Below are 54,800 nucleotides of genomic sequence, written 5' to 3' on the forward strand. Positions count from 1 at the left end.
AAACTCCAGGGCTTCCTTTTAAGAATGGGCCTGTCTACTCACAACCGGTGAGTTCGTGGTAATACAGTGTGCACAATCGCTTCTCAGCCAAGCGTAGACCTGAGTGCAGGAGCAGAAACTCAGAAACTCGAAACATCTCCAAGAAAACCCAGGAGGGAAATCCTCATGACCTGGGGCCTGGCTGATACCTCTTAGGTAGTCCCCAGAATGTGACAAACACACAAAAAGAAAAGATCAAGGGGGTCATTAGAATTTTAAGTATTTGCGCTTTGAACGCCGCTCGGAAGCAAAGGAGGAGGCAAGCGGCAACAAAGAGAAAATACTGGCAAAACACAGACCAACAAAGTGATTGTTTCTAGAATCCAGAAGGAAGTCTTTCTGCGGAGAAAAAGTGTGACCACAAGAGGGCGCCCCTCACCCTCAAAACCTACGCAGAAGCATTTCAGGATAAAGGGGCACAGGTTGCAATGTACGCGCAGAGTTAAGAGGGGGGCTGCCCGTAATTTGTGTGTGTGTATACACACGCACAAGCATGTAGCTGGCCAGCGAATGGTCAAAGAAAAAGGGAGGAGCGATTCTAATTGTTTGCAACCGTTTTCTTCCATTCTTTTGTCTGTCCTTGGCTTTGCTGCTGGTTTTCAAGAAAAGAAAAGGTTTTCAAGTAAGATCGTTCCTTCCAGGAATTTTAGAATGGCTTCTCTGCCGCTGAAAACCGCAGGCCAGAAGAAAGCCATTTCCCCGAGTCACCTGGACCCACTCCTTTTTGTTTTTCATCCAGAATGCTAGCCTCACCTTTTTTTCTGTAGGGCTGGTAGGAAGAGAACAGGGTAAGTCATTCATTTCACTGCACAAGGTCACTGCTCGGAAGCTGCAGCCCACAGGTCCAGCCTCTCTGGGGTATTGGCACGCCCACGGCGGCACCACGGATCCCAGTAGTGTGTCACTTTTTGACTGAGGGTTTTATGGGGAGAATGGCGATTCACCTGCAGTTGTACAAAAGCGTGTTCACTTTCTCTCTAGTGGTCACATTTTGCAAAAGTAGAGTTCAGCGTCCCAACCTGGGTATTGACATTGATGCGACCCTTCCAGTGTGTGTGTGTGAGTGTGCATGTGTGTGTGCGTGTGTGTGTGTGTGTAAGCTCCATACACTTACCGAACCAGGTAGCTTCATGCAGCCACAGCCAAGATCCAGAACACTAGGGACACCACAAGGGTCTCCCAGAACACTCTTTATATCCACTCCCCCTCCCTCCGGGCTCTCAGGCCACCCTCTCCCAGCAGGAAACTTTCTAAAAAGATCCTCACTCTCTGAAGAATCCCTAATTTCCCCTGCTCCCCCACCTGCTGGGCTGGGGCTCAGAAATCTGCATGTTTACAGAGAGGATCCCAGGGCTGGGGTGGCAGAGGAACAGGAGCCTGGACCCTCCAGCCCTGCCTGCCAGCCAGGAGGTGCTCGGAAGAATGCTGGGGCATCAGAAAAGCAGAGAAACCCGCTTCAAATCCGGGCAACCCTTAGACCATGGGACCACCCACAAAATGAAGAAGAACGATGAATTAGAAGCCATTAAAAAAATGGGGGGCACCTGGGTGGCTCAGTGGGTTAAGCCTCTGCCTTCGGCTCAGGTCATGGTCTCAGGGTCCTGGGATAGAGCTGCGAGTCGGGCTCTCTACTCAGCGGGGAGCCTGCTTCCCCCTCATTCTCTGTCTGCCCCTCTACTTGTGACCTCTCTCTCTCTCTGTGTCAAATAAATGAATAAAATCTTTTTTAAAAAAAGGGGACTCTGTGTGTCCACACCAATAATAACTAGATTCACGGGAAGGCTCTCGCTTACAGCAGGACACAGGGCCCACTGGCGAATGTGGGGAGCACTCAGGGTACAAAGCCTGCTTCAGGCAAGAAGCGTCCACTGTAATAGCTTCTGGAATGGTTTCCAATGACTCTTGCCTCCGAGTGTCCAAATTAATACACTGTTGCCCAACGGTGAAATTGGTGTGCAAACAAGATGAGGGAACCGGAAGGAGACTCCTCGGGCAGAGGTAGGGTGCAGGTTCCAGTAGGTGGGGGTCAGGGACGGCCACTCTGAGGAGGTGACCGAGCTAAAACAGGAAGTACTTGAGGGAGCGAGTCACAGTGCCATCAAGGAGAAGAGGGTTTCCGCTGAGCAGACAGCCCGTGCAGAGGTCCTTCGCCAGCCTGTGAGCAAGAGCAGGAAGGTCTGTGTGGCTGGAGGGAGCGGACTGTAACCCGGGATTAATCAGAAGGTGGTAAAGACCCTGCAGGGCTTTCAAAAGCCCTCTGAGGACTTGGGCTCTGAGTCCGAGGGAGAGGTTTGGGAGGAGAATGGGGCAGGGGACGGACAAGGTTCCACTCAATGTTTAAATGGCTGTTTCTTAAGAATATATTGTAAGGACGGGCACCTGGGGGGCTCAGATGGCTAAGCCTCTGCCTTCGGCTCAGGTCAAGATCCGGGGGTCCTGGGATCGAGCCCCGCATCGGGCTCTCTGCTCGGTGGGGATCTGCTTCTCCCTCTACCACTCCCTCTGCCTGTGTTCTCTCTCTCACTGTCTCTCTCTGTCAAATAAATAAATAAGACCTTTTTAAAAAAGGAATATATTGTGAGGAGAAGGAAAAAGGAAGAAATAGGCAACTGAACCCTGAAGTGAGCCCCCACGTGTCTGTGAAGTGGTGAATGAGAGCGTCCCCGCCCAGGAGTAGGGGGAGGCCCCCGCGCGGCCCTGGGACGGACCCCGAGCCCATGATGCGCAGGGAGGGAAGCAGACACAGGACGCCACATGGGGTGTGAGTCCACGTGTGTGACACGCCGAGACCAGGCTCCTCCACGGATGGGAAGGGGCTCGTGGGGGCCGGGGGCTGGGCGGGATGGTGACTACTGATGGAGACAGGTTTCTTTTTGGGGTGAGGGAATGTTCTAGAGTCGATTGTGGTGTGGTGTGTTGCACAACCCTGCGAATGTACTAAAAAGTACTGAATTTTACGCTAACTAGGTCAATTGCATGGTATGGGAATTACAGCTCAACAAGTTTCTTAAGAAACAAATCATGAGCAAAACAGAGGAAGAGGAGGTTGAAAAATTTGCCCCCTGGAGCAGAGGTGTCCCAGGAAAGTGCGCTGTGAGCTACACATGCAACGTAAAATCCCCTAGGGGCGCCTGGCTGGCTCTGGGTTCAGCATGTGGCTCTTGGTTTCGGCTCAGGTCAGGATCTCGGGGTCCCAGGATTGAGCCCATTATGGGGCTCTGTGCTCAGTGCAGAGACTGCTTGTCCCTCTCCCCTCTAGTCCCCTGCTCATGCTCTCGCTGTCTCTCCATCTACCTCTAATGTGAATAAGGAAAATCTTTCAAATTTTTTTCTAGACACATTTTTTAAAAAGAAAAAAGTAGGTGTGCCTGGGTAGCTCAGTGGGTTAAAGCCTCTGCCTTCAGCTCAGGTCATGATCCCAGGGTCATGGGATCGAGCCCCGCATCGGGCTCTCTGCTTAGGAGGGAGCCTGCTTCCTCCTCTCTCTCTGCCTGCCTCTCTCCCTGCTTGTGATCTCTGTCTGTCAAATAAATAAATAAATAAAAATCTTTAAAATAAAAAAAAATTTTAAACAAAAAAAAGAAAAAAGTAAAATTAACTTTAACAGTATATTTCACCCAATTGGACAAAAGTAAAATTAACTTTAACAGAATATTTCACCCAATTGGTCTGAAATAGTCTCCTTTCAAACATAATCAGTATGAAAAATATTCATGAGCATTTTACCCTTTTTTTGGGTACAAAGTCTTCGAAATCCCCAGAGCATCACACACTCGACTCAGGCACTTAATTGTCATCGCAAATCCTTGATCTGCGTTCAGGTGTCACGAAACCTACCGGCAGACAGATTTGCATACCCGAACTGTTCCAAACGGAAACATTTTCCTATATGTTTGGGGTGACCGCCTGGTCCTGGTTGGCCCCGTACACCCTGCCGGGCACGCCGGGACCCTGAGCCGCCCTAATTCACAGTCGTTTTTAAAATTTAAACTTTATTTATTTATTTATTTTAGATTTTGTTTGTTTATTTGACAGACAGAGACAGTGAGAGAGGGAACACAAGCAGGGGGAGTGAGAGAGGGAGAAGCAGGCTTCCTGCAGAGCAGGGAGTCCAATGCAGGGCTCCATCCCAGGACCCTGAGATCATAACCTGAGCTGAAGGCAGACCCTTAAGGACTGAGCCACCCAGGTGCCCCTATACTTTAATTAATTTAACTCAAAGAAAATGAGACACCCATGTCCCTGGTTCTGCCAGCACATCGCTACAGCCCCCTGGACTGCATAGCCCAAAACACGGTGGTGTTTACGGGTCACGGTATTTACAGTCATGGGAACATCAGTCATGGGAACATCAATGCCCACGGTCCACGGTCCACGTAACTAAACTCGATGGTAAGGGAGGGAGGCGGTCGGGGAGACACGGTTCGGTGTGACAGAGCAAAGCCGTCACCACGTGGAGGCCCTCGGACCCTCGTGGCCACGCCTCGGAGAGCAGGGGCTCTCCACAGGTCTTTGCACCTGCTGCTGGGCGTCTCCAAGGAGCGTCCTAAAAATGTGGATTCCCGGGCCCCACGGAAGACCCCCTACATCAGGAACTCTGGGGGCTGGAGCGCAGTGGTCTGTGTTTCAACAACCCCCCAGGCCATCGTGGTGCCTGCCAGCTGGAGAACCACGACTGTGGGATGAGTGGCGGAGGCCAGGGACCCCGCTGAGGACGCAGCAGCCGGGACGGTAATTTTCCATTTGAAATCTTCGGGTCTGTTTTGTGCTTAGAAGCAATGCATCCGTGCAGTTCTTTGGAGGAACGTTTTTTAAAAGTATCAGTAGACAGTGATACTGGAAAGATGGATAAACAGAGGGAGCCACTGGAGGGAGAGGTCCTCACCCACGGCAAGGACGCAGGGGCGGGGACATCCCAAACCCCCCTGGCATCCAGTCTCAGCAGACAGGCGGAAGCGAAGCTCCGGCTTGCAGCAGGGAGCCCGGGGCCCGGTGAGGACCAGCTGGCCACCAGGAGACCCTTCGGAGAAGGACGAGGGTCCCGCCACGGGGAATCCCCTCATTTAGAAGTTTCCCCACTGAGAGCGCGTGGAGCAAGTCACGGCTCATACACAGCTGGTGGGAAGGCAACACGGTGCCGCCACTTTGGGGAGAAGCCTGGAAGCCCCAGAAGATGGTGGACAGACCTGCTGCCACACCACACCTCGTGGCTCCACGGGGAGGCATCGACCCCAGGGACACACAGGCATCGACCCCTTCCAACACAGAGACCTGCGTGGACGTCCGCCACAGCTGTGTCCGCCGCCGCCCAAACCGCAAACAGGCAAACCTCCACCCAGGTGAATCCGGACACAAAAGACTCACACTTAGAAGCCCATGCGAGCGACGTTTCTAGAAAAGGAGATTTTCCAGGGAGAGGAAGCTGGGGGGAGATTCATAACGGACCGGAGGGACACGTCCGAGGTGATGGGGATGTTCCAAGATTCGGCTGTGCTGATGGTTGTGCCACCGGACAAATTTACTAAAGATCCTGCGACAGCGCAGGGCGTGCTGTAAAACAGGTGACCCCACGGTCGGGAAAGGATGCGGCGACGGCGCTGTAATTCAAGATGTGGCCAGCAGAGGGCGCCGGAGACCACAGGTTCGACTCCGAAGCGGCCTAGGCGCAGGGCGAGCGGGGGATCCGCCCTCCCCGCTGCCCACCTCCGGAGGCGATGCTCTGGACCCTCAGGATAGGCGTCTGCGGCCTCTCCCTGCCTTGGGGGCTCCCTGGGTCAAGGCCACTGCCTGCCTTGGGATGACATCGCTGGGATGAACACGGGCCCGCTGCGAGTCCTCTGGGAAGCCAGCCGCAGCCCGGCGCCCCGGCGAGCCAGCCGTGGTCACTCCTGGTCCTGACCCGACACGAGCTGGCTGGATGGGCGAGTGTCGGAAGCCGCGACGCTGGCGCCTCATCCAGAGCACGTGTCTCTGCCCCGGGTCCCAGAGGAAGGCTCCTTCCAGGCAAAGTGTAAATTGGGACGAACGCGAGGGATGGGACAAAGGGCTACGCACACCACTCGCCAGTCAGATGACACCCTGGTCACCACAGCCTGCTCAGCCCCGACGGGGAAGCGTGTCAGAAGTGTGTAGGTTCCGGGGAGCGGGGAGGTGAAAGCCGCTTTGGACCCCACAACTGAGACAAAGACATTTGGGGAAAATAAGCAGGAGAAAGGCCCCTGAATGGATGCGTGTGTCACCCACCCAGCCACCCTCTCAGCGACATGCACACGCGTGTGTACACACACACACACGCATAGAGAAAGAAGAATCAAGTACAACAACGAAGCACTGGCTGGTGAGAAAAACAAAAACCCACTGGGTGGTGAGTAGGGTCAGGGACAGTCCCGGGAGACAGAGTGACGCTGGACGGGGTCTCACTGAGATTTTCAAGTCCGCTTCCGGCTGGCAGAACGCATTCACCGGGAAGGGGGACAGAGCAGCTGAAATGCAGACAGCAGCTGGTCAACGCCCCCAGAAGTGACCCAGCAAAGCCACCGCCGGATTCCTGACCACCGGAATCCCTGGGAGATGATCAGGGCTTTTCCTTCAAGCCACTAACTTTGGGGACAATTTGTGATGCAGCGGTGGCTACCTAATCCATCTGGGCGTCTCTAGACGTGACAGCCGGGTCTGGGGATCCAAAAGGCCGCTTGCGGGATGGGTGCACCTTCCTCTGAGCTCAGGTCCCTGGGGGTGGCGGTCCCCCACCTCATGCTGCGACGTGGGCAGTTCGATGGCAGGAACCTAACTTAGATCTGGGCATTATGGCATCAGAGTTACGAGGGTACATCCCACGGCCAGATGACCCAGGTTCAAATCTTAGCTTAGCCTTCTAGTCGCTCTGTGACCCAGGGAGGTGAGTGAAGCTGGCCAGATTCATGGCAGATGGGGGTGTGTGTGCATCTATTCCATTTTTCCTTCTGAGCCTGTTGAGAGTAGAATGGTGCCCTTCAAATAGGTCTGCTTGGGTCCTAATTTCCCAGTACGTGGGAATGTGACCTTACTTGGAAATAGGATGATTTCAGGTGAAATTGCTAGGGTTGAGGTCGTACTGGAGCAGGGCGGCCTGAAGTCCGGGGACTGGTGTCCTACAAGCAGAGGGGACTTCGGACACCAGACACACACCGGGGGAAGACCCAAGACTGGAGGGATGTGTTTAGAGGCTGAGGGACGCCAAGGATTGGTGCCCCCACCCCCCAACCGGAGGGATCCTCCCAGGAGCCTGCAGAGGGAGCAGAGCCCTGGACGCCTGGGGCTTGGGCTTCTGGCCTCGATCACAACAGAATAGATGTCCGCTGTTTGAAGCCACGGGCATGCGGTCATTTGTCAAAGCAGCCCCGGAAATGAACAGCCTCTCTCCACCAGATGGCAGAAGGCTAACTTCGATCAATTCTGGGTAATTCAATAAATTCACTTTTCCTGGGGCCAAGTCTAAGTTCAAGGGCATTCCAGCGGCCTCTGAGGGCAGGGCAGCTGAGGGCCATCCTGCCATCCAGTATCCATCACCGGGCGCAGCCATGGTCTTTGGAGGGTCCCTGTCCTTCCGCCTCTCAGTCGTTCATACACTGACTGGACACCAGGGTCCTTCTGCCTACCGGCTTTCTGCATCTGCTGCTTCCCCTCCGCCACTTGTCTACGGGGGGCCGGGGGCCACTGGCATGTCCTGGGGATGGGGGAGAGAACAGGGGTGTCAGGGGATAGAAAGTGGTCACCGCTTCCCTGCTGCCACCACCACCCTGTGGTCACTGCTTGGCCCCTTCTGTACCCCGGGCTTTCCCTTGAGCCTTCTGCCTGGCCTGCACCCAACCCACGTAACCCTGGGCCTCCGGGGGCCTGGTCTGAGGTCGCCAGGGCCTGCCAGGGAATTCCACAGCTTTGGAAATGCAAACTCTTCTCTTCCAGACCTGGGGCTTCTAAGGCCACAACTCAAAAACCAAGAAGGAAATCTTTGCTGCCTCCCCTCCTTTCTGCTGTGCCCTCAGCCCTTCCAGAGGGCTCAGGGAAGGCTGCGACCCTACCCTACAGGCCAGACCGAGGGACTTGGGGGACAGTGAAAGAAAGGACAGGGCCCGCCATCCCAGCTCCTACCCCGCCCACCTGTGGGCTTCAGCAGGAAAACGTAGGACGGCTCCTGTGAAATGCTTCTGACTTGTGCGCGGATCTAGACCTCAGACCTGTCCCGCCCGCTGGAACTTTCTGCCAGGGGAAAGTGGGGATGGTCATCCCCAGCCACGTGTGGCTGCTGAGCAAATGACATGAGGACACTGAGCCCGAGGACCTGAGTTTTTAATTCTGTTTCCTTTTCATTTGTTTTAATTTAAATTGCCACAGGTACCCAGTGGATACTGGGTGAGGCCGCCTTGGATAAGCTGGTGTGCCCAGCAGCCACGGGAGGAAGAGAGCCAAGTGCACAGAGGCAATTAGCTGACCGTCTCATAAATAAAATACGCTTCAATTAAGGGCCAGTGGAGGGATAGTGGGTGAAAACCTTTTTTTTTTTTTTTGTGGCTCACACCTGGCAGCCCTCACTTTGCCCTCCATAGACCAGCCGCAAAACCCCAGTTGTGTGTTTACATAACCTCCAGGGACTGCATCCCAAGACCTGAACCGTGTGCCCCTCCCCAGGCAAAGCACAGAAGAGGGGCAAGCAGAGCGTCCTCTCCCTCCTGTGGCTCTCACCCCAGCCTCCCTCCCCAGGTGAATTCTGAACACAGCAGGACTTACAGCTACTAAGATTACAACAAGATTAGGGCCAACTCAAACCGTGTTTGGAGAAAAATTAAGTAAGGGAGAGGCGGGTGGTGGAAGTTCATTTTTAAAAGGGATGTGAGGGGAGGTCTTCAGAAGTGGCGGCCTCTGAGCAGGAGGGAGCAAGCCAGTGGCTGTCACTATTCCTGGTAGAGGAGGGAAGGGTTAGTGCAAAGGCCCTGGGGTGGGCAGGTAGGCATTGCAAACGGGGTGGGGGGTGCAGAGCACAAGTCTAGAATCCCAGGACACCCTCCTACAACCCCAGTCCCTTATCTTTCTATCATCCCCAGGCCTGGAATACCCAACACCCCTTCCTACTCTGGCTGAGCCTGGAAGAACTGTGCCAGTTTCAAGGCCTCTGCAGTCCCCGCATTTGGTTCTCAGATCCTGGGCTTGGTGGACAGCTGGGAGAATTCATGGACAGAAATACAGAGCCCCAGGCTTGTTGCCCGATGAAAGGCAGATGCTAAGTTTTCCCCACTATAGGGGCTTGAAGCTTCCTTTGAGCTGCGTTACTAATATTGAGGAAAACGTTGTCAGGCCCTGTGGAAGCCCTGGAATGAGGGCTAAGGTTTCCGCCCAGACGTCTAGCCCCACCCCTAGCCCTAAGCCGCTCCGGCACCGCTAAAAACGGCCCAGCTTTTCACTAAACAATGCAACTACACGCCGCCCAGCCCCTTCCCAGGTTGCACCCTCTGACCCCAAGCCCCAAGCCCTTCTCAATATCCTCGCCCCAGTCTGGACCCCCAAGTGCCTTTGGCTCTGCACGCTGCCCTTCCCTACAGCGGTACCGCAAGGGTTAAGCTCAGGCGCCGGCCGCCCTGATTGACAGCCCGGCCGGCGGCTGGGGAGAGCCGACCAATCAGCGAAAGCGCCTGCGGCCCACGTGGGTAAGCGGCCTCGCGATTGGCCAGTACCTGCAGCGGCCGCCCGCGGTGTCCGAGCCCACGTGCAGCTGCTGCTCTTTCATTGATCGTCCTCGTGGTGCAGGTGGCGGCGGGGCGGGGCGGGGCCGGGGCGGGCGGGGGCGGGGCCGGGGCTGGCCGGGGCGGGGCCCGACGGGTCAAAGGGTCCCCGGGAGGAGGGGAGGTGCGGAGGGGCGTTCGTTCTGGGCCTGAACTCGGTTGACCCTCCGCAGTTTCGTCCTCGCTGTCCTGGGCCTCCATCCTAAGGGAGGTGAGTAGGCAGGCGTGTCTCCTGGAGGACCCCAGCGTCCCCCCGGGCGGGGGAGGAGGCTGAAGGCCGTGGAGGGGTAGAAGCGAAGCAAAGAAGGGGCTTAGCGCAGGAGTGACCGGGTGGAGAGAGGTCTCTTTCCTCCTGTCTGGAAATTCCTCCTAAGTCACCTGGCCAACTCTTACTCATCCTTCAAAACCCCTTCCCAATGATCTTCATCCATGCTTTAGGAAATTGTCTCGAAACCAAGGTTGAGTTTTAGCGTCCTAACCTGGGGTCCCCCAGCGGTGACAGTTCCTGGCAGGGAGTGTGAGTCTTGTCACCGTCTCCCTCCACATCATAGAAGGACGTCCCTGGAGCCCACTACTAGCTGGGGCAGCCAGAGGCACCAGAGTTTGACAAATGAACAGAGGGTATATAGGACACGCAGTGGGGTGCTAGAAGTCAGGGAGGGGGTGGGGATCCAGGACTGGGTCCTGGAGGGGAGGCTGGTGGGGGGATGAGGGGGGATTGGGGGGTGGGATTGATTCTGTCCCTGGCTGCCCAGACTTCTGCTCTCAGGACCTGCATCTCTCCTTGTTATTTTAGAGTCCTTGGGCCTCCTGCCTGAAGATCACCTCTTGGGGCCATCCTAGCCCCCAGAAGCACCCTCCAGGGATGATGGGGCCCCCAGGAACTCTGGTGAGGAGGTCATTAACCGCTGTGGTGGGGGATATGAGCCTGGAAGCTGGGCTCAAACCCCGCTCTCCTGCTGATGGAGGGACGCAGGCAGGTGGCCAGGCCTTTTGGTTGCAGGGCTCTAACCCACCACACCTACTGACAGGTGCCTGGGCACTTTCTTTTTAAATTAAACCTGCTTCTCATCACCCAGGTGTTAAAACACATGACCACATTGTCCTTGCTAGTATTTTGCAAGCAGAAGTCCCCCTCCTGCACAGATGACCCTTTTCAATAGTTGGGGCCGGGCCGGGCCAGCTTCTTTCTCTCAAGGGCTCTCCAAAGACTCTGGATTTGAGACTTTTGGCCAAGAGGCAAAACAGAGGCTACTCCTTGGGGACTTAAGTCCCTTCAGGTTTCAGGAGGTCCCAGCGCACCCCCTGGGGGCGCTGATTGGAGGTGTGGCTGGAGGGTGGAAGGAGGGGGGGGTGGTGTGCGGATCACCTCTTGTCACCTTCCCAGGCTCCTTCTGAACTGAGCTGTCAGGCTGTCCTGGATCAACTCCGGCGAGAGTTCCCCAGGTGAGGGCGACTCTCAGGGACTGGAGGTGCCCCTGTGGCCCACAGAGGGAGGGAGAGCGTCCCCTCTGGTCCCTCGGGGTGGGGTGGGGGGTGTCCAGAAGCCCCTGGCCCGAAAGACAGAACTAGAAACGGGGGAGCCCAAAGCGAAAGGAAAGCCACCAATACCCATCCTGGCCTTCATTTAAATTTCTGAGTTGTCCTTGTTTAGCGTGAATTTACTTGCACTGATTATATGTTTAAAAACACTGCACTTGCCTAATTGTGAAGGGGGGCTGGCCGGGCGGGCGGGGTTGGGGCTGGCTCCCAGGAGGCCTCCTGAGCTCTGCTGGGTTCTCTTCCCCTCAGGTTCCCCCCTCACCTGGCGGCACAGGTGGAGAGCATGAACTTGGCGGTGAGCAGCCCCCAGATAGCCTGGAGGGGCTGCTTCCTCAGGCCTTGGGAGCAGGGTTTGGGGACACCCTTTCCTTGACTGGGTTCTGCTTCCTCTGGGCGCGTGAGGTCACCCACGCAGTCCAGCTTCTTCAAGAGCCTTTTTCCTCATGAGTGCTAACGTTGCTGCAAAAGTTAGAAATTCTGTATTTACAGGAAGTGTTTCTGTGACTGACGGCTCATCACGGAACAATAGGTAGCAGGAGTCCCTGCTCGGGAGGAGTGTAGGTGCCTGTGTGGGGCTGTCTTCTAGAACTTTCTGCAGTGACGAGAATGTTCTAGATCAACCGTGCCCAATATGGCGCCCGCCGGCCCATGTGGCTACTGAGAACTTGCAGGGGACTGAATTTTTAACTCGATTAAATTTAAATAGCCACACTTGACTAGGGACCAGTCCTATAGACAGGGCACCGGCTAGGGAGAAGAGAGAGACAAGTAAGTAGAGAAAGAGGATTCACAAAATTTAACCGCTATGAAGAAGACAGAAGATGGGGAGATGGACATGAGTCCAGGAAGGGCTTCCTGGAAGAGGTGATGTTGACAGGGAGATAGGGAAGGTGAGGAGGTTCTACCATCCCTGAGAGAGCAAGGAAGGGAGGGTATTCCAGGCCGAGGGCACAGCCTGTGCAAAGGCCCTGGGGCAGGACTGGGCTTGGGTGTGTTGGAGGGATGAGCGAGGAGGCCCCTGTGGCTGGAGCAGAGGAAGGAGGAGAGGGCAGGGAGAGGACAGGGTAGGGGTGCAGGGCCCTGGTGGTTATGGGGAGTCTTTGAACTTCACATTGAGAATGAAACCAAGGGTCTCTCTGATTAGCTTTCACTCTGTGTGGTAGGGGATATTCTAGCTGATGAGTGTAGTGACCAGAGAGGGCGAGCGGCTTGCCCAGGTCACACAGTTGGGGAGAAGCATGCCCGGCATGCGACTCCTTACCCTTGTCCCCCTCCATCGCCCCCACCCCAGCTCCCGGTGCTATCCCTGCCGTTCCCTTGCAGCTCCAGAAGATCCGGCAAGGTCTCCAGGAGCATCACAAGCAGGTAAGTGGGTCACCAGGACCCAAGGAGGGGTACGGCTCCCCTTCCTCGAAAGGCAGGGAAAAATAGGGCAAGAGGTCATGACCAGGCCTGGTTGTGGGGACCCTTGCGGGGACACTGGGGGGGCCTTTTTACCCCTAAGGAAGTGGGAACCCTGGAGGGCTGCGGGCAGAGGGGGGCAGGACCTGACCTGGGATGCCCCAGGGATCCCTGGATCGCCCCTCCCCGTGCACCCCCACCCGGGGAGTGTCTTCCTCCCTGGCCCGCTCCCAGCTCCCCGTGTGGCTCAGATGAAGCTAGGGCCCTTTCCAGCACTTTCGCGTCCGTTGCTTCCGCCGTGAGGGCCTATCATGTGCCAGGCGCACCCGGATTACAGCCTTCCGGGCAACCAAGTGTTCTCGAGGGTGTCTCACACGTGAGCGGGGTTGGTGGGGAGGCAGGTCTGCACAGGCCTGGGGAGGGGGGGCCGTCTCCCGGCACGGGGCGCCTTGCCCAAGCTGAAGCACGTCTTGCAGTCCTGCCTGTCCTCCCGCCACCTGGCCCCTTTCTCCTGGGTGCTGGCAGGACTCTCTGTCTGTGCCAGATGTGACTGGCGGAAGGCCAGGGCTGTGTCTGCAGCTCAGCAGGGCCCGGGGTGGGCAGCGCGGGGAACCGGGAGAGACGGATCCAGAGTGAGGGGGGCCAGGAAGCAACCAGAACACGGTTATCCATTCAGCAGTCCTCTAGCCATTACCTCCTTGCCAAGTGCCGTTGTAGGCGCCAGGGAAACTGCGGAGAAGGACACAGGCAAACCTCTGCCCTTGGGGTGACAGGAGCTTGGTAAACAGAAGTGTCAGATGGTGAGGGCTGGGCAAGGTGCAGGGATGGATTCTGCACAGCCCCAGGGGACACGGGGAAGGGGTGGGAGTGCAAGGCATGCTGAGGTGACATTTGAGCAAACTCTTGAAGGATCACAGAGGGCGTGCAGCTCCCTTGGATGAATGGATAGAGGGCACAGCCCGTGCAAAAGTCCTGGGGCATGACAGCACCTGCTGTGTTGGAGGGACAGAGAGGAGGCCCCATGTGGTTGGAGCAGTGAGGAGGGGACAGGGCAGGTGCCCTGGTATCTTGGGGGCCCTGGAGCGGACTTGGGCTTTTCCACCAGGGAACTAGGAGTCCTTAGGGGTGGGGGTGGGGGGACCTGACGTGTGCTCACGGGCGCCCTCTGGAGGAGAGAGTCTGGGCAGGGCGGGAGAACAGGACCATGTAGGTGAGTAGCTGGTGGTGAGAACAGAGGAGATTGTGGGCTCAGGGGTGTGCGGAGGGGTGGGTCTTGCCCCAGATAGCCGCTGTTCAATCCAGGGGCCTTGCTGGCCCTGGCGTCCCGCTGAGACTCCCCTCTGTCCTCTCCCCTCTGTCTCAGCTCCTTGTTTTCCCAGCCTCCCCGCCGTGCATTTAAAATCCCAGCAGCCTTCCGTGGCCCTGCCTGCTCCGCGTGAGCTCCCTGGCTCCCCGGCTCCCCGGGGAGGGCCAGCCAGCCAGCAGGCAGGAGGGAGCAGCGCTTTTCATGCTGAGTGCGTTCAAGTGCCAGTAAATTGCGCATTAACGAGCCAGGGCGGATTGGGGAAGGCTCCCCTGGGTCTGTGCTGCTGGGAGGCCCAGCTGGGGAACCCATCACTGGCTGCCCCAGGAGGCAGCCCCCCCAGCCGTGGGCTCAGAGAGGTGGGGGGGGGTCCCGCTGCCCGGCCCCTCTTCCCTCGCCATTCTGCCTGCCTGCCCAGGCTGCAGGAAACACAGCCTGGCCCCTGGTCCTCCTGACTTGGGAAAATTGGCTTTGCTACCGTGGGCCTTTGTTTTCTCCTCTGCAAAATGGGAATGCCAGGAGTTCCCGGGAGCTGGAGCCTACCGCAGCTGGCCCTCAGGCTGCTTCCTTCCTTCTTTCTTGTGAATTGTGAATCAGGATTGTCCCCAGGCCTGGGGAGTTTGCCTTGGGCGGGACCACTCTTGGGAGCTTCCTGGGGTCCACCACCTGAGGGTTGTGCTTCCTTGAGGCCCAAGGGCGATGCTTGGGGCACATAGATCTCTGGTGGCCATGGGACACGTACGTTATTTAAACTGAAGTTGACCTTCAAACCAGCAGCGTTCGGCGTGCTCACCAGCCACGCAAAGCCAGCAGCTACTGCGTTAGACAGGCCTAGAATGTTCCCGCATTCACTAAATAGAGCTGCACACGCGCATCCCCATAGGGGTGCTCATCAGACCCAGAAGCTCGGTCTCCCTGTTCTGGATTTCTGGGGACACTGGCCAGGAGGCTCCCACATCGCTGACACTGCCCTCCACCCGGCCACCAGGCACATGCTGGGCACCTGTGCTCTTGGCGCCTGTGCCATCCATGTTGTCGGCCACTGGGCCGACGTGGCCGTTGAGCACTTGAGTGGGGCTGGAGACGTTGCATTTTTAACCGGACTTCACTGTGTATCGAATAACCATCTGTGGCTGGTCGCTGCGTCTCCAGGAAGGAGCGTGTCTTCTAAAGGCACAGGCCGATGCCTGCGGGTCAGGTCGGGCGGCGGGGGGGGCAGACTTAGAGCCCTCAAGCCCTTTGAGGCCCATGGAAACTCTTCACTTAGATTTGGAATTGCTGCTAGTCACGTGGCCTGATTTTTAAGTGTAAAATAAAGGGCTGTGACCCTCCCACGGGGTCCGCTATTATCCTGCTACTGGCCCTCCTCCACGAGAGGTGATCACTGGTTTCTGAGTGTCCTCCCGACACTTAAGGTCAGATGTCGGCACACAGAGCAACACAGGTACCGACGACTTTGCTTCTCGAAGCCATTTTAAGCAGAGGGGTGTTGAAGCTTTTGCTTGCTTGCTTGCTTTTTAAAGATTTTATTTATTTGAGAGACAGAACATGAGTGGGGGGAGGGACAGAGGGAGCAGCAGGCTCCCCGCTGAGTAGGGAGCCAAACAGGAGGCTCATCCCAGGACCCCAGGATCATGACCTGAGCCGAAGGCAGAGGCTCCACTGACTGAGACTCCAGGCGCTCCAAGGCTTTAGTCTTCAAACCTCCTAAGAAAAGCAACTGGAGGGAAACCCAGATGGGACCCCGCTTTCTACCCCTTGAGGGTGATGGCCGGCCTTCAGGGTTCGGCTGTGGAGTTCTGAGTATGAAGAACTAACTGGCTCTAGGCTCCGCATCATTGTGAATCCACCCCCAGAACCTTCAAGGCAGGCCCCGTGTCGTGTCCCTGTTTCATGCACTGGGAAGCTGGCTTGCTGGTCGAGGTGTGTGCTTAGGCCTCATGACGAAGGCTTAGCTGGGATGTGTCCTTCCCCCCGCTCCTTCCCCATCCAGACAGAGAGTTTCCTGCGGACAGTGGAGACCTGGAGCCAGTTCCTGGGCTTCCAGCCTGCAGAGGTGGGTGCCTGGGCCCTGGAGGAGGGAGGGGACCGGCTCCAAGGCACAGCCTCCCGCCCCTGGCAACTCCGCACTTTGTGGGACAGGCCAGCCCCGAGGCTTCCCTGCATCCAGAGGCCGAGACCCCACAGCCCTCTGGGCTCCAGGGACCACCCTTTGAAGCCGTCCTGGCCGCGAGGTCCTCAGACTGGCTGAGGCAGCCCTCCAGAGCGGACGCCGGGCCCCCCACGCCGGACACGCAGTCCCCCTGGGACCCCGAGCCCCGGTTTTGGCAGGACGTTCTGACCGAGCAGCTCTGGCAGATCTTTGCGGGGACCCACAGGAGGGACCAGCGCCGCAGGAGTGAGTCTCCCTGGGGGTGGGGGATGGCGGCGGCCTGGGGCTGTGTCGGGGACAGCACCACTGAATCATGTTGTCCTGCTCCCCGCCCCCCCCCCCCCCCCCCCCCCCCCCCGGTCCCAGCGACAGAACAGTTGCCAGGCCTGGTGAGTAACTGTGGTACCCCAAGGTGGGGGGGGGTCCTCAGGTTGGGGTGTCTGGGTTCCTGCGAGGTCGTCCACGGTGTCCGTCCTCCGTCCCGGGTGCCCTGAGAGGACTCAGGCCAGTGCCCAAGATGGGACTTGGGGCTGTTGACAAGTCTTAAGTCTTATCTACACTGCCTGGGCCTCCCCGAGGTTTTCCGGGTCTAAGACAACTGAACTGGGGCACCTGAGTGGCTCCGTGGGTTAAGCCTCTGCCTTCGGCTCAGGTCATGATCTCAGGGTCCTGGGATCGAGTCCCCTGTCGTCGGACTCTGCTCAGCGGGGAGCCTGCTTCCCCCCTTTCCCTCTGCCTGCCTCTCTGCCTGCTTGTGATCTCTGTCTGTCAAATAAATAAATAAAATTAAAAAAAAAAAAGACTGAACTGAACTTGGTCTGAACTGATCGCCCCAATTCCCGTGGGCAGGAGAGCCAGGACGCAGGACCACAGGACTCAGGACTGGAACCACGGAGCAGAGATGCTTTGGGTAATCCCAGTGCGGTGAGGGGGCACGGGCCTGCCCCTGAGAAGCCCACACCTGCCATTCATCTGCCTTGTCTCCACCCAGTGCCCAGCCCACCCGAGCCCTCCCCCAGCTCCCCCGAGGGCTCCGGAGAAGAGAGCACAGAGCCAGGCCTGCCAGGCCTGGACACCGAAGGGATGCTCTCCCTCCGCGTGGCCCAGGTGAGGCCCCTTCCCGAGCTGCAGCCTCCATGAAGGCTGAGAGGGCTGGGGCGGAGGGAGCTGACAAGGCTCCGCATGATCCCGGTCCCACCGCAGGAGCCTGCTGGGAGAGCCTACCGGTTCCTGAAGCCCATGTGAGTCTCTGTGTTGTCCCTCCTGTCATGTAGCTCTGTCCCTGGCAGAGGGGACAGGGAGAATGTGTCTCCTCTCTACCCCACCACCCTGCTACTGTCCTTGAAACCCAGAGCTGAGGGGGTTGGGTAGTTACAGTCAGGCCAGTGTCACCGTCTCTCCCCACATGACTAGTTCTGGGTTCCAGGGATTTGAAGAGAGAACTCCCACGGGAAGAGGGTGTTGAGGAAGATCCAGACCGTCCCAAGCATGTGGTTGGAGGCTGGCGGAGGCCGTGGGGGGATGAGAAGGCTTTCCTGGAGGGAAGGGGCATAATGGTTAGGGTCTTGACAGATGAGTAGGAGTTTGCTAGGATGGGGTAAAGCATTCTAGGTGGAAGGCAGTGATGTGTGGTTCTAGGAGAGGGAGAATCCTCAAAGGGGCTTCCCCTGGGGGAAGTCGGTGTAGTTGGGAAGCCGAGCCTGAGTGAAAACCCTACTTCTGAAGAATGAAGCTCCTCAGGCTTGGTGGAGGGGCCCCTGCGGGCAGAGAGACTCACAGGCAGGCCGGTGACCCTGAGGCCTCCCCTCACAAGATGCTGGGACCCTGAGGACTTCGAGGACACGTGGAAGAGACCAGATGCCTTGCCCTGGCAATCCCAGAAGGCGGCCATCCCGCACAGAGCAGAGAAGATGCGGACGCTAAAGCACGGGGAGCCGGTGCTCGCCACGGCCGTCAGCAGCTGCATGCGACACGCGTTCACCTGCGGCCGCGGTGGCGTCAAAGTGTGGAGCCTGGTGGGCGGGGGGCTGGAGGACCGGCGCCCCGAGAGCCACCTGCGTGTACAGGTAGGGGAGGGGCTGGCTCTGGGGGCAGAGCTCATGGGAGCCGGAAGATCCCCGGCCACCGCAGAGGATGGTCACCTGCACCCGTGCCGCCCCAGACCCCCCAGGCCTACCTGCGCACCTGCCTGCTGTCCCCGACCAGCACGACCCTGCTGACGGGCGGCCACAACCTGGCCGGCGTGAGTGTGTGGGACCTGACCGCACCCTCCCTGCGTGTGAGCGGCGAGCTGCCCTGCGCAGGCCTCACCTGCCAGGCCCTGGCCTCCGGCCCCGAGGCCACCCTGGCCTTCGCGGGCTTCACCGACGGCACAGTCAGGATCTGGGACTTGCGGGACCAGAGCATTGTCAGGTGAGGCCCAGGGGTGCGTGGGCTCATCCCGAAAAGCTCCTTCCCACCCCTGGCCCCGAGCAGGGATGCAGCGGTCCGAAGGCTAAAAGCCCCTGACTGCTTCAGTTTGCGTTTGAGAGAGTGGGGGGCCTGAGTTCAGATTGTGGCTGGCCTCCGTTTCCCCATCGGTCACCTGGGTGTGACTGGCTGGGTGGTGTTCCTGGGGCCCAGGCTCAGAGTCTCGGCCCTTCCCCCTTGCCGATACCCTTTCTGGCCAGGGACCTGCTGGGGCCCCCAAACGGAACCAAGAGCATTGCTGTCAAAGACCAGAACATCTGGACAGGGGGGCTGGACACCTGCCTGCGGTGCTGGGACCTGAGGACCCCCAGGGAGCCCCTGGAATACCAATTCGAGTCTCAGGTGTGTGGGCTGGGCTGGGCCTTGGGCTAGAGAGGAGGTGGATGTTGCGAGGAGGGAGGTAGTGGGACCCCACGCCTGATCGGTGCTGGCAGGAATGGGGCAGGAAGAATGTCCTCCCCCCGGGCCCTGATAACATTAGACGTGTCTATGCTCTGTACTGGGTGCCCGTAGCCCCATTTAGTCTCTGCAATACCCCTTAAGGCAGAGAGGACCAACCCACTTTACAGATGAGCAGACTGAGGCCCAGAGGTGTGAAGTTGCTCGTCAGGGCCAGGAAGCCAGGAAGCTGGCCGGAGGTCAGCCCCCAGGGCGGGTCCCTGTGCCCCTACCACCTCCCAGGCCCGGCTGGGACCTGACCGGCCTCTTTCCTGCTTCCTGCCCCCCCCCCAGATAATGAGCCTGTCCCCCAGTCCCCAGGAAGACTGGGTGCTGGTGGGCACAGCCAGTGGCCAACAGTGGCTACAGCCCACCCGAGGGGGCCAGAAGCACATGGTGGGGTGTAAGGACGGCACCATCCTGGGTCTCAAGTTTTCCCCATTTGGTGAGTGGCCGGGAGCGGGTGGGGGAGTCCCCTGGGGTCCTGCCCCACCCTCCCTAAGCCCCTCTTGCCCTTCATCAGCAGAAACCACTCAGTGATGCTCTCCACGGGGGCATGAGGGAGGTGGGGTCTCCCTCTGTGCCCCAGGTCCCCAGAGGCCCTGCCCACAGCTGCCAGCTTTCCCACGACCCTGTCCCCTCCTCCCCCTCCTCCCCCTCCCAGGCCAGTGGTGGGTGAGCGTTGGGACGGATGACCTGGTCAGCATCTACGGCATGCCCGCGGGGACCATGGTGTTCCAGGTACCACCGCGGGCTAGACGCGGGGCAGGGGGCAGTGCTCAGCTCCGGGTGCTGGGTGCACGGCTTCTGAGAGGGACCAGGCTTGAGCTGCGGGGCAGAGGGTAGGGGCAGGGGTGGGTGAGCTCCCCTCAGGTCATCCTGGCCTTCCACCTTCCCAGGTGCCCGAGACCTCCTCCATCCTGTGCTGTGATGTGTCCCACAACAACCGCCTGGTCGTCACGGGGTCTGAGGACCACGCCTCGGTGTACCAGATCACCTACTGAGGGGCCTGGCCCTGTCGTCCTGACTTGGGACCCTTTTTTTTTTGTCCTTTGCCCCCAACAAGGTGGAGGGGTGTGGGGGGGGCCGGGTCTCTTCCCCACTGCACAGGTAGTAAAGCAATTGGAAGAAGCAGAGTGGGTCTGGGTGTGTCCTTTCCTGCCGCCCGCCCATCCTGTAGCGGTTTGGGAGGACTTGGCCGGCTGGGTCTCCCAGCCCGGAGCCCATACGCACGGAGACTCTCCTCAATCCGCGGACCCCTGTTGGGAGTGGGGGTGCACATGCACCAATTTCCCTGTCCCACTGAGCTCATCCCCCTCACCTCCCAGAGAGGGGGTTTCCGATCCAGGGATGGGGTCCCCCCCTTCCCAAGATACCCCGGTGCATCTCACCTGGGGGTGAACCCATCCCTCAGCGGGGACACATGGCAATGGCAGTGGACACTGGTGGTCATCATGACTTTAGGGGGGTGCTGCTTGGCCCCCCAGTGCCTGAGACGTTCCCCCCCACCCCCCAGAGAGTGATGGGTCCCAGTGTTGGCAGCGCCCTGCGGGAGAGGGTCGCTGACAGCTTCTCATCCAGCCTCTCTGTGCTGGCGGCTCTCCCACCTTTGCTTACCTGTCCCTCCAGGAGAGGCGTCCCAGAAGGTGCCCACCGCTCTGCTTTCCCTACCCAGAGAATTACCCTCTCCTCAAAGAGTGTCTCCAAAAGTCCACCTGGGTGTGACTTGTTTCCCCTGGGGTCCCCACCATCTCCCATCTCCGTCCGGGAGGTTCCCAGCAGCATCCCGGCTTCACACCCAGCCCCGCCACTGCGGCCCAGGCTCACAGGAGCTTCCAGAACACAGACCCGAGTATATGGCTCTGCCCCGTGCGCCCCCGACCCCCGCCCCACCCCCACTGGCAACCCTCCCACCCCTCCCTGCCCCTGCTGGCTCCTGGCCTCCCGCTGACAGTGCCCCCAGCTGGCCACCTCCTGTAGGCTGCTTCAGCCTGGGCTGGAGGCCTTGCTCCAGGAGGAGGAGTACCCGGCCCGCCCGGTTTCCACCCGGCCACACTCCCCATCTCCACCTTTGCCGCTCCCTCTGTTCCTACACGGACCTGCACGACCCCCACAGTGGCCGTTCTCCGGGTCAGCTCTCACTCACCGTCCCCTCCCCTGGGACCGTGGGCTTCGCTTAGCCCCCCAGGGTGGGCCTGGAATCATCCGGGGGTCTCCAGGGCAAGCACCCCAAGAGCCATGTGCTCCCCTATGTTCCACAGCCCCTTGTACGCGTTCAGCGTCTTGGGAGGACTCTGTCCAGAGAGCGGCCAGTAAGAGAGCCAGGCAGCTCTCTCTGGGGCCAGAGCCCCGAGCGCGTGTGTGACTTCCTCCCCCTGTGACACTAGACCCCCAAGCTGTATGCCGTGACGGCAGAAAGTCTACCGTCCTGGAGCCCCGGGTGTCTACCGGGAGCCGAGCCCCACCAGCCCGGGGACAAGAATGAGCGATCAGGGTCCATTGTGTTCAGCCACGGAGGTCCGTGGGTGTCCCTTAAGCCGTGCTGCCCTGTACCACGCCAGCTGTTCACGGCGCACCCCGCGCTGCTTGAGGCAGGACCGGTTCCTTCATCATCCAGGAAAGGAACGGGAGGCCGAGAGGAGGAAGGCCACTCACCCGCAGCCACTCACCCCGCCCCAGTAACGGTGCGCGAGAAAAGCCACAGTTGCTGGCTCTCCAGCCCAAGAGAGAAAGGCAGTTGTGATAAATACATTTATTTCCCCAAAGTCCACCTGCCCGTCCAGCCCCACGTCCAGCAAGGGAAGGTGGGAGGGAGTCAGCCAGAGGGCAGACGAGACTTAGCACTCACAGGTATGAATGGAGGGGGGTGTCGGGGTCTCTGTCCGGGATGCCCCTTCCCCAGGAGCCGGGCCAGGGGTGCCGGGAGATGGTGGGGGGTCTCAGTAGACCACCTCATACACGGTGGCCTTCTTGTCCCCTGAGCCTGTCACAATGTACTTGTTATTTCCAGAGATGTCACAGCTCAGCACGGAGGATGATTCCTTGGACTGTGGGCAGGGACGGGGAGAGGGCGAGAAGGGGGAGGTAAGACGGGGCCCTGCACAATGTTCAGAGGGAAGAGGCAGGGCGACTGGGTAAGAGCCTGCCCACAAGGATGAGCCGGGGCCAAGACGGGACACGGGACACAGGAGCCCATGGTGGGGCGCCAGGACTGTCCCAGTTGGGGGAAAGGAGGATGACACATGTTTCCGGAAGAAGGTCCACTAGAATTGAGCCTCTGGACAAGTGACAGTGCTCCTGGGAAGGGCAGGACCTCTGTGTTCTTGACCCTGAGAGGGATGGAACTGCAGCCCTGCCCCTTTGGAGGAAGCTCAGAGAGCGTGGGCAGTGGGCTTGAGGCCACACAGCACTGCAGAGGGCCAGTTAAAGCTCACGGCACAATGACCAGCGGCGCCAAACCTTCCCTGAAAGGGCCCAGCACGAAGTTCTCAGGCTGATCCAGATCCATCTCTAGCCAGCAAGTCCAGAGGCCAAATCTGTGCCACATGATTCCCCTTTTGTTTTCCTCCCCTTAAAAAATGTAGAAGTCCCCCCATACCCACTAGGATGGCTGGGACCAAAAAAGACACGCTAAGTGTCGGTGAGGATGTGGACAGTTTTGAGCCTGCAAGTGCTATGTTTCCATCGACAGGTAGACAGATAAACACCGCTAGGTCTGTCCCCACACGGGAACACCGTCCAGCCTCAGGAAGGGAAGGACCCTGACCCCTGCCATCACGCGGAGGGACCCCGAGGACACGGGGCTCAGCGAGAGGAGCCAGACCCAGAAGCTCTCGTCCCACAGGACCCCACTCCCGGGAGGGCCCCAGAAGAGTCCCGTCCACACAGACCAGAGAGGAGAGGGTGGGAGGCAGGGCTGGGGCAGGGGTGGGGAGTCCGTGCTTCGTGGGGACAGAGTCTCCGCGTGGGGGGATGGAAAGTTCTGGAAACGGGTGGTGGGGGTGGCTGCAGGACGGTGCTTATGCACTTAGTGCCACTCAACAGTACACTTGAAATGGCTAAGATGGTAAATCTTACGTCTTAAAAAATTAAGTACACAAATAATTAAAAACAAAAAAAAGAACCCGGGCTGCAGGCAGATACGGCCCGCGGGCCAGTGCGCAGACCCTGCTTTAGTGCCTGCTGGCTGGGGTTGGCGTGGGAGGAGGGATGGGAGGACCCGGGGAAGTTCTCTGGTTTGCCCCCCCAGTGAGGCCACCCTGGGGCCCCAGGCGCGTGGTGACCTGCCCAGCGCTGCCTGCCCGCCGGCGCTGTGCTACCTGGAAAATGCTGGCCCCGTACGGCGTCCTCCAGGCGTTCAGCAGGTTGTCCTTCCCGGTGCTCACAAACCAGCGCCCTGGGGAAGGGAGGTGGGGCGTGTTGAAGACAACCGGGGGCTGGCCGCTCCCTTTCTGGCACGGGAACACTGGGCCCCCCCGGGGCTCCACCTGGCCTTTGAGCGGGGGCAGCCCCCAGGAGAGGGCGGCCGGATAAAATCTGGGATGTCCGGTTCACTTAAATCTCCGGAAAAAAATCATAAATCGCTGTCAGTACAGATGCGCCGTATCTTACGATTTATTATTTATTTTTAGCGTATGTGTGTGTCCTGGGCAATCCTCGGGACATACTTACACTAAAAATCATTTGGCTTTTTTTTTTTTTCAAGTGTAAGTATATCTCACGCACAGTTTAGGATCTATTTGTGCGAACAAACAAGTGCGATACTTGGGAAAAACTTACACTAACAAATGATCTGCTAAGACTCAAATCCCACCGGCATCCTGCATTTGGCCATGTGGGCTGTCTGTGGTGTGCTGGTGTTGGCAAGCCCGCCCCAGCGCCCTGGAGCCCTGCCCAAGCCCGACGACCCACCGCAGGAGGCAAATTTGAGGGCGAGCACGCAGCTCTCGTGGAGGTGCAGCTGGTACTTCTCGGGCTTGCGGACGTGCAAAACCTCCACGTTGCTGCTCTCCATGCCCACGGCCAGCCAGTCCTGGTTGGGGCAGTGGCCCAGGGAGAAGATCTGGGGGGTGCAGAGGGAAGAGGGGAGATCAGAACCCCCTTCAGATGGTGGAGGACGCCCAGGAGGGGAGGGGAGAGGTCCAGCGCTCTCTCGCCGCAGCCCCGCACGGAGAGGCAGCTGGCCCAGGGCCTGGAACGCAGCAGGCAACTGCATGTCGAATCATTAATATTAATCAGAATTACACGGAACCCTGGGGCCTCACATCCATTATCTGCTCTGAACGCACAACAGCTCTGGGAGGGAGGGAAGCGGGGAGAGCATGAAGCTGGGCGAGGACGGTCGTCATGTCCCCCCCGCCCCCCGCGCCCCCGCGAGCAGATGGTGGAAGCAAGCTGAGACCCCAGCAAGCTCAAGGTCATGGATCCGTAAAGGATCGGGCCCTTCGGACTCCAGCTTGGAGCTCTCCCTGCCTGCCAACGCGTCCTCTGACTTTGATCTGAAAGAGCTCAGTGGCCTCACCCTGCCGTGCCCAAGGCCAAGTGAGGCACAGGGGGTATAAGACCCTGTTCCTCCCAGAAACTTCTCAAAGTCTTACTATTAGGACACTTGTGGGAAGAACCATAAACAGAGCAGAGAGAAGACTGGGAAGGCTTACAACTTCTTTCCTGGCCATATAGAAGTGTTCCTGTATAAAGACAGGGGGTGGGGCACGTGGGTGGCTCAGTGGGTTAAGCCTCTGCCTTCAGCTCAGGTCATCTCAGGGTTTTGGGATTGAGTCCCACACCAGGCTCTCTGCTCAGGAGGGAGCCTGCTTCCCCCGCCTCTCTGCCTGCCTCTCTGCCTACTAGTGATCTCTCTCTCTCTCTCTCTGTCAACTAACTAAGTAACTAAAAGACAGGGGACCCCACGGGATGGGTGACACTCACCATGGGATCCCCAGAGAACCTCCCATCTAAGTCTCAGGGACGAGGGATGGATATGTCCCCCCTGCACCCTGACTTCCTTATCAAAGCAACTTTCAAGCTGAAGAGAAGAGAAGGTAGCACCAAAGGAGTTTGGGAGTTAGCTACCCCCAGTCTTCAAGGAAGGGGGTAAAATGGAGATGAGTTTTGAAGGATGAGTAGGAGCTCACCCATTTGGCAAAAGGAACAGGAACGCATGTCAGCTAGAGGGAACCAGCTGTCAGAAGAGAGGTTGAGGTGTGGCAGGGCATGCTGTGCCTGAGACTAGAGCGTGGAGGCCTTAAATGTCAGGCCAATGAGCTGACGCCCTGCCCCCAAGGCAGGGGGAGAGAGGATCTGGGTGACTCCGCTCAGCCCCGAGGAGCCCCCTGGTCCTGTTTGGCCCCTTCACCACATCGTTCAGCCTGGACGCCCACGATGCCGTCAACAGAGACCTCCCTGCCCAACTCCCATGTCAACCTCTACCTGTCCCCCCGATCAGTGGCTTCCCTATGGCGAGCCCCAGGGGTGGTCAGACACTCTTGGTAGGGCCAAGAGCTTGAAGGCCAGGAGAAGAAAGGAAGGAATGGGGGAGTGGCTTGGCACAAGCATCTGGGAAAGCGATCGGAGGGTCTCAGTAGGCCCACAGCTTAAAAATCAATCAGTTCCTTTGTGCTTCCCTCTGTCCCTGGAGAATTTAGGGGGAAGGCCTGTGGATCTGTCCAAAGGACGGACAGCAGGCCTTTGGTCCTACTCGGCCTGTGGAAGTGAGTGCCTTGGGTGGGGAGGAGGGGTCTCCGGATTCCTGAAACTTCTATGACCCTCCCAGCCAACCCACTGCAGCACCTGGGAGCTGAAGTCGTGCTGCTGCAGCTGGCGGCCCTCCCGCAGGTCCCAGCAGCGCACGGTGTTGTCCAGACCCCCGGTCCAGAGCCGAGTGCCATAGTCGGAAATGTCGATGCAACTGGCGCCATCGGTGTGGCCCTGGAACTGCCTGCAGGGAGAAGGGCCAGGGTCCTTTGAGGAGCGGGGCCCTCCCAAGCCACTCCTCTGCCCCCCACAGCGTACAAGCCAAGGCGGGTGTGTGTGTGTGGGGGGGGTTCACAACGCCCACCTGACCATGGTCTGGTTCTGCAGGTCCCAGACCACGATGTTGCCGTCGCTACAGCAGGAAAAGCAGACCTTGGCGTCGGGGCTGACCGCCAGGGCGTAGCAGGCGGGAGCCGAGGAAGTCAGCTCTGCCTTGATGCGCGGGGTGGGCGCCGCCAGGTCCCAGATGGACAAGGTGCTGGCCTCGCCTCCCACGATCAGACTCCGGCCGTCGGGCAGCAGCTTGCAGGAACGAATGTAGTTGTCCCGGTTCTGGGACGGAAGACAGGCGAGGGTGTAGGCCTGGCCCTCCCGCCGGGCCTCCTGGCGTCCCGCGCCAGGTCGGCTCTCCGAGGCTGCGGGTCCCGCCCGGGTCTGGCCCGCGAGCCCCACCTCCGCCAGACGAGCCACGCCCCCGTCCCCGCAGACTCCCGGGCTCCGCCCCATCGGACAAGCCCCGCCCCGTCGGCAGCCAAGCCCCGCCCCCAGGCGGCGGGCCCCGCCCTCACCAGGCAGTCGAGCTGCGCCACCGGGGTCTTGGCGCCCGGCTGCCCCACGTCCCACACTTTGACGCAGCCCTTGCCGCCCGTGTACACGTGCTGCGTGGAGCCGCTGATGGTGACGGCGCAGACCACCTCGCCGTGCGCCAGCGTGTGCAGCTGCCGCGCGTGCCGCGGGATGCCCGCGCCCACCAGCGCGTCCGAGGGGAAGGGCACCGGCTGCATCTGCCCGTCGGCGGACACGTGGAAGGAGTAGGCCCTGCGCCTCAGGAGCAGGAGGACAGCCGTGACTCGGGGGAGCGGCCCGCCCGCCGCGCCCTCGCCCCTGCCTCCCTCCCCCTGCCCGGTGCCCCCATGCGTTTGGGGAAGGAGCCCCGTGATCACCGGTGACCCAACAGCGCGGTACAAGACGGGGGTGGGGGGGGGGTCCTAGCCCTCGCCCGGCGTCCCGCCCGGTGCAGAGTAAGTGCTGCGTGGAGGGGACCCAGGGAGATGCTGGGAGAGCTCCAGAGAATGGGACCCAGGGGTAGCCACCAGCCACAGGGGCCAATCAAATGTCAGTACATGTACAACTTCAGTTCCTCCATGGCAAAAGCCACAGGTGGCCGGCAGCGATGGCAATCACTGGACAGCTGTACGTCCAGAGCATTCCCACCTCAGCAGAAAGTTCTGGGTACTCAGGGCTGGTTCCATCTCTGGGTCCACGCCCTGTAGGGTGGGCAGCCGTACCCCCCGGCCCCCCCGCCACTAGGGGTCAGACGTGGGTGTGGCCACCACAAATAGCACCAGAAGTGCCAAATGTCTGGGCTGGGGCGGGGGCAGGGCAAAATCCCTCCCCTCCAGTTGAGAAAGAGTGGTCTCCATTTTGCTTGTTACACACCTCTCTCTCCAGAGAGCTGCTCAAAGAGACCTTACGGAAAAGGCAGCTGGGGAACCCCAGCCCCCACCCCACAATGCGGGCCCCGAGCCAATACTCACGGCTTTCCACCAGGGATAGTGGGCAGGGAGGAGGAGATGGACGACCCTCGGAGATGCGGATGACACTCAAATGCCATCTGCCAAAATGCCAGAGGGGGTGTCACGGGTCAGGGGACTCCAGCCCACCTGTGCCTTCCCCCAAGCTCACCGGCCATACTTCTCCGTTTTTCAGAGGACCCCAATCTGTTCATGCGCCCCTCCCCAAAAGGCCAGAGATGCTTTGTCCTCCACCCACACTGCAGCTAGGAGAGTGGAGGCTTTCACTTGTGGGAACCCCAAAGTCTCTGCCCAGGGAATCCTAGAACCGCAGTCATAAGGACCCTGAATGGGACCCTCAGCCCTGTGGCTGGGGCTCTCTGCTCCTTACAAGGCAGCATACTCACTGTTGCCTCTGCCGGTTACAGGTGCTTCTCTGTATTAAGCTTGCGAGCTACTGACACCCTCAGATCAGCTCCCCACATGCACATTGACTTGCTAAGCCAGATTCCCATCCCTTTTCCTATTCCCTTGTCTCTCTTTACGTAAGTGGTTTCTCATCCTGGCCCCCAGCCCCTGCACCCTGCTGGTACCTCCTGGTGCCCCCACGCCAAGGACTCACCATGGGGGACCGTCCATACACTACAGAGCCGCTGACCTGGGGGGACAGGTGGAGGCTGACGTAGGAGCTGGGCACAGAGAGGTCCCCATTAAGGGCGCTGTGGGAGCTCAGGCTGAAGGACGTGGTGAAGGGACTAGACAGCGTGAGGGGGCTCCGCAGGGCTGAGCAAGAAGAGACAAAGGTCTTCAGACACCTCGGGCCCAGATCCTGCCTTCCACAGCCTTGGCTGGTCATTCGGGAATGCTGTGCTCTGGTCCGGCATCCACCACAGCCTCTCATGTTTCCAGATGTTTGAGAATATATTGTTCCCTCTGGCTGACATGCTGTTCCCTTTCCTTCCTCAGCGGCTAAACTCCTACTCACCCTTCAAAACCTAGACCCAGGGGCGCCTGGGTGGCTCAGTTGTTAGCCGTCTGCCTTTGGCTTAGGTCACGGATCTCAGGGTCCTGGGATCCAGGAAGCCTGCTTCTCCCTCTCTCACTCCCCCTGCTTGTGTGCCCTCTCTCACTGTCTCTCTCTCTCTGTCAAATAAATAAATAGAATCTTTAAAAAATTTTTAAAAAAAACCCAACAACCTAGACCCAATGTCCAACCATATCTCAAGAACATCACTGAGCCTCCTCACCCCACCCCTCACCTCTAACCTTGCCCACGCTGGTTCCCTCCCTCTACCCTAGCCACAATCACACAGGACGGCCAGTTTTGGGGTCTGGGTCTCCTTCCCCACCATCTAGGAGCATCTCGAGGGCAGGCTCCAGGGCTGATTTCTTTTTGGGACCCCAGGACCAGCACAGGGCCTGGCCGTAAGACAGAAAAGGGGAACACAGTCATCCCAACATTAACGATGGGGAACCTGAAGCTCAGAAAGGTTGAGCCACTTGCCCATGGTCACACAGCTGCTGAGTAGCCAAGGCTGGCCTCAACCCCAAGGCCTGACTCCGAAGCCCGTCTTGCCAGGGCTCACTAGGCTAAAGTTCTTGAGTAAATCACTTCCCCTCTAGGCATCAGTTTCCCCTCCTGTCAACCCAAGACCGTAAGGAGAGAGAGGTCCAGAGGGAGTCAGTGTTGGGCTCAAAGGCATGGAAAGGGCCAAGGCCATGCCCGAGCTGGATTCAAAGCTCCTGCTTCCCCCACTCCTTACCATTTTCTAGAACAACCCCCCCACCCCCACCAGAAGAGACCTGTTTTGACAGGCCCCAGCAGACGCTCACCAACACTGTCCGTGCAAGGCGCTGGCTTGGCGGCGAGCTGGCGGAGGTGCCCGGCTGAGCTGGGCCCGGGGGTGGATGCATCCTGGGGCGGGGAGGAGTCGCAGGACTTGGGGGCAGGAGTGCTGGCGGGAAGGTCGTTCTGGGGAGAAAGGTCAGGACTGAGGACCCCCTGGCACCTGGCGCCTTTCAGCCCACGAGGGGGTGAGAAACTAGGTGAGAGGAGAGAGTGGGTATATCCCCGCTAGGCCAGGGCACCAAGCAGCGCCCCTCTGCGGTTTCAGGGGTGTGGGCCCCTCGGCTGGTCCCCTGAACACGGGGACACGTGAGGGTCCGCACACGGGAGCACCAGGTGCACGTCTGAGCGGAAGGGGCGGGCATCTGCCCACAGGGCTGCACACAGGCGGGGGAGGGGAGCCGGCACCCGCTGCCAGGCCGTGCTCCTGTATAGTAAGATACCCCGGTGAGGAGTGCGGGTGTAGACTGGCCTTGAGCAGGGGCACGCCTGCAGGGAGAGGGGGACAGGAAGTCAGGAGGTTGTCCCGTCCTCTGGGGACAAGGAATGGGAAACTCCCGGGGGCAGATGAGCTCCCGGATAAAGGACCAGCACCCAGTACAGGTGCCCGGCCCCCCACCTGCTCCCAAGGGTCCAAGGGTTGGGGTGTGTCTCCTCCCATCCCACCCCACGCCCACCCCGCCCCGCAGCTGTCTCTCTGGAGGGGAAGCTGGCCTTCAGGGACCAGCTCCCCCCTCCGCCCTCTTTCTGCTGCACATCCTTGGCCTTTCAAGAACTTCCCATCCTTGCCCCCTCTTTCCACTAGACAATCCCACATTTTGTGCCCGCCACAGGCGCACACCCATGATGTGGTGTGGGTGGCGACCACGTGGGACAGGGAGGCCTTGGGGGGGGGCGCTTCTCCGGGAGAACAGAGCTGCCCCTCCCCCTCTGGTCTCCTGGAGTGGAGGAGGTCACCGAAGATGCCTCAGGAGCCCCAGCCTCTGCGGTTGCCATAGCAACCTGCTGGGAGGGGAGGCCTAGAAACCGACACACTGTCTGGGTAAGTGCAGGGCAGGGGTCTGGGGAAGATTTGGGGGAGGGAGGGGGTGGGACAAACGGACCCCAACTGTGAACGTGGGGGGGGGCTCTTTGTAGAGGGGGGTCCTACAGCTGGCACTGACAAGATTGTTCCCATAGTAATCCTCTTGCCTCTGGGGACAGGGACGGCAGCTCAGGTGGGGCTGGTGTGTCTCCAGCGCCTGGCAAAGACTTTAACACTTGGGGGGCTGGAGTGGCCCTCGCGAGAGCCTCCCTCCTCCAGCTCCCTGTGTTCATCTCCAGGGGGCTTTCTAGTTCTTGCGAGAGATGCCTGGCTTCTCTACAAGACGGTGAGTGGTCTCTTCCTACCCACAGCGCCAGTCCACTTGGGAAAGACACTGAGATAGAGGAGAGGCGGTGTTTCAGAAGGTGGCAAAGAATCTGAGCCGGGCTGCTTTCTGTCCACTCCATATCCAGCATGGTGGCATCTGTTTCCAGGTCCCCAGGATGAACAAAGTGAGTTTCAAGGCCTCCCCTGCTCCTTACCAGGACAAGCTCCTTGGCTCTGGGCAGTGGGGAGCCGAGGCTGGAGGCCAAGGATGCTGGACTGTCCACGAGGTCCCGACGGGCAGGGACGCAGATGGGTGCCTTTCCACATGGGGTGGTAGCTGGGCTGGGGGGCTCCGAGGGTTGGTCCTGGGTTTGACAAGGTGACGTTAAGTGGAGATTAAGTGGGTGAAGGAGGAGAGCCCCTCTCTATACCCCTCCCAAACCCCATCCCACACTCCAGTCTGGGCACCTACGGCCCACTTTGAGAGGATTATGATCCCCCTGGCTCCATGCCTTACTTTACTCATCTGTAAAATGGGACTGATAGTTCCCAGCCCATAAGCACACAGAGCCGCGGCTACGTCAGGACTTGCTTTTGCCACCCGCCTCGAACAGATGGGGAAAAGTGAGACCATAGGAGGGGGCACACTCCCCCAGTCACACAGTGAGCCAGGGCTTAAAGTCACTTCTGCTGCCCATCCCCAGGGTCCTCTGGGCCTCAGTTTCCCCACCAGCACTATGGAGAGGAGGTCGGCCTGAGGTGTCCCCCTATCTCCTACTCCCCCTCTCCCATGCCACCCTCATCCCAGCCATCCACGGGGGGGGGGCAGGACCCCTCCTTCCCCCTGGGCCCCCCAGCACTCAGGAAAACCTACTGCTCGCTGTGCCCCGACCTCCGAGTCCCAGAAGTCAGAGGTCGGATCCCCACTCACCTCGTCCACCACCAGGTTGTAGTCACTCTTGTCTTCATCGCTCTCCTGGGGGGATACGGGGCGGAGGGGAGCTTACCCTGGCCACGCCCCTGCCTCCGCAGCCTCTGACTCATTCTCGGGGGCGGGGTGTACACAGGGCCAGCCCCCTCTGATCAGGAGTCCGGGGCTTAAGAGGCCCATTGGCTTGGTTCAGAAAGAAGGCTGCCATTTGCCCAGGTGCAGCAGGGAGGTGGGAGGGAGGGGAAGGGGGGTCCCTCGTGGGGAAAAACAAGGGGGATGGAGCTGCGTACCTAAGACTTGCTGCTGCGGGGCCCTGAGCTCCCCCCCAGCCCTCCCTGGGTCTCAGTTTCCTGATTGCGCAGGGAGGGGAAAGCCAGAGACCAGGACTCATCCAGACCTGTCAGGATGGTCTGTCTCGTCTACCCATCCGCCAGAGACCTCACCCCTCCTTTCTCCTGGCCTTCAGCCTTGCCCTCTCCAGGAAGTCCTCCAAGCTTGCCCCGGAGGGATTTTCTTAACACCTGTCCCCACATCTATTCTACCCCCTTCTGCGGCTGCTCCCCACCGCCCTTGGGAGAAACAGTGCTGTCTGGGATCACCCTCTGGTCTAGCTGAGAAGCAAGGGAAGACCAAAGCCTGCCGGAAGGAAGGCCGCATCTTCCCAGCAGGGGGGTGTTTCTTTAACCGCCCCCACCCCAAACATCCCCAGTTCTCTTCTTGAAGACAGCATTCTTTAATGCTGACACATAGAACAAGCTGTTATGATGGCTGAAGACCAAAGGCAGCTCTGGCCGAGACTGGGCCTGACAGGCGGCTGGGACCAGGGTGAGGCTGTCCCTACAGACGGGATAAGTGTCTCCTTGCCAGCCGCAGTCCCAGCCCCCACATTTCAGCCGGGGCCCTGGGCGCTAGAGGCAGAAAGTACAGGTGCAGTGCTCCTCCAGTGAGGGACAGGGTCTGGGCCCGGGACAGCCCCCTGCAGCAGAGAGCACTCTGGGCCTCACAGAGAGGCAAGGGGAGGGGGAATTGTAGACAGGCTGAGCCAAAGCCAGGAGGTAGGAAAACGGATGCCCAGTCCCGATGCCCGGTCCCAAGGCTACAGAGACACAGCAACCAGAGCTGGGCTTCCCTGGCCCCACAGGGCTTCCCCGGCAGTGGGGAGCTATGGAAGGCTGCAGAGTAAGAGTCGTGGCCAGAGGTGGGCTCTGGGAGGCTCTGAGGAGCGAGACTGAGGGCCCACCCCAGTCTTCTGCTTGCCCCCCACTTACATAAGGTCCCGATAGATCCTTGTCCTCAGGTCGCTGCTTCCCACTGCCCCCTGGGCCACCCGGTCGCTCCTCTTCCACCACACTCTCAGGGGGTGAGGGGGACGCACTCTGCAGAGAGATGAGAGCTGGGTGGGATGAAGGGTCAGGCTCCTGGGGCCCCAGACTCCATCCTGGCTGAGCCAAGACTGGGGGTCCCCAACACTGTTATGAGGATCTGTGCCTCAAGCTTCACCATCTGGGAAATGGGACCTTCCAAGGCTGGACTCGATGTTAAGCCCTTGACTTAGAGAAAGGCCAAGGCCACGGCCACGAGCTGTACTCGCTTTATTTCAGTGATACATGTGGCCAGCTTTCCACGTTGCCACGTCTCAACTTTCTTTCTTTCTTTTAAAGGTTTTATTTATTTATTTGACACAGAGAGAGAGAGATAGTGAGAGAAGGAACACAAGCAGGGGGAGTGGGAGAGGGAGAAGCAGGCTTCCCCACAGCAAGCTTGTGGGCAAGTGATGGTTAATCCCATGGTACAGACAGGGAAACTGAGCCTAAGGGAAGACAGGGCTGTAGAGTGAATTAGGGGCCGAGACAGGACTCAAAGCCAGCCCACACACGCCAACAATACGATCTCTGATAATAAAGAAATAAATCTCAAATAAATAAATATTATGTTAAAAGAAAGAAAGAGAGAAAGAGGGGCGCCTGGGTGGCTCAGACATTGAGGGTCCACCTGGGGCTCAGGTCATGATTCCAGGGTCCTGGTATCAAGCCCCGCATCGGGCTCCCTGCTCGGCGGGAAGCCTGCTTCTCCCTCTCCCACTCCCCTTGCTTGTGTTCCCTCTCTCACTCTCTCTCCCTCGGTCAAATAAATAAATAAAATCTTTTTAAAAAGAAAGAAAGAAAGTTCAGATGTGGCAACATGGAAAGCTGGCCACGTGTATCGCTGAAATAAAGCAAGCACGGTGAGTGGCCGCGGCCTTGGCCTTTCTCCGCCCGCACCAGTCTGCATCTGCGTCTTCAGCTGTGAAATGGGGGTGGGAGCAGCACCCGCTTCAGGGCTGCTGGGAAGAGCCAGGGAGCCGGGGACCTAAGCTAGCGCCCGGCCCGCCACGAGTGCCCCCCGGGCTCTCTGGAGGACCAGCCCGTGTGTGTGCGGACACAGAAACCCACATCGCACACCAGGGTCTCTCGCCTCGGCCTTGTGGGGCCGCCACCGGCACACTGGGGGGCTGAGTAGCATCTCGCCCCCTCATCTCCTCGATGCCTGGTGCTCCCCCAGTCGCTAGAGCCACAGATGTCCCCACACAGGGCCTGGTGTCCCCAGGGGCATAACATCTCATCTGACATCCCCTCTTTCCTGTGGGGCACACCTGACACCGGGGAGAAGCAGCCCTTCAAATTGAGGACAGGAGTCGTTTTAGGAAAGGGGACTTAGATGGGGGGGTCTGGGGGGAGCCACGTCCCTTTCCTGGGTTGGACAGCATCCCCCACAGTTACGTGTCCAGCCAGAAGCTCGAGATGGGGCCTAATCTGAAAACAGGGTCTTTGCAGAAGTGATTGGTTCCTGTGATGTCCACTGCACGCTATCGCGGTGAGAGAGGGAGGCCTGGTCTCAGGCACATTCTGTCAAACGAGCAGGACCCCCGGGACACAGACTGCGACCTCCTGTCTTGGACTTGAACATGTGCGAACATGCGTTTCACATGTAACAGAGAGAGGGACAGACGCCCATCTCCGGGCGCAGCCAAGACGGAGCGTCCCCACCGCGGTTCTCCAGATCTGGGCCTCCAGCTCCGCATCTGTGAAATGGGACCTTCGGAGGACGGACTCAAGGCGGTCGCGGGCACCACGGATGGTGGTGCCTGCAGGGCGCGGGCGCAAGCTGGGACGAGATCTGCGCGCAAAATGCGTTTGGATCTTGGAGCTTCGGCACCACGAAAAGAGCGTGACCCGCGCCGGCAATAACTGGTGCGCGCGACGGCTGAGACAGCCTGGACACGTGGTGTTAAGCGGAACAGACTCAGAGTTCACAGCCTCTGCCTTTTTTAAACCGGGCTCCTGGAAAACCCGCAAGCGCAAACTCGGTTGTCACGCAACTGCGTAGACGCGCCCGGCGCACGCGCACCAGAACAGCGCCGGCCGGCAGGACGCTGGAAGCCGAGTAGGTTGCGGGGCCTGCACCGCGTGTGGTTTCCTGCACCGGTTGCTGCGTTTTATGCGAGACTGCACCGTGGGCGGCGCTGGGCCGAGGGACTTTTCTCTGCAACCTCCTGTGCATTTATAATTGTTCCAAAATGAAACAGTTTTTTAAAAAAATGCCACACAGGGCTCCCAGGCTCTACTGGGCAGCAGTCTGGCAGATACTGCTGCAGGGAGGACGGACACACGACCGGACGGAAGGCTGCGGGGATTGCCGCCGCCGGCCCGCATTCGAGTATTCATTGCAAAAAAAGACTCGAGCTGGAAAACTTTCGTTCTGTAACACTCTCGCCTGAGGGGCACCTCCCACAACCACGAGGCTCCCAGCGGCCCAGCCGAAAGACCCGACGTGGGTCTGCTTCTGAGCACCCCATCAGCTCAGAACCACCAGCTTCAGCCACGTGCCAGTACAAAGCAAAGATCACCCAAGTTCCCCGCGGCCCTCAACTTACCCTGCTCGGGGCTCTCTCCACTGGCAGGTTGCAGGAGAGGCAAAGAGAGAGAAGAGAAGACGAGGGTTTCATAGCCCATGGTGCCAGAGGGCACACCCCTCCAGAGCTTCTAGAGCCTTCTCCCCCACTCAGAACCTCCCTTCTCTTTCCAACACCTTGGCAAAGGAGTGGGTTTTCCCTCCCCCCCAGCCATCCAGATAGATGCCCAGAGATGGGCGGTAACTCGCCCAAGAACACGCAGCTGCTGGGGAGTCAAGTTGACCCCCAGGGCCCTACAAGCCCTATCATTCACTCCCTCACGCTTCGGTGAGTCTGGTGCTCTGGACAGGGTGGCCTGCCAGTCCCCCTCCCCACCCTTGTCCCCCAGCCCCTGCCACTCTGTGCTGCCCGCTTACCTCTGGGTCCCTCGGCCTCCCCACCTGCCCGGTCTTCCTTGGCGGCCGCAGCCAGCTGAGCCTGGGCAGCCAGTGCTCCGGACAGGGCCAGCAGCCCCGTGGCGCTACTGCCCACCAGGCCAGCAGGGCGAGGGGTGAGGGGCACAGGGGGAGCATGGTGGGACAGTGGCTGGAGCTGCTGCTGCTGGAGAGAGGAGGGGTGGGCCAGGGCCAGGCCGCAGCCCAGCAGTGCCCCTGGCCTCAGGGGCAGCCCAGAGCCCGCACAGAGTCTGCGCCCCAGAGTCTCCGGGGAGGCCAGAGCCCAGGCCGGCTGCCCACCCGGCACCCCCAGCTTGAGCACCTACTGGGTGCCAGGGCCCCGGGGGTGGGGTGTCCCAGGGGAAGGGCAGGGGGGACTCACCCCGATGAGGCTGTTCAGCTCCCCTACAGTCACCTGCTTGGCCCGCTCCACGGCCTGTAGCACCTGCTGCTGATGCTGGGAGGTGGGGGTACCGGGAAGGGGGTGCTTGGGCTCCCAGGCAGAGCCCTCTGACCCCCAGCTCCTCTGCTTGCCCCCATCCTTGTCCCCACCACTTGGTGTCTCTCTCCCCTCTCTCCCCTTTTCCATTTTAAGTTGTGAGTCAAACAGAGACAAAGAAACAAAGCATGTACGGGGCAGTGAAAAACAGCGTTAAGTCAGGACTGAAGGGTCAGAGCGTCCCTGGGCACTGTGGACGCGGGGTTGTTCTCTGGGGGGCGTCCCGGGCGCTGCGGGGGACCGAGCAGCATCCCGACCCCCCACCCACTCCATACCCACGTCCCAGAGCGTGCCCTGGGGCAGCCGCGCCCCCCCGGCAAGGAACCACGGTCTAAATCAGCACCAGCTGAAGGACCCGGGTCAAAGAGAAGAAACAGGCAGCCCCGAGAGCCCCCGGTGCCTCTGCCCATCCTGTCGTCCTTCTTCCTGCCTCTCCCTACCTGGAGCAATGACAAACGGTGCCCGACCTGCGTTGCTGGGTAAGGGAGCCACGGGCCACACGTGGCCACTGAGCACTGGAAATGTGGCCAGTGCAAGTGAAGAACGAAACGTTTCATTTAATTTAATACAAACGTCCACAGAAACTTAATATATTGAAATCGAAATACAGATGAATGTATAACGAGGGCCCACACGTGGCTGGCAGCTCCCGTGGGAACACACGACATACGGCTGTTTACGCACACTCCCGAGGCCGGGGACTTGCGTTGTCCCCACCGAGGACCTGTCAGAGGCTACCAGGAAGCTGCTGTGTGTGGCACACCCGTGTGCAAGTGTGCCTAGGCCAAGGGTTGGTAAACTTTCTCTGTAAAGGGTCCCAGACTAGGTACTTTCAGCATTGCAAGCCTGTCGCACATTTTCTATCTGCCATTTGATGGGGAACGCTGCCCCAGAGATCGCGTACATGAGTGGGCATGACGGTGTACCAATAAAACTTTATTTACAAAACAGACCGAGGGTGGGATTTGGCCCTCGGACTACGGTTTGCTGACTCCTGGCCTAGAATGGAGTCGCCAGAGCACACGTGTGTGTCTTTATTCATTTCCTAGTCTTTTCATCCTCCTTTCTTCCCATGTTGCCGTTCTCACACAGCCACCTTGTCCCTATCCTTGGCCTCAGACATCATCTCTACAGTCTCAGTCTAGCCGGGATATCCCTCCATCCCAAGCTTTCAGAAAAATCTCAGATTCAGTGGGGTCCAAAACGAGATAAGCATCTGTTCCCCATCACAACGAGGGTCCCCCCAGTTATCCCTCCTGCAGTAGAACCTGCCCTCACACCTCTTACGGAGAGAATGCTCCAGACAGAAGCAGGGACAGCTGGTGCAAAGGTCCTGAGGCTGGCAGGTACTTGAATTCTTACAAGGACTAACATTTTTTTTAAGATTCAGGGAGGTGTTCATACTGCTTTATTACGCCACCTGCCATGGCTCTATCTTTTTAAAATTATTATTGTGGTTATGGATATTTAAGAGTCGTCACTGTCACTGTCACCGTCTCTAAGGCCACAGCTCAGCGGCATGAAGCAGACTCACACTGTCCCGCGACCACCCCCACCCTCCATCTCCAGAACTTTCCACCTCCCCAAATGGAGACTCTGTCCCCCCAGAACACTGACTCCCCATCTCCTCCCTCAGTTCCGGCTCCCACCCTCTCCTCTCTGTCTCTATGGACCATGGGTCTCCTCCAGGGACTTCCTGGGGGAGGAAGTGGACAGTATTTGTCCTTTGGTGACGAGCTGCTTTCACTGAGCACACAGAAGGGCTAACTTTTTACTGGGTGCTTACTTAGCTATCACCCTGCTGTGTGTTCATTTGTCTAAACATCTCCACAAAGGCACAGACACAGCAGGCAGCCAAGGGCACACAGCCAGGACTGGGACACAGGAGGCCTGGCGGCAGAGCTGGAACCCCACTTCTCACCCTCAGCCACCAGCCCCCTCGGTCCCTGAAGCCCCCTGCTCCAGCCCAGTGCCCCCTTCCCCCCGGGCCACCCAGTGGAACCAGTGCCCACCACCACCACCGCCCTCCTCCAAGCCTCCAGCTCCCCTCTGCCCCAGCAGGGCCCACTCACCTCCTGGGTCAGGAAGGGGATAATCTGAGCACAGATACCACTGAGGCGTTTCACGATCTCAGCCTGGCAGGAAACAGTGGGGAGCAAGCTTGGAGGGGCGACCCTCCGTCCAGACCCTCCACTCCAGACATAAGAAGTCTCGGTAGAGCCAGGAGGTAGGGGGCCGTCACCAGCAGGTGCAAACGGGGGACGCTGCAGCCGGAGAGGCAGAGGCTCGGGGCAGCCCAAGGGGCTGCTGAGGAAGCAAGCGGTCTACTGAGCAGATGCCCAGGGCAGCCGTGAGCCGGAAGGCAGGGACAGATCCACCAGCCGCCAGACTCAATCAACAGATTCCCGGGAAGCAGCCACACAGCCGCCCCACTCAGAGGGGCCTGGGGGTCATCATGAACAAAGGAGTGGCCCTCCCAGGCCGTCTCCCCTGGGCACAGGCTCTCTCTGGGTCTCCTCTGCAACCTGGGGCCACAACCAGGCAAAGACCCCCAGCACACCACCCTCCGGGAAGGGGCTTTGTGGTGGTGGGTTCATAAGAAGAAATCCGTCTTTCGCTCCTAATCCCCAGGTCCTGGCAAAGAGCCCCTAAAACTGTTGGGATTTCTGTGATGGGTAAGGGACCTGGTGGGGGGAGGGCGTCATTTGTAGCTCTCAGTAACCCCCTTTCAGCCATACCTGCTTTTATTAGAGGGATGGAGTTAATCACCAGTGGCCGAGGATTTCAGGCCTATGCACTGAGACCGCCATAAAAACCCCTAACAGTGGGGCGCCTGGGTGGCTCAGTGGGTTAAGCCTCTGCCTTCGGCTCGGGTCATGGTCTCAGAGTCCTGGGATCGAGCCCCGCATCGGGCTCTCTGCTCAGCAGGGAGCCTGCTTCCCTTCCTCTCTCTCTCTGCCTGCCTCTCTGCCTACTTGTGATCTCTGTCTATAAAATAAATAAATAAAATCTTTAAAAAAAAAAAAAACAAAACCCTAACAGAGCTGGTGGAGAGCTTTGGGTGGGTCCAAGTATGGAGGTGCTGGGAGGGGGACGCCCTCAGGGAGGCCAGGGACGCTGTGCGACCCATGCCTGGCCTCTGCCCTCTTCTGTCTGGCTGTTTCTGAGCTCCGTCCTGTCTAATAAGCAGGTAACCTAGTAAATCAACTGTTTTCCTGAGTTCTGTGGACTGTTTGGGCAAATGATTGAGCCCAAGGTGGGGATTATGGGAACCCTCAATTTACATAGAGTTGGGTGGTCAGAAGTTTGGGCCAGAGACCCAGACTTTTGCTTGGTATCTGAAACAGGACAGGCCAGTGGGACTGAGCCCTGAAGCTGGGGTCTGGGCTGACCAGGCACACAGGATCCCAATCAGGCTGGACATCTGCTGGTGTGGGAGCTGGAGAACTGATCGGTGTGCAGAAACCCACGTGTTTGGTATTAGAATAGGGAGTGGAGTGGAAACAATGCCGTTTTACTTGTAGGTTTCACAGGGGACTGGGTCTGTGCCAGGGGTACCAAACAGAGAGAAGTGGGGTGGGGAAGGGGACAGGTATAGCACATGGAGCTGTGTGTGGGGTCAGCTTTGCTTGTGCTTGGGTTGGAGGGGTGCTGGACTGGGTTTGAGTTCCCACTGGGAGGGCGGAGACTGGGCCCTAGCACCTGACCGCCACCCGGGGCCCTGTAAGGAGGTCTATTTCATGGACCCATGGGACCACAACCTACTCCTGCCAGATCACCCCTCTCCGGCCCACACCAGGGCCAACAGAGCCCACATATACCCAGAAAGGCACCCCCAAGGCAGCCCACACTCTCAGCCCACCCACTCCCTTTCCCACCCACCCGGAAGCCACCTTGTTTTAGGCTCTACCCATTATTCTCATATCCTAAGGGACAGAATCTAAGAGTCCATCAACCTCCCAATCTTTCAGGGCCCCTCTTATCTTTCAGAGAAACTTGAGGTCAATGTCAGGTTCTTGGGGTTAATCTTTTTTTTTTTTTTTTTAAGGAGGCTCTGTGCTGGTTGTGGAGCCCAACGTGGGGCTTGAACTCAAGACCCTAAGATAAGGTCTGAGCCGAGAATCAAAGAGTCAGATGCTTAACCGACTGAACCATGCGGGCGCCCCATCTCAGGGCTGATCTTGAACAGCTGGAGTCCACTTCAGGACCTCCTGGTCTAACTTAGAACCTTGAATCACGCAGAAACTGACAAGAATCTCAGAACCTCAGAGCATTTGGGCCCATGTCACACCCTTCAAAGCACCAACAGAAGCTTGAGATCCACCTCAGACCATCAGGATCTATCTCCAAACATCAGACTCCCGGAGCTGAAAGGGACCTTCAAGACCCTCGCCCTTCCTACTGGACACTCTGATCCCCTAACACAGTTACCTGCTTGTGCATTTCAATGTTGAGCCCGTAGGACATCTCATAGTACTGCAAAGGAAAAGCCAGTTGGGAATGTCTACTAGGCCAGTCCAATGCTGGGTTTTCCAGGAGTCCCCAGGCTGGGGAATCAAAGAAGGGCACAGAGCCTCCCAGCCCCATGGGAGCCCAGAAGGGAAGACCAGGGGAGGAAGCAGGGAGGGGGACAGGAGGAGGTGCCCAGAGACCCTGGCCCCTCAAAGATGCCCACGGAGAGAGAGGACATCCTTGTCTCATTGTTTGTAGGAGTTGGGAAGGCAGGCATAAAGGCAGCCTGGAATCCCAACCTGCCCCATTCATAGACCCGGAAAATGAGGCCGGGAGTGGCAGTGTGAGCCGGATTCACACCCCTCCCGCTTTTACTCACAGCTGAGCCCCCCCCCCCACTGCCCAGTCCTGGCAATGATGAACCCCTCACCATGACATAATGTCGCTGCATTTCTGTCTTCTCACTGGCCAGCTTCTCGCATTCCAGCTTGAGGCTGGGAAGGAGATGGGTCATGGGGTCCCACTGGGCCCTGCCTCTATGTCCACCCTACCCCCACCCCACCCCACCGTGTGAAGGACACAGGGACACCCCCTCTGGGCCACTTTCCAAAGTGATGGGTTTGGCTCTTTCCCCTCTCCCCACTTCCCTATCGTCGCCCCACCTCCTGGTCCCAGTCCCTTCCCGCCCCTTCTCAGGCTCAAAGTGTCCCAGTACTGAGTGTCGTCCCCAGGCACCTCACCTGCCTTCCACCTGGAAGCCGTCCCTCCCTCCTGGGGGGGCGTCCCTCCTCCCGGCTCCCTGGAGGCCCCGCCCCCGCCTGGCTGCGTCCCCCGGGTCCCCCAGCGGCCGACCCTTCTCCCCGGAGCTCCCAGGTGAGCTCCCAGGTGAGCTCCCGGGTCCCCCGGGGCGGGGCGCCCCCGCCCCCCCTCACCTGTGGTACTGAGCCTGAAGAAACTGAAATTCCTCTTTGATGCGGTCGCAGATCTCCAAGATCGAGAACTTGAAGGGCTGGCCGGACTGAAGCGGGGTCTGGGGGGCACGTTGGGGTCTGAGCTCCCGGGCGCCCGCGCCCCCGCCCGGCGCAGCCCGGGCCCCCCCACTCACCGGGTGCCTCCCCTGGGGGTACATCCTGCCGATCCCGAGGACCCCCGCGCCGCCGGGGCCCGACGATCCCGAGGGGGGTTGGTGGGGGGGTGGCGAGGAGGCGGCGGGGTCGGGGGGGGTAGAGCCGGGGGCCGCCCGGAGAAAGGAGGGGGCGCGGCGGCGCGGGGCCGGGACCCCGGAGCGCCCGCGCCCCCCCCCGAGCGCGCGCGGGGGGCGGGGACGCGAGGGGCGCGGGCCGGGCGGGGGGCGCACGGGGCCGGCGCGGAAGGTCGCGCGAGCCGCGGCCGGGTGTCGGCGGAGGCGCGGGCGGCGGGCCCCGCGCGGAGCCGCCTCCCTCCGGCGGGGCTCGGCCGGGAGCCGCGGGCAGAGCCGCCTTAAGGTGGCGCCGCCGCCCCCGGCCCGCCCACCCGGCCCGCCCGCTGCGCCCCCGCCGCCTCCGACTGGCGCCCCCCGGGAACCCATCCCGCCCCTCCACCCGGGCCGGCGCCCGGTGGGGAAACTGAGGCTCGCGCCCGGCTCCCCAGCCCCCGTCGCCGCCCCCTCCCTCCCGAAAAGGGCCCCAAAGAGAGAGCCGAGGAAGCGTAGAAATACCTGGGGGCCCGCTGTGGGGAGCAGCATGATGGGGTGGGGGCAGCTGGGGTCAGAAATGGCCTTTCTGAGGGATCGGGCTAAGACCTGAAGATCCGGGGGAGGCCCGGAAACCTGCTTCCCAGGGGACCGGGAGGAGCCTGGTGAGGACACCTGAGGAGGCTCCAGAGCCCTAGCCCCCTCAGGGTCTCAGTATTCTCATCTGTACAATGGCAGAGACGGGGGCCATTTTTAAATGAGATGGTACCTGAGCAGTCCTCAGCCTGGCCCCGCACAGAGCAAACTCCCAGAGACTGGACTTGGTGCTCCCCTTGCCACCACCAGCGGACTGGGCTGTCTCCCCTCTTGGACTGTGAGCTCCTAGAAAGCAGAGTTCCCGTTGACAATGGCCAACTGAACGCCTGCCATCAGACAGACTGAGGTCTCCAAAGCCGGGACTCTGCTCCCACCTTAGACCACTGACGTCCGGGAGCGTTTCTTACACTCACCTTGCGGGTGGACGTTCTCCATCCCATCTTGCTCATGAAAAACCGCAGGTCCATTGTTAAGTCAATCAACAAGCATGTATTGAGCACCTCCTAGGGACCAGCTAGAGCTCTAGACACCCCTGGCGCAGCAGAGAACACAGCAGAGAGAACCCCTGCCTTGTGTATTAGTGCCCGGCATCTGGGTCCCTGGGGTGAGGGAGCAAAAGTGTATGAAACCCTACTGGGCTGAACAGAATCGCCTTCCAGCCACTGGATGTTTATGGACCATCTATTATACGCCAGGCATCCTTCCAGGTACCAGGAATATTAAGGTGTGCAAAGAACCCATTCCTGCCTCCTCTGCGCTCTGGGGACCAGACAAGATCAGGGCCTGCTCATCAGGCAACTCTATGTGTGTACGGAAGAAGAGTTTGGGGGCAGGACAGGAGCTACTTATCTGGGGTGTCTGGGAGCCACCTCCTGGGAGAGACCTGAAGGATACGAGGGCAGGGAGAGAAAGAGGGATCCTGAAGACAAGGATGTGAGAGTGTGTGTGTGTGTGTGTGTGTGTGTGTATGTGTGCATGTACTGGAGTATTCAGAGGCTCCCTATGGCCATCAAAATAAAATCCAGATTCTTCCCTCCTCCCTGGGCAAACCCCCTCCCTGTCCTTCCCTGCCCGGGCGCAACAGCCTTCACCTTTGCCCGCCTCCCTTCTGCTTCAAATACTCTGGCCTCTTCACCGTGTTCCCAACAGCCCAGATAGGAGACCGCCTCAGGGTCTTTGCATTGACTGCTCCCTCTGCCTCACGTCCTTCAAGTCTCAGCTCAAATGTCACCTCCTAAGAAAGCCCCCTCTTGGCCGCCCGTTTAAGGGGAGCTCCCTCATCCCACCTGCTGCTTCTCAAAACAACTGCATCCTCTTTTCTCTCCTTCTAGGTCCCACCAGAGTTTGTTTCCTTTCCTTTTGGCATGATCGCGTTTCTCTGTGGGTTGTCCTATTCGACATTTGTCTCCCTTGCTAGGCTGTGTGCGGGCAGAGCCTGTCTCTTGCAGAGCCTTGCATACAGTAAGTGCTCAATAAACGAACAGGCCCTGCGTGCCAGGGGAGAAGCAGGAGCTGATCCAGAGAAAGCCGGAAATCACCAGCCACACTTCTGCTGGGAACTTCTAAGAAATGAGAGTTTCACGGGTCTATAGTGCCAGGAAGTCCAGGTTCCAGTGGGGTGGAGAGGGGTGGGGGTGGGGGTCTGTGAAGTCCTAATTCCAAAACTTTTCCACGAAGTGCCATGCCTCCCCAGGATGTCCCCCAGGTCACTGGATGGAGCACCTCCTCCCAGACCTGTTCCTCGCCCCATCCATCCTGCTACCCCAAGACCTCCATCAACCTAGCCTCTTCTGGCCTCCTCACCCGCCCAGCACCCCTGCTCCCTATCCACACAGCGCCCCCCTCCAGGCCGTGCCAGCTCTCCCCCCTCTTCCCTCTGAGCTCAAGCTATGCAGCTCCCCCATCCACGCAGCTTTGACTTTTGCCATCTTTTGTGAGTCTGGCCCTCCCCCACCTAAAACCTTCCCATGGCTCCCTATGGCCCTTGGGACAAACCCTCAGACCCCGGGGCTAGCATCAGTTGCCCTGCACTGCCTGGCCTGGCCTGGCCTCCCTGCACCTGCTCCCATACTGTCCCTGCTCCCACTGCACGAGCCACACCACCTGCTCCGTGTTCTCTCCCACTCCTGGGCTTCTGCTTGCACGTTACCTCTTCCTGGAGTTCCCTCCTGCTCCTCTCTGCCTGGAGAAAAGCCGTTTCTTCAAGGCCCAGCCGTGAAGCCTCTCTGGCAGGCATCTCCTCCAGGAGTCTCTCCCTCTCCGCGCAGGGGAGAAGCTGCTCCAGCAGGAAGTTACTCTCCAAACCGTCCTCATGCTGGTAGATGCTGGGCTCCTAGACAGGGCCCAGACCGAGACTGGGGGCATGGGGGCAGGGTTGTGGACTGAGGCCCAGGCCCAGGCCCAGGGCCCATGCCGTCAGCAGTCAGGACAGAAGGAGCACCTGGAGCGGGACAGGGACTCTGCCTGGTGAGTCCAGAGAAGGCTTCCTGGAGGAGGCAACCTTTACCCAACAGGCTTTAGATGTTTCCACCAGGCATATTCCCCGGGGGTGGGGGGGGCAGTAAATACAGATTTGTGGATTGCCTGAGAAGCCACAAGACCACACACACACACACACACACACACGCGATCGTGTGTGTGTGTGTGTGTGTGTGTGTGTGTGTGTGTGAAGGAGGACACGCTTTGCTTTTGAGCACCGGCTTTGGGAGCAGCTTTGAGAATTTGGGGAGACTCAGCGGAGGGAGGCCGTGAGAAGAGAGACCCCGCCAAAATGCCCCACGCAGCCAGACAGGAGGCGATGAACCACCCGCTGGGGCGAGTCACAGCCCTGGCAGGCTAGCACAACCTTCTCATGACCCCCGAGAAGGCCTCGCCCAGCTAACTTGGCTGCCCGCCAGGACTTCGCGCCCCACGTCTCTCGGCCTCAATTTCCCCACCTGCCCCATCCAGGAGGAAGCTGCAACGTGGGGGAAGGGGCTTAGCTTCTGATCTCTCTCCTCCCACTGTACAGAAAGGCTCAGCCCCGGTTCCTGGCTAGGTTTTTATGATGTGGATTTTTTTTTTTTTTTTTTTTTTTTTTTTTTTTTTTTTTAAAGGAAAAATCTGAGAAGCAGCGCTGGGACCCCGGATTGCTCAGACCACCTTAAATCAGCCTCGCCGCCTCGGCTACTGTGGAAATTCTTTTCTCCGCGGTGGTTGGCTGGGTGCACCAGCCAATCCTCCCGCGGCGCTCCCACATGGGTCTGTGATGTCACGGAGGCCGCTGACCAATGGAGAGCAAGAAACCCGCAACCAATGGCAGGAGGCGCTAGGATGGGCTGGGCCAATCAGAAGGCGGCCAGCGCGGTAAGGAGCGTGTGCTCCCCCCCTCCTCCCCGCCGCGAGACGCTGAGAGCCTCGTGGACGCCAGAACTCAGTCTTGTTGGCTGGGGGTGGGAGAGGGTCCAGTCCGATTAGTATCCGAAAACCCCTAGGAGCGGGCCACCCCCTGAGCCGGGCGGGTCGCTCCTTAAATGCAAGAGCCCCTTGCCCGACACGCCACTTTGCGAAAGCTCGGCCAGCTGGCGGGGCTGACCGGGCGCCCTTCGCCCCATTTCACAGATAGGTAAACCGAGGCAGTCTTAAATCACGCTGGACAATCCCACCCCCCGGGAGGGGCGGAGACTCGCACCCGGGACTGGAGGCCCCCAGCACGCGTCAGTTTTCATCCCCGGGTCGGAGGGGGGAGGGACGAGCCGACGTGTAGGCGGAAGGGAGGGAGGCGCGGGTTCCTGTGCCTCAGTTTCCCCGAGCGCAGACGGGAGAGGAGGCGGGAGCGGGGTTCTCGGAAAGACTACGAGCCCCAGAAGCTCCTGCGCTGCGTCAGCCGGGGCTGTCAATCAAAGTAACGTGGGTCCCTCTCCCGGCCCGCGCTCCCCCGCCCGCCGCCTCTCGCCTGCCAGCTCCCGCTCCCTCCCCGCCGGCTCCGGGCCCGGCGCGGTATAATTACAGCCCATTGATCCGACCCGGGCCGGGAAAGCGGCTCCCTCGGGGAGGCCAAGCCTTTGGCTTCCGACTTCGCCAACCTCTGCCTACCGCTCCCCCCGCCCCGGCCCCCCGGCCTCAGCCGAGCTGCTGGGCCACCAGCCAGGCCTGTCCCCTCCTGCTGGCCAGAGCTCTCAGGTGACCTCTGAGCCTCTGTTCCTGCCAAGGTTGGCGGTGAGCCCCCGTCAGAAGAGTCACACACGTTTCCTTCCATCTGGGAACATGGGGAGCCCTCCCCGGGCTTCTAGCGCCCCCCACCGTGACCTTAAGACTCTTGCGGGCTTCTCTCTGGGCCTCAGTTTACTCACCCGTGTAGGGATATGGTTGGACAAGCCTTGCTCTCGAAACCCATGCTCTCGGCTGTCCCCTGCGTGTGCAGCCAGGCTAGGCCATGCTGGGGATTCAAGGAGGGGTTCCCCAAGTTTGGAAAAGCAGGGGAAACCAGGGAGCACCCTCTTCGCCCCCTGTAGTCAGGGCTGAGGTGGAGGGAGGGGCCAGGACTGCTGGCAGTGGCAGACACAGTGCTGAAGTGAGGTCCCTGCTCGGGAGGTTGGGAAGGCTTCCTGGATGGCCAATGGAGGTGTTGAGGCTGGGGTTCTGCAGAGCGCGTAGGAGTTGCCTCCTTTGAGCGTGCATTTACACCTCCCTAACCCAAAGGAGACTCAACGTTAATTCCTCCCCTGGGATGGAGGAGTCCGGGGCCCTGACTCCTCCTTGCCTTTCACGGGGGACCTCTGACCAGGCCAGGCTGTGAAGTTGGGGGAGGTGGACACGCCCATGACCTGAGAGGCCCTTTCTCCTACCTTGGCAAGGGTGGCTCTCCGGAGAGAAAAGAAGGGGTCACAGGAATCCACCTGGGCCCCTACTGGGCAGAATCTTCCAGGAAGTAAAGGCTGAGCAAGTATTTAAAGACTCCTAGTAAAGGCTCCATGGGGGGTAGCCACTGTCCTGCCATTCTGGCCCAAAGGTCCTCTCTCCCACCCTAGCGTCACACTTCACAGGGGGACTCTGCGCTGCACTCTCCCTTCCTCCCACAACTCAGACCACTCACTAAAATGGCTCAGTCAGTAGAGGAGAGTGTGTGACTCTTCTTAATCTCGGGGTCCTAAGTTCAAGCCCCATGTTGGGCATACAGATTCACTTTAAAAAGTAAATACACACACACACACACATTTATATTTCTTTATTTCAAAATAAATATATATGATTAGATCCTATCCTTCCTCTGCTCAAGAATCTTCAGAGCTCCCAGTCACCCTCAGAATAAAACCCAAACTCCCCACTCTGTCTGCATGATCGGGCCACAGTCCGCTGCCCGACCTCATCTCCTCCCTCACGCCCCTCCAGCCTCTCCGGCCTCTCACTTGTTCCTCTAACACACCAGGCAGGGTCTTGCCCCAGGACCTTAGTATGGACTGTTTCCTCTGCCTGGACCATGGCTTACTCTTCTCCCCCTTCCAGCCCTGGCTCGAACATCACGTCCTAGTGAGGCCTGGTCTGGCTGGCCGTACAGCAGCCCTCAACCTTCCTACTTGGTCAGCCTCTCTCATTTGATTTCCTTTGGTAAAGCCTCGTCCCCCTCTGAACACTTACTGCTGATTTCATGGTCGGCCCAGGCCCAGCACGGGGCCTGCCCCGCTCTGTATTTGTGGGGAGGACGAAGAGGCAAGCCTGGGGAGGGGCTCCACTGCTAACCTAGCTTGCAGGGACCCTTGGCCACCCGAGGTCACATTTTCCTTGAAGGCCTGGGTTCAAATCCATCCCAAGTCCCGGCCTTGCCCTCTCCACGGCCCCACCTCGCCCAGCGCCTGCATGCCAGTGAGCCCTGCCTCCTTCCCTACTCTTGGGGGGCTCCTGGATGGACCCCAGATCCGCCCAGTCCCCAGTAGGCCTTGCACAGATGTGTGTGTGTGGAACAGACTGTGTGGGCATTTTGGATCTTGCTTTTCCAGTCGCTGGTTTGCTGTGAGACCTTTCATGGGCCTCAGTCTTCTCATCTTGCAAAGGGGCTAACTGCATGGCCTCCCTGAGGCCACCGGGGTTATTCCCTTGACCTAGTGTCTGACGCTCACAACAGGACTGCAAAGTAGGGGATGCGAACATGCCAGCTGCCTCTGGGCTCTTGCCCTCACCCTCCTCCTTGCCGGAAGCCCCCCGCCCTCCCTCCCCCTACCAGTCTTCCCTGGCAGGCTCCTGTCATCTGGGTCTCAGCTCCATGGAGAGGCCCCTGTCATTCTCTTGTCTCCTGCCCCTGCTGGATTTTTCTTTGTAGCATTTGACTCTTCTCTGAAATTTTCTTATTTGCCGGTTTGCTCTCTGTCTTCCCTAGACGCTGTGGGTTCCATGAGGGTCAAGAGGACCTCTGTCCCGGCTCCCTGGGCAGCCACCACAGGGCCTGGTACACAGCAGGCCTCCAATAAAGGCCGGTGGCCAGTCGGTCTGCCTTGAGAGCCAGTAGAGCAGAGGCAGCCGGGCCCAGAGACGCTTAAGGGCCTGCCCAAGGTCACACAGCACCGGTGCTTGGGGTGAGCTCACAGCGGCTGCTGTTCGGGGGGCCCCGAGGCCATCCCCTTTCCCGCCGCCCGGGTTAGTCGACCTAGTGTCTGGAGGCCCGCCGCCAAGGCCGGGAAACCCAGCGGGAACCGGGCGATCCGCGTCCTCTCCTTACCGGACAGGCCCAGTCCCGCCCGGCAGGGCAGAGGGAGCGCGGGCCCCGCCCCTCCCCGGGGCCCGGATCGGGAGGCGGGGAGGGGAGGAGAGGAGGAGAGAGTGGGGTGCGGGGAAGAGGCAGCGCTGGGGACAAGGGGAGGAGGGGGAGGAAGGAGAGGAGGCGGAGGGTGGGAGGGAGGGGAAGGGTGAAGGGGGCGGAGAAGGAAGGGGCGGACGGGCGCGGGAGAAGGGGTGGGAGGGGGGCGGAGGGTCAAGGGCGGGGGAGGGGCGGGCTTCCAGGTCTGGCTGGCGCCCAGCTCCTTGGCCCAGGGGCAGGGGTGGGTGGGAGAGGCCTGAGCGGAGAGGCGGGGGGTGGGGTGGGGGGGATCAAGGGCAGGGGGCGGCTTCCAGGCGGGGATGGCGGGGAGGGGGCACAGAGCGGGGGGCACACGGGGAGAGTAGGAGGGAGAGATAGGGAGGAGAGAGAGATCTGGAAAGACCTCGAAGGACGGTGGGGGAGGCGGGGCGGGTGAGAGAGAGAGAGAAGGAGAGACAGAGACTCTGGGACACCCAGAGCCAAGGGCGGAGACACTGTAGGGCGAAGATACTGGGAGGGACCCTGGCTGGGGGGGGGGCGGGAGGGGGTCCCTGGCGGGCAGGGCTGGGTGCGTGCGCTCTCCTGCAGCTCCTGTTGTCAGAAAGCAGCTAAATGCACAAGGCGTCCTCCTCAGCCACTGCCTCAGTCTCCCCTCCAGGCCCCTCCGTGTCCATGGGTGTGCCCCTCTTCCCCTCCAACACCTGCCATGGCTCCCAGGGGCCGGTTGCCGGTTTCTCTGCCATCTTGTCTCTTGCTCCCTAAATCCTCACTGAACACCTACTGCGTGCGGGGGTGGGGGGGGAATGGGAGGTGCTAAGCCTGGAGATTTCCCTAATGACCAAATCAGACCAAATCCCTTTTGTCATGGCACTGGGGGGGAGGGTGGAGAACAAGGGACTATCTGTTGACAGAAGTCGTGTGCAGTGCTTGATGCTGGGAAGGTAGAGCGGGCAGCAGGGTGTGCTGGTGGTGGTCATGGCAATGAGGGTCCGGCACTGGGAACAGTGTGTTCCAGGCAGAGGGAAAGGCCCTGAGGTCCTATCAGGCTTGGTCACCCCCAGGCACAGGAAAGAGGCCAAGAATGGTTAGGATGAAGGCCTCCACAAAGGGGGGGCCAGTTCCTCAAGGAACACCCCTGTCTACCTCTCACACCCTCCTCAGCCTTTCCACCGCGTGCTGTACCCTCACCTGCCTGCCACCCCTAGCCTTGAAGCCCTCCCCTCCAGCACTGGCTCCAGAAGCTTCCTCTTTCTCTTGACCAGCCAAGATCCTGGACCCTGTCGTTCGGGCCTCCCTACATCGGGACTCAGGCTCCTGGCGGTGTGGTCTGGGGCAAGTCATTACCTGCCTCAAGCCTCAGTTTCTTCATCTGTAAAACGGTCTTTCCTTCACAGCTATTTTCAAGAAGTAATTGAGGGATGGGGCTAGCTCCGTCAGAAGAGCACATGAGCACATGACTCTTGATCTCTGGGGTGGTGGGTTCAAGCCCCACATTGGGTGTAGATTTGAATAACAATAAATACATAAATGTCCAAATAATAATAATAAAGGAATTAACAGAGACTACTCCAAACCCTTAGCCAAGGCTAGTGCGGAACAAAGGTTCAAAGCATAGCTGTTGATGATTTCTGTTATCCTTAGGACCCGCCTGGCCCTCCTGACTATTTTTGGTTGCTCCTCGGTAGGGCCAGGAGCGCCTTCAGCGGCGGCTGGGGGACCTGCCGTGGCTCTGCCCTGTTTTGTGGCCTTGGCAATTTGCCGCAGTTTTGTTGTCTGCAAAATGGGCAGAGTGACGTCATCTCCAGGTCCCAGACTCCACCATCGGTGTCCGCCAGGTTCCTTTCTGCTTCTCCCTCAAGACTGTGTCCAAGCTGCCAACCCGCAGAGAACTCAGGAAGGACGACGGCAGCAGGTGTCCCTGGCCAGCCTGGACTGTGGCCATTCCGTGCGTCATGCGGGGGGTTCCAGCTCAAACCAGAAGGAGGAGGAGGAAGAGGGCTGGCTCTCTGGGGCTGGGGTGCTCTCAGACCTCGGGGTCTGTGGACATGCCAAGGGGTGTATGGGGTGGGGGCTGAGTCCAGCTCAGACCACTGGGGACTCTGGGACACTGAGGATGTTAGGACCATTGTATGGACAGGAAATGTGGGGGGGGCTCACACCCCTGAGGCGCACAGATCCCCCTGCTAGAAAGACTCTCCAAAGGGGAGTGGAAGGAGAAGGGGAGGAGCTTTTGAGAAGCCGGGACCCCCTGAAGGGATGGTGCCAGAGCGGGGTTGAGGTAGTCAGAATGGGGGGTTATCCCATCCCCACTGCTCCCCTCTCCTCAGGTCTTGTGCCCAAAGAGCTGGGGGCTTCGCCCCTCCTCCTTCTCCTCCCTGGGCTCCTCCTCCAGCGTCTCGGCCCCTCCCTCTCTGTTCCCCCCCCCCCCCCCGCCCCGTGTCTCTCCCGCGCACCACCTTCCCTCCTCCCGGTCCTCACCCTCCTCCCGGCCCCTCTTATCTCCTTCCCCCCTCCTCTTGCTTCTTCCCCGAACCCCCTCCCGTCCCTTCCCTCCATTCTCTCCCCCTCCTCTTCTCCACTCCCCTCCGCCCAACCTCCACCACCCCTCCGTTCTCTCCTCCCCCCACCCTTTCACCCCCTCCCTTGTCCTCCTTCTCCCTCTCCCCCTCCTCCCCGCCTAGCCCCCCACCCCCTCTCCTCTCCCCACTCCCCCAGCATTCTCTCCCGCCGCCCCCTCCTCCTCTCCGCTCTGCTCTCCCGAACCCCCTCCCCTGCGCTCTCCCCACCGCCCCCTCCGCCCCCTCCTCCCGCCTCATTAGGCGCGGCCGCGGCGCGGGGCCCATTAGCGGATCAATTAGCCGAGGTCGCCGGCAGCGCGGTCGTTAAGCGCGGGAGGCCGCGGCGGGGAGGGGGCTCCGGAGGCAGCGCCTCCGCCCGCCCAGGCTCCGCCGCCGCGATCGCGCGCCCCCAGGACCTTCTGGTCCCCATGCCCCACCGGGGGCTCCTGGACCCTCGGGGGAGCCAGCCCGGCCCTGCAGGCGGGATTGGGGGTAGAGGCTCCGAGGCCCACGGGAAGACCCCTCAGGTCGCACACCCTTCGCGGCTGGGCAGGACGCCCCTTCACCCTGGTTTAGGGGTGTCGGTTTTGTGCCCCCCACCCACTCACCCACGGCGCCCTTCCTCTCCCAGCAACATCAGTAATAACATCAGCTGACAGCTTGTGAGCCCTCGCACGCTTCCTGCTAATTCCCGGGAACAATTTCCCAGAAACAGATCAGACAAGTGACTTCACTTGCCTCAAATCACTAGTTAGGGTCTGAGATGGGTACAAACTCAGGTCTGCCCTCAATAAATTTGCTAACATTTATTGAGTTGCTTCTATGAGCAAATTTAAAAAAAAATGCAGCCAACACTCCCCATCCCTTGTCTGCCTTGCTGTCTATCAACACAAGCGCGGACACATTCTGGATTCTCCTAGTTATCCGCCTATTCCAGCCAGAGGGCAGGAACTTGTGTCTTCTGCGTCCCTGAGGCTCAGAGGCGGTCCCAATGAATGAATGAACGAACGTGCTAGGAGCATTTCCATGGCTTAAATAATTTGGTCTTCATAACGATGGTTTGTTCTGAGATCATACCCATTTTACAGATCGGGAATCCAAGATCCGGAGAGGTCAAGAGCCAGAATTTAAATCGAGGCTGGAGGGGCGCCTGGGTGGCTCAGTCATTGGGCATCTTCCTTGGGCTCAGGTCACGATCCCAGGGTCCTGGGATGGAGCCCTGCATCTGTTCCGCATCGGGCTCTCTGCTAGTCAGGGAGCCTGCTTCCCACCCCCCCGCTCCTGCCTGCCTCTCTGCCTGCTTGTGATCTCTGTCTGTCAAATAAATAAATAGTCTTTTAAAAAAATTAAATAAATCAAGTTTGGAGGCCTGGTGCCCGCAGCCATCATGTGACATACGGGACCTGGGTGGAGGGATCACGGACCCCTGCTGGGGAGGAGTTGAGGAAAGTGACATCTGGAAGTCTTGGAAGCTTACTACTCTGGGGAGGGGAGAAAAAGAGAGAGAGAGAGAGAGAGAGAGAGAGAACACTGTTCCAGATAGAGGGAACAGCATATGCAAAGCCCTCCAAGCAAGGAACAGCAAGATGTTTCAGTCTGGAGTCATTGGAGGGGTAAGAAGCAGGACCACTGCCATGGACACCCCCCAAATCCACTGTGTAGGATTTTTAAATTGTGAAATATAACACACCAAAGAGGGTGCACATTGCAAGTGAACCACGGGATGATTAAAGACTGAACAACACACTCAGCAGCCCCCGAGTTAGGAAACCCAACATGCACGGCAGTCTGGTGTGAAGCCCCCTCTGCCCCTCCCCCTTCCTCTCCAAGGGTGACCCCATGACACTATAGGGCTCTTGGGCTTGATTTTGTTCCTTATATAAATGGAATCACTCAGCAGGTACGCTTTCGTCTCCGGCTTCTTTGGGTCAGCGAGCCATGGACACAATGGCGAGATGCGGTGTTGAGCAGAGCGGTGCCTCCCTCTTTTTCGAGGCTGCGTAGTTTTCCAGGCCTGCCATTCTGCTGTTGATGGGCGGTGTGTGGTTTCCGGTGGGAGGAAGTCGGGAGGAAGGACAGCAGCTCTGAGCACACTTGTCCTGTGCCTTTGTGGAGGAGGGGCACGGTGGCTCTGGGGGGTGGACCCAGGAGGGGAAGCACTGGGTGCCAGACAGCCTTCCAAGAGGGTGTGACAGTTGGCGGTGTAAGTTTTTACTCCGAGTGTCCTGGGTGAGTTCTGGTTTTTGGCCCAAGGATAACGGCTAGGCAGGGAGGGACCCCATCACACGGGCCTTTTTAGAGCTACTGTTGCCATGGAGGTGGGGTGGGGTGGGGTGGGACCCAGTGGGAGGCTGGTGGGACCCACCCAGTCATGCTCCCCCCTCCTCTTCCCCTGTGAGCCATTTCCCCAGAGGGAAGCACTCCATCCCCACACCCCTGTGCCCTGGGTCCACCTTGAGAAGCCACTAGATTTTGGGGGCAGGGCAGGTGAGAATTTCTTGACTTTAGCAGAAGTCCCCAGGTGCCCAGGTCCTTGAGGGTAAGGAATCCCTTGTTGTTGGGCCCCGCCTCATTCTCAGCCTGGCCCCATATCCTGGTGGGCAGCCTGAGGCATCTTGGCCCAGTGCCAGGCTCACTGGGGGACTCTCCTTTCCTTCTGGCTCCCCCAGGTGGCCCAGCTGGGCTGTGGCAGGGAGACCACCAAGAGGTCCTCCA

The 54,800-nt window shown here is 59.5% G+C and overlaps 2 protein-coding genes and 1 long non-coding RNA gene across 5 annotated transcripts; 2 read left to right on the forward strand and 1 right to left on the reverse strand.

The window, feature by feature from the left end:
• Window positions 1–9,922: 9,922 nt before the first annotated feature.
• On the forward strand, window positions 9,923–11,227 carry LOC116882882. The gene is made up of 3 exons (XR_004385711.1): window positions 9,923–10,005; window positions 10,591–10,683; window positions 11,182–11,227. It is a non-coding gene; the product is annotated as an uncharacterized LOC116882882 (long non-coding RNA).
• A 392-nt stretch (window positions 11,228–11,619) lies between these two features.
• Window positions 11,620–20,139, forward strand: TLE6 (TLE family member 6, subcortical maternal complex member). The gene is made up of 14 exons (XM_032883460.1): window positions 11,620–11,631; window positions 12,660–12,701; window positions 16,034–16,096; window positions 16,183–16,438; window positions 16,559–16,581; window positions 17,042–17,102; window positions 17,184–17,299; window positions 17,396–17,433; window positions 18,006–18,258; window positions 18,354–18,604; window positions 18,862–19,003; window positions 19,394–19,544; window positions 19,764–19,840; window positions 19,999–20,139. Exons 1-14 carry the CDS (start codon window positions 11,620–11,622, stop codon window positions 20,101–20,103), a joined length of 1,590 nt encoding a protein of 529 aa, XP_032739351.1. The 3' UTR covers window positions 20,104–20,139.
• Window positions 20,140–21,829: 1,690 nt separating this feature from the next.
• Window positions 21,830–42,178, reverse strand: TLE2 (TLE family member 2, transcriptional corepressor). 3 transcript variants are annotated; one of them, XM_032883514.1, is made up of 20 exons: window positions 42,096–42,178; window positions 41,923–42,020; window positions 41,421–41,484; window positions 40,970–41,014; window positions 38,611–38,673; window positions 36,422–36,496; window positions 36,022–36,202; window positions 35,627–35,646; window positions 32,982–33,089; window positions 31,714–31,758; window positions 30,998–31,147; window positions 29,419–29,557; window positions 28,208–28,368; window positions 27,610–27,686; window positions 26,641–26,890; window positions 26,157–26,404; window positions 25,889–26,036; window positions 24,011–24,161; window positions 23,419–23,495; window positions 21,830–22,146 (listed from the first exon to the last, which is right to left on the reverse strand). In XM_032883514.1, exons 1-20 carry the CDS (start codon window positions 42,117–42,119, stop codon window positions 22,039–22,041), a joined length of 2,232 nt encoding a protein of 743 aa, XP_032739405.1. In that variant the 5' UTR covers window positions 42,120–42,178; the 3' UTR covers window positions 21,830–22,038. The 3 variants fall into 3 exon arrangements, with proteins under 3 accessions (XP_032739405.1, XP_032739406.1, XP_032739403.1); XM_032883515.1 differs by having other exon boundaries at window positions 28,244–28,368; window positions 36,022–36,205; XM_032883512.1 differs by having other exon boundaries at window positions 36,022–36,205.
• Window positions 42,179–54,800: the final 12,622 nt, after the last annotated feature.

The sequence above is a fragment of the Lontra canadensis genome, unplaced genomic scaffold (assembly GCF_010015895.1).
Source record: "Lontra canadensis isolate GAN:19392208 unplaced genomic scaffold, GSC_riverotter_1.0 scaffold88, whole genome shotgun sequence".
Classification (NCBI taxonomy): domain Eukaryota; kingdom Metazoa; phylum Chordata; class Mammalia; order Carnivora; family Mustelidae; genus Lontra; species Lontra canadensis.

Excerpts from the sequence above, each read along its gene's own strand:
- TLE6 (XM_032883460.1), top strand. Across the intron at positions 17,103-17,183 it reads ACGGAGCAGAGATGCTTTGG|TGCCCAGCCCACCCGAGCCC; the intron begins GTAATCCCAGTG and ends GTCTCCACCCAG. Across the intron at positions 19,841-19,998 it reads CGGGGACCATGGTGTTCCAG|GTGCCCGAGACCTCCTCCAT; the intron begins GTACCACCGCGG and ends CCACCTTCCCAG.
- TLE2 (XM_032883512.1), bottom strand. The coding sequence starts at position 42,119 with ATGTACCCCCAGGGGAGGCACCCG. Across the intron at positions 36,206-36,421 it reads AGCTGAACAGCCTCATCGGG|CAGCAGCAGCTCCAGCCACT; the intron begins GTGAGTCCCCCC and ends TCCTCTCTCCAG. Across the intron at positions 31,759-32,981 it reads AGGATCTATCGGGACCTTAT|GAGAGCGATGAAGACAAGAG; the intron begins GTAAGTGGGGGG and ends GTATCCCCCCAG.